The 72,089-nt window shown below is 44.8% G+C and overlaps 2 protein-coding genes across 2 annotated transcripts; one reads left to right on the top strand and one right to left on the bottom strand.

The window, feature by feature from the left end:
- Positions 1 to 34,366: 34,366 nt before the first annotated feature.
- On the bottom strand, positions 34,367 to 34,996 carry LOC147958803 (uncharacterized). Its single transcript, XM_087532315.1, has one exon. It carries the CDS (start codon positions 34,994 to 34,996, stop codon positions 34,367 to 34,369), a length of 630 nt encoding a protein of 209 aa, XP_087388441.1.
- A 4,430-nt stretch (positions 34,997 to 39,426) lies between these two features.
- On the top strand, positions 39,427 to 57,155 carry LOC147958804 (uncharacterized). Its single transcript, XM_087532316.1, has 7 exons — positions 39,427 to 39,771; positions 40,034 to 40,255; positions 41,411 to 41,517; positions 53,060 to 53,322; positions 56,467 to 56,594; positions 56,759 to 56,873; positions 56,982 to 57,155. The coding sequence occupies exons 1-7, from the start codon at positions 39,434 to 39,436 to the stop codon at positions 57,153 to 57,155; spliced, it is 1,347 nt and encodes a 448-aa protein (XP_087388442.1). The 5' UTR covers positions 39,427 to 39,433.
- The last annotated feature ends 14,934 nt before the right edge of the window (positions 57,156 to 72,089 follow it).

Consider the following 72,089-nt stretch of genomic DNA (forward strand, 5'->3'; position numbering starts at 1 on the left):
TAGAAACAATCCCTTATTGCTTTCGGATCTGAGACAGGAGGTATACCCAACTGTTTTGGGTGTCCTATGAAGATGCATTTATCCGCTTTGGGTTCGAGCTTATCAGCCTGAAACTTTTTCACATAAGCGTCGCAGCCCCAAACTTTTAAGTAATGACAGCTTAGGTTTCCTTAAACCATAGTTCATACGGTGTCATCTCATCAGAATTACGTGGTGCCCTATTTAAAGTGAATGTGGTTGTCTCTAATGCCTAACCCATAAACTATTGTGGTAATTTGATAAGAGACATCATGGTATGCATCATATCCAATAGGGTGCAGTTATGATGTTCGGACACACCATCACACTATGGTGTTCCAGGCTGTATCAGTTGTGAAACAATTTCCACAATGTCTCAATTTTGTGCCAAACTCGTAATTCAGATATTCATCTCTATGATCATATCATAGATATTTTATCCTCTTGTCACGACGATCTTTCGACTTCACCCTGAAATTACTTGAACCTTTCAATAATTCAGACTCGTGATTCATCAAGTAAATATACTCAACATCTACTCTAATCATCTGTGAAGTAAGAACATAACGATATCCACTACACGCCTCAGCACTCATTGGACTGCACACATCAAAATGTATTACTTCCAACAATTTGCTTTCTAGTTCCATTTTACTGAAACCGAGGCTTTCAGTCATCTTGCCCATGTGGTATGATTTGCATGTCTCAAGTGATTCAAAATCAAGTGAGTCCAAACGGTCCATTTGCATGGAGTTTCATGCCTACACACCAATAGACATGGTTCGCATGTCTCAAACTTTTCAAAAACGAGTGAGTCCAAAGATTCATCTACATGGAGCTTCTTCATGCGTTTTATACCGATATGACTTACGTGGCTGTGCCACAAGTAGGTGGTACTATCATTACTATCTTTTGGCACGAACATGTGTATCACTACGATCGAGATTCAATAAACCATTCATTTTAGGTGTAAGACCATTGAAGGTATTATTCAAATAAACAGAGTAACCATTATTCTCCTTAAATGAATAACCGTATTGCGATAGACATAATCCAATCATGTCTATGCTCAACGCAAACACCAATCTCGATGGTAGAGGGAGCGTACGATATTTGATCATATCAATATTGGAAACACTTCCAACACATATCATCAGCTCACCTTTAGCTAGTCTCCGTTTATTCCGTAGCTTTTATTTCGAGTTACTAACACTTAGCAACCGAACCGGTATCTAATACCTTGGTGCTACTAGGAGTACTAGTAAAGTACACATCAACACAATGTATATCCAATATACTTCTATCGACCTTGCCAGCCTTCTAATCTACCAAGTATCTAGGGTAATTCTGCTCCAGTGGTTGTTCCCCTTATTACAGAAGCACTTAGTCTCGGGTTTGGGTTCAACCTTGGGTTTCTTCACTAGAGCAGCAGCTGAATTGCCGTGTCATGAAGTATCCCTTCTTGCCCTTGCCCTTCTTGAAACTAGTGGTTTCACTAACCATCAACAATTGATGCTCCTTCTTGATTTCTACTTTCGCGGTGTCAAACATCGCGAATATCTCAAGGATCATCATATATGTCCCTGATATATTATAGTTCATCACGAAGCTCTAGCAGCTTGGTGGTAATGACTTCGGAGAACCATCACTATCTCATCTGGAAGATTAACTCCCACTTGATTCAAGTGATTGTTGTACTCAGACAATCTGAGCACAAGCTCAACAATTGAGCTTTTCTCCTTAGTTTGCAGGTTAAGAAAATCGTCGGAGGTCTTATACCTCTTGACGTGGGCACGAGCCTGAAATTCCAATTTCAGCCCTCAAAACATCTCATATGTTTCGTGACGTTTCAAAACGTCTTTGGTGCCTCAACTCTAAACCGTTTAACTGAACTATCATGTAGTTATCAAAATGTGTATGTCAGATGTTCGCAACATCCACAGACAACGTTCGAGGTTCAGCACACTGAGCGGTGCATTAAGGACATAAGCCTTCTATGAAGCAATGAGGACAATCCTCAGTTTACGGACCTAGTCCGCATAATTGCTACTATCAACTTTCAACTAAATTTTCTCTAGGAACATATCTAAACAGTAGAACTAAAGCGCGAGCTACGACATAATTTGCAAAATCCTTTTTGACTATGTTCAGGATAATTAAGTTCATCTTATGAACTCCCACTCAGATAGACATCCCTCTAGTCATCTAAGTGATTACATGATCCGAGTCAACTAGGCCGTGTCCGATCATCACATGAGACGGACTAGTCAACATCGGTGAACATCTTCATGTTGATCGTATCTTCTATACGACTCATGCTCGACCTTTCGGTCTACTGTGTTCCGAGGCCATGTCTGTACATGCTAGGCTCGTCAAGTTAACCCTAAGTGTTTTGCATGTGTTCCGAGGCCATGTCTGTACATGCTAGGCTCGTCAACACCCGTTGTATTTGAACGTTAGAATCTAACACCCGATCATCACGTGGTGCTTCGAAACACGAACTGTCGCAACGGTGCACAGTTAGGGGAGAACACTTCTTGAAATTGTTGTAAGGGATCATCTTATTTACTACCGTCGTTCTAAGCAAATAAGATGTATAAACATGATAAACATCACATGCAATCAAATAATAGTGACATGATATGGCCAATATCATATAGCTCCTTTGATCTCCATCTTGGGGCTCCATGATCATCATCGTCACCGGCATGACACCATGATCTCCATCATCATGATCTCCATCATCGTGTCTCCATGAAGTTGTCACGTCATCTATTACTTCTACTACTACAGCTAACGGTTAGCAATAAAGTAAAGTAATTACATGACGTTTATGTTGACACGCAGGTCATAAATAAATTAAGACAACTCCTATGGCTCCTGCCGGTTGTCATACTCATCGACATGCAAGTCGTAATTCCTATTACAAGAACATGATCAATCTCATACATCACATATATCATTCATCACATCCTTTGGCCATATCACATCACATAGCATACCCAGCAAAAACAAGTTAGACGTCCTCTAATTGTTGTTTGCATGTTTTACGTGGCTGCTATGGGTTTCTAGCAAGAACGTTTCTTACCTACGCAAAGACCACAACGTGATATGCCAATTGCTATTTACCCTTCATAAGGACCCTTTTCATCGAATCCGATCCGACTAAAGTGGGAGAGACAGACACCCGCCAGGCACCTTATGCAACTAGTGCATGTTAGTCGGTGGAACCTGTCTCACGTAAGAATACGTGTAAGGTCGGTCCGGGCCGCTTCATCCCACGATGCCGCCGAATCAAGATAAGACTAGTAACGGCAAGCATATTGAACAAAATCAACGCCCACAACTACTTTGTGTTCTACTCGTGCATAGAAACTACGCATAGACCTAGCTCATGATGCCACTGTTGGGGAACGTAGCAGAAATTCAAAATTTTCCTACGTGTCACCAAGATCTATCTATGGAGAGACTAGCAACGAGGGGAAGGAGAGTGCATCTACATACCCTTGTAGATCGCTAAGCGGAAGCGTTCAAGTGAACGGGGTTGATGGAGTCGTACTCGTCGTGATTCAAATCACCGATGACCAAGTGCCGAACGCACGGCACCTCCGCGTTCAACACAACTACAGCCCGGTGACGTCTCCCACGCCTTGATCCAGCAAGGAGAGAGGGAGAGGTTGAGGAAGACTCCATCCAGCAGCAGCACAACGGCATGGTGGTGGTGGAGGAGCGTGGCAATCCTGCAGGGCTTCGCCAAGCACCACAGAAGAGGAGGGAGAGAGAGATGCAGGGCTGCACCAACGAGAGATCGAATCACGTGTGTTTTGGGGCAGCCCTAGGCCTCTATTTATATGGGGAAGGGGAGGGGCTGCGCCCCCTCTAGGGTTCCCACCCCTAGGGGGGGGCGGCAGCGCTAGATGGCCAAGGGGGTGGCGGCCAAGAGGGGAGAGGGGAGGGAGGCGCCACTAGATGGGCTCTAAGGTCCATCCCCTTTAGGGTTTGCCCCCTTCCCACCTCTTAGGCGCCATGGGCCCTTGTGGGAGGCACACCAGCCCACTAAGGGGCTGGTTCCTCACCACTCTCAGCCCATGCAAGCCTCCAGGGTTGGTGGCCCCACTTGGTGGACCCCCGGGACCCTCCCGGTGGTCCCGGTACATTACCGATAAACCCCGAAACTCTTCCGGTGACCAAAACAGGACTTCCCATATATAAATCTTTACCTCCGGACCATTCCGGAACTCCTCGTGACGTCCGGGATCTCATCTGGGACTCCGAACAACATTCGGTAACCACATACTAACTTCCTTTATAACCCTAGCGTCATCGAACCTTAAGTGTGTAGACCCTACGGGTTCGGGAGACATGCAGACATGACCAAGACGTTCTCCGGTCAATAACCAACAGCGGGATCTGGATACCCATGTTGGCTCCCACATGTTCCACGATGATCTCATCAGATGAACCACGATGTCAAGGACTTAATCAATCCCGTATACAATTCCCTTTGTCTATCGGTACGATACTTGCCCGAGATTCGATCGTCGGTATCCCGATACCTTGTTCAATCTCGTTACCGGCAAGTCTCTTTACTCGTTCCGTAACACATCATCCCGTGATCAACTCCTTGATCACATTGTGCACATTATGATGATGTCCTACCGAGTGGGCCCAGAGATACCTCTCCGTTTACACGGAGTGACAAATCCCAGTCTCAATTCGTGCCAACCCAACAGACACTTTCGGAGATACCCGTAGTGTACCTTTATAGTCACCCAGTTACGTTGTGACGTTTGGCACACCCAAAGCACTCCTACGGTATCCGGGAGTTGCACAATCTCATGGTCTAAGGAAATGATACTTGACATTGGAAAAGCTTTAGCATACGAACTACATGATCTTGTGCTATGCTTAGGATTGGGTCTTGTCCATCACATCATTCTCCTAATGATGTGATCCCGTTATCAATGACATCCAATGTCCATGGTCAGGAAACCGTAACCATCTATTGATCAACGAGCTAGTCAACTAGAGGCTTACTAGGGACATGGTGTTGTCTATGTATCAACACATGTATCTGAGTTTCCTATCAATACAATTATAGCATGGATAATAAACGATTATCATGAACAAGGAAATATAATAATAATCAATTTATTATTGCCTCTAGGGCATATTTCCAACAACACTCTCCCCTCTCGTTGCTATGCATCACCATGATCTTGCGTGTGCGTAGGAATTTTTTTTGAAATTACTACGTTCCCCAACAGTGGCATCCGAGCCTAGGTTTTATGTGTTGATGTTATATGCACGAGTAGAACACAAGTGAGTTGTGGGCGATATAAGTCATACTGCTTACCAGCATGTCATACTTTGGTTCAGCGGTATTGTTGGACGAAGCGGCCCGGACCGACATTACGCGTACGCTTACGCGAGACCGGTTCTCCCGACGTGCTTTGCACAAAGGTGGCTAGCGGGTGACATTTTCTCCAACTTTAGTTGAACCGAGTGTGGCTACGCCCGGTCCTTGCGAAGGTTAAAACAACACCAACTTGACAAACTATCATTGTGGTTTTGATGCGTAGGTAAGATTGGTTCTTGCTTAAGCCCATAGCAGCCACATAAAACTTGCAATAACAAAGTAGAGGACGTCTAACTTGTTTTTGCAGGGCATGTTGTGATGTGATATGGTTAAGACATGATGCTAAATTTTATTGTATGAGATGATCATGTTTTGTAACCGAGTTATCGGCAACTGGCAGGAGCCATATGGTTGTCGCTTTATTGTATGCAATGCAATCACGCTGTAATGATTTACTTTATCACTAAGCGGTAGCGATAGTCGTGGAAGCATAGGATTGGCGAGAAGACAACGATGCTACGATGGAGATCAAGGTGTCGCGCCGGTGACGAAGGTGATCACGACGGTGCTTCGAAGATGGAGATCACAAGCACAAGATGATGATGGCCATATCATATCACTTATATTGATTGCATGTGATGTTTATCTTTTATGCATCTTATATTGCTTTGATTGACGGTAGCATTATAAGATGATCTCTCACTAATTATCAAGAAGTGTTCTCCCTGAGTATGCACCATTGCAAAAGTTCTTCGTGCTGAGACACCACGTGATGATCGGGTGTGATAGGCTCTACGTTCAAATACAACGGGTGCAAAACAGTTGCACACGCAGAATACTCAGGTTATACTTGACGAGCCAAGCATATGCAGATATGGCCTCGGAACATGGAGACCGAAAGGTCGAGCGTGAATCATATAGTAGATATGATGAACATAATGATGTTCACCAATGAAACTACTCCATCTCACGTGATGATCGGACATGGTTTAGTTGATTTGGATCACGTAATCACTTAGAGGATTAGAGGGATGTCTATCTAAGTGAGAGTTCTTTAAGTAATATGATTAAATGAACCTAAATTTATCATGAACTTAGTACCTGATACTACCTTGCTTATTTATGTTTGATTGTAGATAGATGGCCCGTGCTGTTGTTCCGTTGAATTTTAATGCATTCCTTGAGAAAGCAAAGTTGAAATATGATGGTAGCAATTACACGGACTGGGTCCGTAACTTGAGGATTATCCTCATTGCCGCACAGAAGAATTACGTCCTGGAAGCACCGCTGGGTGCCAGGCCTGCTGCTGGAGCAACACCAGATGTTATGAACGTCTGGCAGAGCAAAGCTGATGACTATTCGATAGTTCAGTGTGCCATGCTTTACGGCTTAGAATCGGGACTTCAACGACATTTTGAACGTCATGAAGCATATGAGATGTTCCAGGAGTTGAAGTTAATATTTCAAGCAAATGCCCGGATTGAGAGATATGAAGTCTCCAATAAGTTCTATAGCTGCAAGATGGAGGAGAACAGTTCTGTCAGTGAGCATATACTCAAAATGTCTGGGTATAATAATCACTTGATTCAATTGGGAGTTAATCTTCCAGATGATTGCGTCATTGACAGAATTCTCCAATCACTGCCACCAAGCTACAAGAGTTTCATGATGAACTATAATATGCAAGGGATGAATAAGACTATTCCCGAGCTCTTCGCAATGCTGGAAGCTGCGGAGGTAGAAATCAAGAAGGAGCATCAAGTGTTGATGGTCAACAAGACCACTAGTTTCAAGAAAAAGGGCAAAGGGAAGAAGGGGAACTTCAAAAGGAACAGCAAGGAAGTTGCTACTCAAGAGAAGAAACCCAAACCTGGACCTAAGCCTGAAACTGAGTGCTTCTACTGCAAGCAGACTGGTCACTGGAAGCGGAACTGCCCCAAGTATTTGGCAGATAAGAAGGATGGCAAGGTGAACAAAGGTATATGTGATATACATGTTATTGATGTGTACTTTACTAATGCTCGCAGTAGCACCTGGGTATTTGATACTGATTCTGTTGCTAATATTTGCAACTCGAAACAGGGACTACGGATTAAGCGAAGATTGGCTAAGGACGAGGTGACGATGCGCGTGGGAAATGGTTCCAAAGTCGATGTGATCGCAGTCGGCACGCTACCTCTACATCTACCTTAGGGATTAGTATTAGACCTAAATAATTGTTATTTGGTGCCAGCGTTAAGCATGAACATTATATCTGGATCTTGTTTGATGCGAGACAGTTATTCATTTAAATCAGAGAATAATGGTTGTTCTATTTACATGAGTAATATCTTTTATGGTCATGCACCCTTAAGGAGTGGTCTATTCTTATTAAATCTCGATAGTAGTGACACACATATTCATAGTGTTGAAACCAAAAGATGCAGAGTTGATAATGATAGTGCAACTTATTTGTGGCACTACCATTTGAGTCATATCGGTATAAAGCGCATGAAGAAACTCCATACTGATGGGCTTTTGGAACCACTTGATTATGAATCACTTGGTACTTGCGAACCGTGCCTTATGGGTAAGATGACAAAAACACCATTCTCCGGTTCTATGGAGAGAGCAACAGATTTGTTGGAAATCATACATACAGATGTATGTTGTCCGATGAATGTTGAGGCTCGTGGCGGATATCGTTATTTTCTCACCTTCACAGATGACTTAAGCAGATATGGGTATATCTACTTAATGAAACACAAGTCTGAAACGTTTGAAAAGTTCAAAGAATTTCAGAGTGAAGTTGAAAATCATCGTAACAAGAAAATAAAATTCCTACGATCTGATCGTGGAGGAGAATATTTGAGTTACGAGTTTGGTGTACATTTGAAACAATGTGGAATAGTTTCGCAACTCACGCCACCCGGAACACCACAGCGTAATGGTGTGTCCGAACATCGTAATCGTACTTTACTAGATATGGTGCGATCTATGATGTCTCTTACTGATTTACCGCTATCATTTTGGGGATACGCTCTAGAGACGGCCGCATTCACGTTAAATAGGGCACCATCAAAATCCGTTGAGACGACGCCTTATGAACTGTGGTTTGGCAAGAAACCAAAGTTGTTGTTTCTGAAAGTTTGGGGCTGCGATGCTTATGTGAAAAAGCTTCAACCTGATAAGCTCGAACCCAAATCGGAGAAATGTGTCTTCATAGGATATCCAAAGGAAACTATTGGATACACCTTCTATCACAGATCCGAAGGCAAGACTTTTGTTGCTAAATTCAGAAACTTTCTGGAGAAGGAGTTTCTCTCGATAGAAGTGAGTGGGAGGAAAGTAGAACTTGACGAGGTAACTATACCTACTCCCTTATTGGAAAGTAGTACATCACAGAAACCTGTTTCTGTGACACCTACACCAATTAGTGAGGAAGCTAATGATAATGATCATGAAACTTTAGAACAAGATACTACTGAACCTCGTAGATCAACCAGAGTGAGATCCGTGCCAGAGTGGTAAGGTAATCCTGTTCTGGAAGTCATGCTACTAGATCATGATGAACCTACGAACTATGAAGAAGCGATGGTGAGCCCAGATTCCGCAAAATGGCTTGAAGCCATGAAATCTGAGATGGGATCCATGTATGAGAATAGAGTATGGACTTTGGTTGACTTGCCCAATGATCGGCAAGCAATTGAGAATAAATGGATCTTCAAGAAGAAGACTGATGCTGACGGTAATATTACTGTCTACAAAGCTCGACTTGTTGCGAAAGGTTTTCGGCAAGTTCAAGGGATTGACTACGATGAGACCTTCTCACCCGTAGCGATGCTTAAGTCTGTCCGAATCATGTTAGCAATTGCCGCATTTTATGATTATGAAATTTGGCAGATGGATGTCAAAACTACATTCCTGAATGGATTTCTGGAAGAAGAGTTGTATATGATGCAACCAGAAGGTTTTGTCGATCAAAGGGAGCTAACAAAGTGTGCAAGCTCCAGCGATCCATTTATGGACTGGTGCAAGCCTCTCGGAGTTGGAATAAACGCTTTGATAGTGTGATCAAAGCATTTGGTTTTATATAGACTTTTGGAGAAGCTTGTATTTACAAGAAAGTGAGTGGGAGCTCTGTAGCATTTCTGATATTATATGTGGATGACATATTACTAATTGGAAATGATATAGAATTTCTGGATAGCATAAAGGGATACTTGAATAAGAGTTTTTCAATGAAAGACCTCGGTGAAGCTGCTTACATATTAGGAATTAAGATCTATAGAGATAGATCAAGACGCTTAATTGGACTTTCACAAAGCACATACCTTGACAAAGTTTTGAAGAAGTTCAAAATGGATCAAGCAAAGAAAGGGTTCTTGCCTGTGTTACAAGGTGTGAAGTTGAGTAAGACTCAATGCCCGACCACTGCAGAAGATAGAGAGAAAATGAAAGATGTTCCCTATGCTTCAGCCATAGGCTCTATCATGTATGCAATGCTTTGTACCAGACCTGATGTGTGCCTTGCTATAAGTCTAGCAGGGAGGTACCAAAGTAATCCAGGAGTGGATCACTGGACAGCGGTCAAGAACATCCTGAAATACCTGAAAAGGACTAAGGATATGTTTCTCGTTTATGGAGGTGAAAAAGAGCTCATCGTAAATGGTTACGTTGATGCGAGCTTTGACACTGATCCGGACGATTCTAAATCGCAAACCGGATACGTGTTTACATTAAACGGTGGAGCTGTCAGTTGGTGCAGTTCTAAACAAAGCGTCGTGGCGGGATCTACGTGTGAATCGGAATACATAGCTGCTTTGGAAGCAGCAAATGAAGGAGTCTGGATGAAGGAGTTCATATCCGATCTAGGTGTCATACCTAGTGCATCGGGTCCAATGAAAATCTTTTGTGACAATACTGGTGCAATTGCCTTGGCAAAGGAATCCAGATTTCACAAGAGAACCAAGCACATCAAGAGACGATTCAATTCCATCCGGGATCTAGTCCAGGTGGGAGACATAGAGATTTGCAAGATACATACGGATCTGAATGTAGCAGACCTGTTGACTAAGCCTCTTCCACGAGCAAAACATGATCAGCACCAAGGCTCCATGGGTGTTAGAATCATTACTGTGTAATCTAGATTATTGACTCTAGTGCAAGTGGGAGACTGAAGGAAATATGCCCTAGAGGCAATAATAAAGTTATTATTTATTTCCTTATATCATGATAAATGTTTATTATTCATGCTAGAATTGTATTAACCGGAAACATAATACATGTATGATTACATAGACAAACAGAGTGTCACTAGTATGCCTCTACTTGACTAGCTCGTAATCAAAGATGGTTATGTTTCCTAACCATGGACAAAGAGTTGTTATTTGATTAACGGGATCACATCATTAGGTGAATGATCTGATTGACATGACCCATTCCATTAGCTTAGCACCCGATCGTTTAGTACGTTGCTATTGCTTTCTTCATGACTTATACATGTTCCTATGACTATGAGATTATGCAACTCCCGTTTGCCGGAGGAACACTTTGTGTGCTACCAAACGTCACAACGTAACTAGGTGATTATAAAGGTGCTCTACAGGTGTCTCCAAAGGTACATGTTGGGTTGGCGTATTTCGAGATTAGGATTTGTCACTCCGATTGTCGGAGAGGTATCTCTGGGCCCTCTCGGTAATGCACATCACATAAGCCTTGCAAGCATTGCAACTAATGAGTTAGTTGTGAGATGATGTATTACGGAACGAGTAAAGAGACTTGCCGGTAACGAGATTGAACTAGGTATTGAGATACCGACGATCGAATCTCGAGCAAGTAACATACCGATGACAAAGGGAACAACGTATGTTGTTATGCGGTTTAACCGATAAAAGATCTTCGTAGAATATGTAGGAGCCAATATGAGCATCCAGGTTCCGCTATTGGTTATTGACCGGAGACGTGTCTCGGTCATGTCTACATTGTTCTCGAACCCGTAGGGTCTGCACGCTTAAGGTTTTGATGACAGTTATATTATGAGTTTATGCATTTTGATGTACCGAAGTTTGTTCGGAGTCCCGGATGTGATCACGGACATGACGAGGAGTCTCGAAATGGTCGAGACATAAAGATTGATATATTGGAAGCCTATATTTGGATATCGGAAGTGTTCCGGGTGAAATCGGGATTTTACCGGAGTACCGGGAGGTTACCGGAACCCCCCGGGAAGTATATGGGCCTTAGTGGGCTTTAGTGGAAGAGAGGAGAGGTGGCCAGGGCTGGGCCGCACGCCCCTCCCCCCCTAGTCCGAATAGGACAAGGAGAGGGGGGCGGCGCCCCCCTTCCTCCTCTCTCTCCACTTTCCCCCTCCCGAATCCTATTCCAACTAGGAAAGGGGGTAATCCTACTCCCGGTGGGAGTAGGACTCCTCCTGGCGCGCCCTCCTCCTGGCCGGCCGCACCCCCCCTTGATCCTTTATATACGGGGGCAGAGGGCACCCCTAGACACAAGTTGATCCACGTGATCATATTCTTAGCCGTGTGCGGTGCCCCCTTCCACCATAGTCCTTGATAATATTGTAGCGGTGCTTAGGCGAAGCCCTGCGACGGTAGTACATCAAGATAGTCACCACGCCGTCGTGCTGAAGGAACTCTTCCCCGACACTTTGCTGGATCGGAGTCCGGGGATCGTCAACGAGCTAAACGTGTGCTAGAACTCGGAGGTGTCGTAGTTTCGGTGCTTGATCGGTCGGGCCGTGAAGACGTACGACTACATCAACCGCGTTGTTCTAACGCTTCCGCTGTCGGTCTACAAGGGTACGTAGATCACACTCTCCCCTCTCGTTGCTATGCATCACCATGATCTTGCGTGTGCGTAGGAATTTTTTTTGAAATTACTACGTTCCCCAACATTGGGCACTCCCCAGGTAAGTGCTAGGAAGAAGATCACAACATAAGATTCTCACGAGGAGACCGATCGATGCTCAAACATGAATAAGCAGCCAAGTGTTTGATTAGCGGTATGGGAAATGCACATGGCTAATGGGCATGAGTTTTGGCTGAGGATGATCAGTTACTAAGAAGATCGTCTTCACAAATTTTCAGCTCAAAAGGAGGAGCCTAGGTGGTACTTGCTTTGCAAAGTACCACACTGGACATAAATACAAATGTTGAAGCTGGGCTCAAAATAATGAATGGATTGAGCTGGCATTTGGTGGAGGATGGCTATTTGGGCATAGAAAAGCACTGTAGAAAATGAATATCATTTGGACATGCCAAAGTGGTACTTCCTTCACAAAGTGTTTTTCTGAACAAAATAGGAAAATGAATATTTTTGAATTATTTTTGAACTAGGCAAGGAAGGTTTTTTTACATATTTGACAAAGATATGACCCAAAGAATTTATGAGATTTTTTTGGGAATTTTGGGAATGACAGAAATATAGGTTGCTTCACAACCTAGGGCAAAAACTGCCACATGGACATGACACATAGGAAAAACTAATGAGGTGGCGCCGAGTCATAGCAACCCACCACAATTTACAGGGTTATGACCATCTATATTGGTCATGATCAACTAGAAATAAGGCAGCGGACCTGTGCTATCTGCTTTATGACCATTTCATGTAAGGAAATTACGACCTTTCTGACCAAAATGGTCGTTATAGTTTAGGGTTTGGAGCCCCCCGAACAGCTTTTGACCAATTGGTCTGAAATGGTCATAGATCTATGACTAATTCTTTTAGGATCACTGACAGAAGGTCACTAGTTGACATATTTCTTGTAGTGTTAGTCGTGAGGCCAACGCATCTATGTGGTAGCTTGAGAGGGGTTGATCGGAATCGAGAGACGCAACACAAGATAAGGATTTAGACAGCTTCAGGCCACCATACGGTAATAGCCCTATAGGTTGTTTATGGCTAGGTCTCATTATGATCATGAGGGAGTCGCCGCATAAGCTAGCTCCCCATTAGTTATGTCTAGCCTTAGGGGTTATTTCCTCTCTCCTCGTCCTGGGGTGCCCTGCCCCTACTTATATAAGTTGAAGGGGCGGGTAAAATGTAGAATCCAATTCGGATTAAGACTTAAACTATTTTGATTTATCTTCATGGGCTTCTTAACATCTTGGGCCTCTTAACGTCTCGGGCTTGTTAACCCCAGGCGACTCTGTCTGCTGTGTTATGACCGCTACCGGGTTATGACTGTCTGCCGGGTTATAACTGTCTACCGGTTTACCATCTGTCTTAATTGTCTGCCTTAACCATTTGTCTTAACTCTCTGTCGGTTTACCAAGTCCCAGCCGGGTTATAATTCTGGCCGGGTTATACCGCGGGGTATATCCCCGACACTACGGGTTCGAGGACTATGTAGACATGACCGAGACACATCTCCGGTCAATAAGCAATAGCGGAACCTGGATGCTCATATTGGCTCCTACATATTCTATGAAGATCTTTATCGGTCAAAGCGCATAACAACATACGTTGTTCCCTTTGTCATCGGTATGTTACTTGCCCGAGATTCGATCATCGGTATCATCATACCTAGTTCAATCTCATTACCAGCAAGTCTCTTTACTCATTCCGTAATGCATCATCCCGTGAGTAACTCATTAGTCACACTGCTTTCAAGGCTTATAGTGATGTGCATTACTGAGAGGGCCCAGAGATACCTCTCTGACAATCAGAGTGACAAATCCTAATCTCAATCTATGCAAACTCAACAAACACCATCGGAGACACCTGTAGAGCAACTTTATAATCACCCAGTTACGTTGTGACGTTTGATAGCACACATGTCTGGTATTCGGGAGTTCCATAATCTCATAGTCATAGGAACATGTATAAGTCATGAAGAAAGCAATAGCAATAAACTAAACGGTCATAGTTCTAAGCTAATGGATGGGTCTTGTCCATCACATCATTCTCTAATGATGTGATCCCGTTCATCAAATGACAACACATGTCTATGGCTAAGAAACTTAATCATCTTTGATTAACAAGCTAGTCTAGTAGAGGCATAGTAGGGACACTCTGTTTGTCTATGTATTCACACATCTACTAAGTTTCCGGTTAATACAATTCTAGCATGAATAATAAACATTTATCATGATATAAGAAAATATAAATAACAACTTTATTATTGCCTCTAGGGCATATTTCCTTCAGTCTCCCACTTGCACTAGATTCAATAATCTAGTTCACATCATCATGTGATTTCACACCAATAGTTCACATCTTTATGTGATTATTTCACATCTCCATGTGACTAATACCCAAAGGGTTTACTAGAGTCAATAATCTAGTTCACATCGCTATGTGATTAACACCCAAATAGTGATCATGTTTTGCTTGTGAGAGAAGTTTAGTCAACGGGTGTTGGGGATATAACTACCAGGTATGACTCGCCCAGGAGGGGCCGGGTCAATCTTAATGGCGGGTGTTGGGGATCGCAGCAGAAATTTAAAATTTTCTACGCATCACCAAGATCAATCTATGGAGTAATCTAGCAATGAGGGGAAGGAGAGTGCATCTACATACCCTTGTAGATCGCTAAGCGGAAGCATTGCAAGAACGCGGATGAAGGAGTCGTACTCGTAGCGATCAGATTGCGGTTGATTCCGATCTAAGCGCCAAACAACGGCGCCTCCGCGTTCAACACACGTGCAGCCCGGTGATGTCTCCTACGCCTTGATCCAGCAAGGGGAGAAGGAGAGGTTGGGGAAGAATCTGTCCAGCAGCAGCACGACGGCGTGGTGGTGGAGGAGGAGCGCGGAACTCCAGCAGGGCTTCGCCAAGCACTACGAGAGACGAGGAGGGAGAGAGGTAGGGCTGCGCCAACAGGAGAAGAACTTCCTGTGTTGGGCTGCCCCTTTGCCTCCACTATATATAGGGGGGAGGGAGGGATGCGCCCCCACCTAAGGTTCCCACCCCAAGGGGTGCGGCAGCCCTAGATCCCATCTAGGGTGGCGTCCACAAGGGGGAGAGGGGGAGGCGCACCTGGGGTGGGCCTTAGGGCCCATCTGCCCTAGGGTTTGCCCCCTCCCCTCTAGGAGGCGCCTTGGGCCTTGGTGGGAGGCTCCCCAGCCCACCTAGGGGCTGGTCCCTTCCCACTATTGGCCCATGTAGGCCTCTGGGGCTGGTGGCCCCACCTGGTGGACCCCCGGACCCCTCCGGTGGTCCCGGTACACTACCAGTGATGTCCGGAACACTTCCGGTGGCCAAAACCATACTTCCTATATATCAATCTTTACCTCCGGACCATTCCAGAACTCCTCGTGACGTCCGGGATCTCATCCGTGACTCCGAACAACATTCAGTAACCGCGTACATACTTTCCCTATAACCCTAGCATCATCGAACCTTAAGTGTGTAGACCCAACGGGTTCGGGAGTCATGCAGACATGGCTGAGACAACTCTCTGGTCAATAACCAACAGCGGGATCTGGATACCCATATTGGCTCCCACATGCTCCATGATGATCTCATTGGATGAACCACGATGTCAAGGATTCAATCAGTCCCGTATACAATTCCCTTTGTCTAGCGGTACGATACTTGCCCGAGATTCAATCGTTGATATCCCGATACCTTGTTCAATCTCGTTACCGACAAGTCTCTTAACTCGTTCCGTAACACATCATCCCGTGATCAACTCCTTGGTCACATTGTGCACATTATGATGATGTCCTACCGAGTGGGCCCAGAGATACCTCTTTGTTACACGGAGTGAAAAATCCCAGTCTTGATTCGTGCCAACCCAATAGACACTTTCGGAGATACCCGTAGTGTACCTTTATAGCCACCCAGTTACGTTGTGATGTTTGGCACACCCAAAGCACTCCTACGGTATCCGGGAGTTGCACAATCTCATGGTCTAAGGAAATGATACTTGACATTAGAAAAGCTTTAGCATACGAACTACACGATCTTTGTGCTAGGCTTAGGATTGGGTCTTGTCCATCACATCATTCTCCTAATGATGTGATCCTGTTATCAACGACATCCAATGTCCATGGTCAGGAAACCGTAACCATCTATTGATCAACGAGCTAGTCAACTAGAGGCTTACTAGGGACATGGTGTTGTCTATGTATCCACACATGTATCTGAGTTTCCTATCAATACAATTCTAGCATGGATAATAAACGATTATCATGAACAAGGAAATATAATAATAACCAATTTATTATTGCCTCTAGGGCATATTTCCAACAGTCTCCCACTGGCACTAGAGTCTATAATCTAGTTCACATCGCCATGTGATTAACACTCACAGGTCACATCGCCATGTGACCAACATCCAGGAGTCTACTAGACTCAATGATCTAGTTCACATCACTATGTGATAAACACTCAAAGAGTTCTGGGTTTGATGATGTTATGCTTGTGAGAGAGGTTGTAGTCAACGGGTCTTGCCATATTCAGATCCCTATGTATTTCGCAAAACTTTATGTCATATCGTAGATGCTGCTACCACGTTCCACTTTGACTATTCCAAATTGTTGCTCCATTATACGTATCCGGTATCTCTACTCAGAGCTATCCGGATAGGTGTTAAGCTTGCATCAACGTAACTCTTTACGTCGAACTCTTTATCACCTCCATAGCCGAGAAACATTTCCTTATTCCTTTAAGGATAATTTTGACTGCTATCTGGTGATCCACTCATAGATCACCTTTGTACCCTCTTGCCATACATGTGGCAAGGCACACATCAGGTGCGGTACTTCAGCATGGCATACCGTATAGAGCCTATGACAAAAGCATAGGGGATGACCTTCGTCCTTCCTCTTTCTTCTGCCATGGTCAATCTTCGAGTCTTACTCAACTCACACCTTATAACTCAGGTAAGAACCCCTTCTTCGACTAATCTATTTTGAACTCCTTCAAAAACATGTCAAGGTGTGCGTTCTTTGAAAGTATCATCAGGCGTCTTGATCTATCTCTATAGATCTTGATGCCCAATTTGTAAGCAGCTTTATCCAGGTCTTCCTTTGAAAATCACTCTTCAAACAACCGTTTATGCTTTCCAGAAATTCTACATTATTTCAGATCAACAATATGCCATCCACATATACTTATCAGAAATGTTGTAGTGCTCCCACTCACTTTCTTGTAAATACAAGTTTCTAGCAAACATTGTATAAACCTAAAAGCTTTGATCACTCCATCAAAGCATATATTCCGACTCCGAGATGCTTGCTCTAGTCCATAGAAGGATTGCTGGAGCCAACATACCTTTTAGCATCCTTAGGATCGACAAAACCTTTTATTGTATCACATACAACCTTTTCTTATGAAAACTAGTAAGAGAACTCGTTTTGACATCCATCTGTCAGATTTCATAATCGAAAAATACAGCTAATGCTAACATGATTCCGACGGACTTAAGCATCACTATGGGTGAGAAATTATCATCGTAGTCAACTCCTTGAACTTGTGAAAAGACTCTTTCCCGCAAGTCGAGCTTCATAGACGGTAACATTACCGCCCACGTCCGTCTTCTTCTTAAAGATCCATTTATCTCAATGGCTTGCCGATCATCGGGCAAGTCCACCAAAGTCCATACTTTGTTCTGATACATGGATCCTATCTCGGATTTCATGGATTCTAACCATTTGTCGGAATACGGGCCCACCATCGCTTCTCCATAGTTCATAGGTTCATTGTTGTCTAACAACATGATATCTAAGACAGGATTACCATACCACTCAGGAGTAGTACATATCCTTGTCGACCTACGAGGTTCGATAGCAACTTGATCCGAAGCTTCATGATCACTATCATTAACTTCCTATTCAACAGATGTAGGCGCCACAGAAAACATCTTTCTGTGTTGCATCATTTTCTGGTTGAAATAAAGGTTCGACAACCTCATCAAGTTCTATCTTCCTCCCACTCAATTCTTTCGAGAGAAACTCCTTCTCGAGAAAGGACCCATTCTTAGCGACAAACAATTTACCCGCGGATCTAAGATAGAAGGTATACCCAACTGTCACCTTTGGGTATTCTATGAAGATGTGTTTGTCCGCTTTTGGGTTCGAGCTTCTTCGGCTGAAGCCTTAAGCATCGCAGCCCCAAGCATTAAGAAACGACAACTTTGGTTTCTTTCCAAACCAATGTTCATATGACATCATCTCAATGGACTTAGATGGTGTCCTATCTAAAGTGAATGCAGCTGTCTCTAACGCATAACCTCAAAATGAAAACGGTAGATCGGTAAGAGACATCATAGATCGCACCATATCTCATAAGGTTTGATTATGACGTCCGGACACACCATTACCCTGTGGTGTTCCAGGTGGCTTCAACTGTGAAACAATTCCACAATGTCTTAAGTGATTGCCAAACTCATAACTCAGAAATTCTCATCGATCAGATCGTAGGAATTTGATCTTCTTGTTATGATGGTTCTTAACTTCACTCTGAAACCGCTTGAACTTTTCAAATGTTTCAGACTTGTGCTTCATTAAGTAAATATACCTATCTACTCAAATCATTGGTGAAGATGAGAAAATAGCGATATCCACTGCACGCTTCAGTTCTCATTGGATCACATGCATCAGCATGTATGATTTCCAACAAGTCACTTGCCCGTTTCATTGTACCTGAAAACGGGGTCTTAGTCATCCTGCCCATGAGGCATGGCTCGCATGTGTCAAGTGATTCAAAATCAAGTGACTCCAAACATCCATCGACATGGAGTTTCTTCATGCATCTTACGCCAATATGACCTGAGCGGCAGTGCCACAAGAAAGTGGTACTATCATTATTAACTCTACACTTTTGGCGTGAACATGTGTATTACCACGACCGAGATTCAATGAACCATTCACATAGGGTGCATGACCATGAAAGGTATTATTCATGTAAACAGAATAACCATTATTCTCTAACTTAAATGAATAGCCGTATTGCAATGAACATGATCTAATCATATTTATGCTCAACGTAGACACCTGATGACATTTATCTAGGTTCAATACTAATCCCGAAGGCAGATGGAGTGTGCGATGGTGATCTCATCAACTTTGGAAACACTTCCAACACACATCGTCACCTCGCCCTTAGCCAGTCTCCGTTTAGTCCGTAGCTTTTTCTTCAAGTCACCAATAATAGCAACTGAACCGGTATCCAATACCCAGGTGCTATCAGGAGTACTAGTGAGGTACACATTAATAACACGTATATACTTTGTTCAAGTTGCCAGCCTTCTTATCTACCATGCATTTGGGGTAGTTCCGCTACCAGTGACCGTTCCCCTTACAATAGAAGCACTTAGTCTCGGGTTTGGGTTCAACCTTGGGTTCCTTCACTGGAGCGGCAACTGGTTTGCCATCCATGAAGTTTCCCTTCTAGCCCTTGCCCTTCTTGAAACCAGTGGTCTTGTTAAACCATCAACACTTGATGCTCCTTCTTGATTTCTACCTTTTGCGGTCTTAAGCACCGCGAACAGCTCCGGGATCAACTCCATCCCTTGCATGTCATAGTTCATCACGAATATCTAGTAGCTTAGTGATAGTGGCTAGAGAACTCTATCAATCACTATCTTATCTGGAAGTTTAACTCCCACTTGATTTAAGTGATTGTAGCACCCAGACATTCTGGGCACATGCCCACTAGCTGAGCTATTCTCCTCCATCTTGTTGGAAAAAGAACTTGTCAGAGGTCTCATACCTCTCAACACGGGCATGAGCCTGAAATCCCAATTTCAGCTCTTGTAACATCTCATATGTCTTATGGTGTTCAAAAACATCATTGGAATCCCGATTCTAAGCCGTGAAGTATGGTGCACTAAACTATCAAGTAGTCATCAGGATGTGTCTGTCAGGTGTTCACAACATCCACAGACGACGTTGTAGGGGTTTGCACATCGAGCGGTGCATCAAAGACGTAAGCCTTCTGTGTAGCAGTGAGGACACTCCTCGGACTACGGACCCAGTCCGCATCATTGCTTACAATATCTTTCAACTTGGTCTTTCTCTAGGAACGTATTGAAATAGGGAGCTACAACGTGAGCTATTTATCTACAACATATTTGCGAAGACAATTTAGACTATGTTCATGATAATTAAGTTCATCTAATCAAATTATTTAATGAACTCCCACTCAGATAGACATCCCTCTAGTCATCTAAGTGAAACATGATCCGAATCGACTAGGCCGTGTCCGATCATCACGTGAGACGGACTAGTCATCAACGGTGAACATCTCATGTTGATCGTATCTTCTATATGACTCATGTTTGACCTTTCGGTCTTCCGTGTTCCGAGGCCATGTCTGTACATGCTAGGCTCATCAAGTCAACCTAAGTGTTTTGCATGTGTTCCGAGGCCATGTCTGTACATGCTAGGCTCGTCAACACCTGTTGTATTCGAACGTTAGAATCTATCACACCCGATCATCACGTGGTGCTTCGAAACAACGAACCTTCGCAACGGTGCACAGTTAGGGGGAACACAATTCTTGAAATTATTGCGAGGGATCATCTTATTTAAGCTACCGTCGTTCTAAGCAAATAAGATGTAAAACATGATAAACATCACATGCAATCAAATAGTGACATGATATGGCCAATATCATTTTGCTCCTTTTGATCTCCATCTTCGGGGCTCCATGATCATCGTTGTCACTGGCACGACACCATGATATCCATCATCATGATCTCCATCATCGTGTCTTCTTGAAGTTGTCTCGTCATCTATTACTTCTACTACTATGGCTAACGCTTTAGCAATAAAGTATTACATGACGTTTATGTTGACACGCAGGTCATAAATAAATTAAGACAACTCCTATGGCTCCTGCCGGTTGTCATACTCATCGACATGCAAGTCGTGATTCCTATTACCAGAACATGATCAATCTCATACATCACATATATCATTCATCACATCCTTTTGGCCATATCACATCACAAGGCATATGCTGCAAAAACAAGTTAGACGTCCTCTAATTGTTGTTGCAAGTTTTTACGTGGCTGCTATAGGTTTCTAGCAAGAACGTTTCTTTCCTACGCCAAAACCACAACGTGATATGCCAATTTCTATTTACCCTTCATAAGGACCCTTTTCATCGAATCCGATCCGACTAAAGAGGGAGAGACAGACACCCGCTAGCCACCTTATGCAACTAGTGCATGTCAGTCGGTGGAACCTGTCTCACGTAAGAGTACGTGTAAGGTCGGTCCGGGCCGCTTCATCCCACGATGCCGCCGAATCAAGATAAGACTAGTAACGGCAAGTAAATTGACAAAATTGACGCCCACAACAACTTGTGTTCTACTCGTGCAAAGAAACTACACATAGACCTAGCTCATGATGCCACTGTTGGGGATCGTAGCAGAAATTTAAAATTTTCTACGCATCACCAAGATCAATCTATGGAGTAATCTAGCAACGAGGGGAAGGAGAGTGCATCTACATACCCTTGTAGATCGCTAAGCAGAAGCGTTGCAAGAACGCGGATGAAGGAGTCGTACTCGTAGCGATTCAGATCGCGGTTGATTCCAATCTAAGCGCCGAACAACGGCGCCTCCGCGTTCAACACACGTGCAGCCCGGTGACGCCTCCTACGCCTTGATCCAGCAAGGGGAGAAGGAGAGGTTGGGGAAGACTCCGTCCAGCAGCAGCACGACGGCGTGGTGGTGGTGGAGGAGCGCAGAACTCCAGCAGGGCTTCGCCAAGCACTATGAGAGACGAGGAGGGAGAGAGGTAGGGTTGCGTCAACAGGAGAAGAACTTCGTGTGTTGGGCTGCCCCTTTGCCTCCACTATATATAGGGGGGGAGGGAGGGCTGCGCCCCCACCTAGGGTTCCCACCCCAAGGGGTGCGGCAGCCCTAGATCCCATCTAGGGTGGCGGCCACAAGGGGGAGAGGGGGAGGCGCACCTGGGGTGGGCCTTAGGGCCCATCTGCCCTAGGGTTTGCCCCCTTCCCTCTAGGAGGCGCCTTGGGCCTTGGTGGGAGGCTCCCCAGCCCACCTAGGGGCTGGTCCCTTCCCACTATTGGCCCGTGTAGGCCTCCGGGGTTGGTGGCCCCACCTGGTGGATCCCCGGACCCCTCTGGTGGTCCCGGTACACTACCGGTGATGTCCGGAACACTTCCGGTGGCCAAAACCATACTTCCTATATATCAATCTTTACCTCCGAACCATTCGAGAACTCCTCGTGATGTCCGGGATCTCATCCGGGACTCCGAACAACATTCGGTAACCGCGTACATACTTTCCCTATAACCGTAGTGTCATCGAACCTTAAGTGTGTAGACCCTACGGGTTCGGGAGTCATGCAGACATGGCCGAGACAACTCTCTGGTCAATAACCAACAGCGGGATCTGGATACCCATATTGGCTCCCACATGCTCCACGATGATCTCATCGGATGAACCACGATGTCAAGGATTCAATCAATCCCGTATACAATTCCCTTTGTCTAGCGGTACGATACTTGCCCGAGATTCGATCGTCGATATCCTGATACCTTGTTCAATCTCGTTACCAGCAAGTCTCTTTACTCATTCCGTAACACATCATCCCGTGATCAACTCCTTGGTCACATTGTGCACATTATGATGATGTCCTACCGAGTGGGCCCAGAGATACCTCTCCGTTACACGGAGTGAAAAATCCCAGTCTCGATTCGTGCCAACCCAACAGACATTTTCAGAGATACCCGTAGTGTACCTTTATAGCCACCTAGTTACGTTGTGACGTTTGGCACACCCAAAGCACTCCTACGGTATCCGGGAGTTGCATAATCTCATGGTCTAAGGAAATGATACTTGACATTAGAAAAGCTTTAGCATACGAACTACACGATCTTTGTGCTAGGCTTAGGATTGGGTCTTGTCCATCACATCATTCTCCTAATGATGTGATCCCGTTATGAACGACATCCAATGTCCATGGTCAGGAAACCGTAACCATCTATTGATCAACGAGCTAGTCAACTAGAGGCTTACTAGGGACATGGTGTTGTCTATGTATCCACACATGTATCTGAGTTTCCTATCAATACAATTCTAGCATGGATAATAAACGATTATCATGAACAAGGAAATATAATAATAACCAATTTATTATTGCCTCTAGGGCATATTTCCAATAGTGGGTTACTAAAAGAAGCCCGACGAGTATACAAGGCGATGGTTCATTATAAGACTTGTAGCAGGCCCAAGCCCAGAGGCGGCTTAAGGCCCATAATTGTAAACCGCAATGTATGAGTAAGACTTGTAAGGTAAGGCATGTAAAAGTAGTCACCGAGCCAAACACGTTGTACGAGCCGGCCGGGACTTTGTAGGCCGCCAGGCGTCAACCTGTGTATATAAGGGGACGGCCCGGTGGCGGCTTAGGGAAAGAAACAACAAATCGAGAGCCAAGCTAGCGTATTTCACTCCTTGGTCATCGAAACCTAGCAATACCACAACAACTGGACTAGGCTTTACCTTCAGCACAAGGGGCCGAACCAGTACAAACCTTCTCATGTCCTTTGTCCCGATTAACCCCTTTAAGCTTCCTAGTTGCGATGGCTCCACGACTAAGTCCTTTCACTAGAACATCTACCGTGGCAATTCCACGACAACGGTTCTGCCACATTCAGAGTCGTATGTACTTTGCAAATTTTCTATGTCTACTATGCTCTGCACGGAGCTACCCTAGCTAATCGCTCCCACTTTCAGTATGTATCTAGATCGAGACTTAGAGCCATCCAAATCGGTGTCAAAGTTTGCATCGACATAACTTTTTATGATGAACTCTTTATCACCTCCATAACCGATAAACATTTCCTTATTCCACTAATTATAATTTTGAACGCTGTTTAGTGATCCACTCCTGGATCACTATTGTACCCTCTTGCCAAACTCATGGTGAGGTACACAATAGGTCTGTTACACAACCTATTATACTTTATAGAACCTATGACTGAGGCATAGGGAATGACTTTTCATTATCTTTCTATTTTCTGCTGTGGTCGGGTTTTGAGTCTTTACTCAACTTCACACCTGGCAACACAGGAAAGAACTCCTTCTTTGACTGTTCCATTTTGAACTACTTCAAAAACTTGTCAAGGTATGTACTCATTGAAAAAATTTATCAAGCGTCTTGATCTATCTCTATTGATCTTGATGCTCAATATGTAAGCAGCTTCACTGAGGTCTTTCTTTAAAAAACTCCTTTCAAACACTCCTTTATGCTTTCCAGAAAATTCTACATTATTTCTGATCAACAATATGTCATTCACATATACTTATCAGAAATTTTGTAGTGCTCCCACTCACTTTCTTGTAAATACAGGCTTCTCCAAAAGTCTGTATAAAACCATATGCTTTGATCACACTATCAAAGCGTATATTCCAACTTCAAGAGGCTTGCACCAGTCCATAAATGGATCGTTGGAGCTTGCACATTTTGTTAGCACATTCTGGATTGACAAAACCTTCTGGTTGCATCATATACAACTCTTCTTTAAGATATCCATTAAGGAATGCAGTTTTGACATCCATTGGCCAAATTTCATAATCATAAAATGTGGCAATTGCTAACATGATTCGGACAGACTTAAGCATCGCTACGGGTGAGAAGGTCTCATCGTAGTCAACTCCTTGAACTTGTCGAAAACCTTTCGCAACAAGTCGAGCTTTGTAGACAGTAACATTATCGTCAGCTTCAGTCTTCTTCTTCAAGATCCATTTATTCTCTATGGCTAGCCGATCATCGGGCAAGTCCACCAAAGTCCACACTTTGTTCTCATACATGGATCTCATCTCAGATTTCAAGGCCTCAAGCCATTTCACGGAATCTGGGCTCATCATCGCTTCCTCATAGTTCGTAGGTTAATCATGGTCAAGTAACATGTCTTCCAGAACAGGATTACTGTACCACTCTGGTGCGGATCTTACTCTGCTTGACCTACGAGGTTCGGTAGTAACTTGATCAGAAGTTTCCATGATCATCATCATTAGCTTCCTCACTAATTGGTGTAGGAATCACTGGAACTGATTTCTATGATGAGCTACTTTCCAATAAGGGAGCAGGTACAATTACCTCATCAAGTTCTACTTTCCTCCCACTCACTTCTTTCAAGAGAAATTCCTTCTCTAGAAAGGATCCACTCTTAGCAACAAAGATTTTTCCTTCGGATCTATGATAGATGGTGTACCCAACAGTTTCTTTTGGGTATCCTATGAAGACGCACTTCTCCGATTTGGGTTTGACCTTACCAGGTTGAAACTTTTCACATAAGCATTGCAACCCCAAACTTTAAGAAACGACAACTTGGGTTTCTTTCTAAACCACAGTTCATATGGTGTCGTCTCAATGGATTTATGGTGCCCTATTTAACGTGAATGCAGCTGTCTCTAATGCATAATCCCAGAACGATAGTGATAAATCGGTAAGAGACATCATAGATCGCACCATATCTAATAATGTACGATTATGACGTTCGGACACACCATTACGTTGTGATGTTCCAGGTGGTGTGGGTTGCAAAACTATTCCACATTGTTTCAAATGAAGACCAAACTCGTAACTCAAATATTCGTCTCCGCGATCAGATCGTAGAAACTTTATTTTCTTGTTACGATGATTTTCCACTTCACTCTGAAATTCTTTGAACTTTTCAAATGTTTCAGACTTATGTTTCATCAAGTAGATGTACCCATATACGCTTAAATCATCTGTGAAGGTCAGAAAATAATGATACCCGTCATGAGCCTCAACACTCATTGGATCGCATACATCAGTATGTATTATTTCCAATAAGTCAGTAGCTCGCCCCATTGTTTTGGAGAACGGAGTCTTAGTCATCTTTCCCATGAGGCATGGTTCGCAAGCATGAAGTGATTCATAATCAAGTGATTCCAAAAGCCCATCAGCATGGAGTTTCTTCATGCGCTTTACACCAATATGACTTAAATGGCAGTGCCACAAATAAGTTGCACTGTCATTATTAACTTTGCATCTTTTGGCATCAATATTATGAATATGTGTATCATTACGATCGAGATTCAATAAACCATTAAGTGTATGACCATAGAAGTTTTTATTCATGTAAATAGAACAACAATTATTCTTTAAATTAAATGAATAACCGTATTGCAATAAACATGATCCAATCATATTCATGCTCAACGCAAACACCAAATAACATTTATTTTGGTCCAACACTAACCTCGAAGGTAGAGGGAGTGTGCGATGGTGATCTTATCAACCTTGGAATCATTTCCAACACACATCGTCACTTTGCCCATAACTATTCTCTGTTCATTTGGTAACTCCTGTTTCAAGTTACTAATCATAGCAACTGAACCAGTATCAAATACCCAGGGGCTATTATGAACACTATTAAAGTACACATTAATAACATGTATATCAAATATACCTTTCACTTCACCATCCTTCTTATCCGCCAAATACTTGGGGTAGTTCCGCTTCCAGTGACCAGTCCCTTTGCAGTAGAAGCACTCAATCTCAGGCTTAGGTCCAGACTTGGGCTTCTTCACTTGAGCAGCAACTTGCTTGCCGTTTTTATTGAAGTTCCCTTTCTTCCCTTTGCCCTTTTTCTTGAAACTAGTGGTCTTGTAAACCATCAACACTTGATGCTCCTTTTTTGATTTCTACCTCCACAGCCTTTAGCATCACGAAGAGCTCGGGAATTGTCTTATCTATCCCTTGCATATTATAGTTGACCACAAAGTTCTAGTAACTTGGTGATAGTGACTAGAGAACTCTATCAATCACTATCTTATCTGGAAGATTAACTCCCACTTGATTCAAGTGATTGTAGTAATTAGACATTCTGAGCACATGCTCACTAGCTGAGCTATTCTCCTCCATCTTGTAGGCAAAGTACTTTGTCAGAGGTCTCATACCTCTTAACACGGCATGAGTCTGAAATACCAATTTCAGCTCTCGGAACATCTCATATGCTCTGTGGCGTTTCAAAACATTTTTGAAGTCCCGGTTCTAAGCCGTAAAGCATGGTGCACTAAACTATCAAGTAGTAATCATACCGAGCTTGTCAAACGTTCATAACGTTTGTATCTGCTCCTGCAATAGTTCTGTCACCTAGCGGTGCATCAAGGACATAATTCTTCTGTGCAGCAATGAGGATAATCCTCAGATCACGGACATAGTGCGCATCATTGCTACTATCATCTTTCAACATAGTTTTTCTCTAGGAATATACCAGAAATAAACGGGGAGCTACATCGCGAGCTATTGATCTACAACATAGTTATGCAAATACTATAAGGACTAAGTTCATGATAAATTAAAGTTTAATTAATCATAATACTTAAGAACTCCCACTTAGATAGACATCCCTCTAATCATCTAAGTGATCACGTGATCCATATCAACTAAACCATGTCCGATCATCACGTGAGATGGAGTAGTTTTCAATGGTGAACATCACTATGTTGATCATATCTACTATATGATTCACGCTCGACCTTTCGGTCTCAGTGTTCCGAGGCCATATCTGCATATGCTAGGCTCGTCAAGTTTAACCCGAGTATTCTGCATGTGCAAAACTGGCTTGCACCCGTTGTATGTGAACGTAGAGCTTATCACACCCGATCATCACGTGGTGTCTCCGCATGACGAACTGTAGCAACGGTGCATACTCAGGGAGAACATTTGTACCTTGAAATTTAGTGAGAGATCATCTTATAATGCTACCATCGTACTAAGCAAAATAAGATGCATAAGAAGATAAACATCACATGCAATCAAATAAGTGATATGATATGGACATCATCATCTTGTGCCTTTGATCTCCATCTCCAAAGCACCGTCATGATCACCATCGTCACCGGCTTTACACCTTGATGGACAGGACGAGGGCCGACGGAGGCGGATACCAAAACCATCGCACTATATAATAACAAACAATAATAAAAGTAAGAAAATTACACAACTATCTATCTAAATCATAAATGAAGAACTTTTTTCTTTTAGAAAGACGATAAGATCAAGAGGCTCACCACGGTGGTGCCGGCAACGAGACCGACGTGGGCGACCGATGGCGGTGAGGACGGAGACGGACATCACGGACCGCTAAACCTAGACAAATCTTGAGGGAAATGGAGCTTGGACAAGGAGCTTCGAGAGGAGAAAGCTTAAGTGTGGCTTAGGCATTTCATCGAACACCTCATGTGCATAGGAGGTGAGCTAGAGCACCACAAAGCTCTCCCATGGCCGGCCAGAAAAACAGAGCACTCCACTGCTCTGCTCGCGGGCGAGCTAGGGGGTATATATATAGGCATCTCATTGGTCTCGGTTCGTGGCTGGAACCGGGACTAAAGGGTCCTTTAGTCCCGGTTCCAGCCACGAACCGGGACCAATGGTTGTGGGCCAGGAGCGAGGCCCATTGGTCCCGGATCGTGTCTGGAACCGGGACCAAAGGGGCCAGACGAACCGGGACCAATGCCCCATGAGGCCCGGCCATCCCCCTGGCCTCATGAACGGGGTTGTTGCCCCCATGGGTCCCGGTTCGTGAGTGAACCGGGATTAATGGGCTGGCCCTGCCTGCACCGAAGCCCTGTTTTCTACTAGTGTTCCCAAAAACTAATACAACTTATATTTGTTGGGGAACGTAGTATTTCAAAAATGTCCTACGATCACGCAAGATCTATCTAGGAGAAGCATATCAACGAGGGGGGGAGTGTGTCTACGTACCCTTGTAGACCGAAAGTGGAAGCGTTTAAGTAACGCGGTTGATGTAGTCGAACGTCTTCGCGATCCAACCGATCAAGTACCGAACGCACGGCACCTCCGCGATCTGCACACATTCAGTTCGGTGACGTCCCTCGAACTCTAGATCCAGCTGAGGCCGAGGGAGAGTTTCATCAGCATGACGGCATGTTGACGGTGATGATGAAGTTACCGACGCAGGGCTTCGCCTAAGCACTACGACAATATGAATGAGGTGGAAATCTGTGGAGGGGGGCACCGCACACGGCTAAGAAATTAACTTGTGTGTATATAGGGTGCCCCCTTCCTCGTATATAAAGGAGGGGAGGAGGAGGAGGGCCGACCACAAGGGGCACACCCAAGGGGGGATTCCTACTCCTAGTAGGAGTAGGTTTCCCCCTTTCCTAGCCCAAGTAGGAGAAGAAGGAAGGAGAAGGAGAGGGAGAAGGAAAGAGGGGGGCGCTGCCCCCTCCCTAGTCCAATTCGGACCAGCCCATGGGGGGGCGCGCGGCCTCCCCTTGTGGTCCTTCTCTCCTTTTCACTAAGGCCCATGAAGGCCCAATACTTCCCCCGACGAATTCCCGTAACTCTCCGGTACTCCGAAAAATACCTGAACCACTCAGAACCTTTCTGATGTTCGAATATAGCCTTCCAATATATCGATCTTTACATCTTGACCATTTTGAGACTCCTCGTCATGTCAGTGATCTCATCAGGGAGTCTGAACAAACTTCGGTCATCAAATCACATAAACTCATAATACAAATCGTCATCGAACGTTAAGCGTGTGGACCCTACGGGTTCGAGAACTATGTAGACATGACCGAGACATATCTCCGGTAAATAACCAATAGCGGAACCTGGATGCTCATATTGGCTCCTTCATATTCTACGAAGATCTTTATCGGTCAAACCGCATAACAACATACGTTGTTCCCTTTGTCATCGGTATGTTATTTTCCCGAGATTCGATCGTCGGTATCATCATACCTAGTTCAATCTCATTATCGGCAAGTCTCTTTACTCATTCCGTAATGCATCATCCGTGACTAACTCATTAGTCACATTGCTTGCAAGGCTATTAGTGATGTGCATTACCGAGAGGGCCCAGAGATACCTCTCCGACAATCGGAATGACAAATCCTAATCTCGATCTATGCTAACTCAACAAACACCATCGAAGACACCTGTAGAGCATCTTTATAATCACCCAGTTACTTGTGACGTTTGATAGCACACAAAGTGTTCCTCCGGTATTCAGGAGTTGCATAATCTCATTGTCATAGGAACATGTATAAGTCATGAAGAAAGCAATAACAATAAACTAAACGATCATAGTGCTAAGCTAACGGGTGGGTCTTGTCCATCACATCATTCTCTAATGATGTGATCCCATTCATCAAATGAAAACACATGTCTATGATTAGGAAACTTGACCATTTTTTATTAACGAGCTAGTCTAGTAGAGGCATACTAGGGACACTCTATTTGTCTATCTATTCACACATGTACTAAGTTTTCGGTTAATACAATTCTAGCATGAATAATAAATATTTATCATGATATAAGGAAATATAAATAACAACTTTATTATTGCCTCTAGGGCACACTAGTAGAAAAAGGGCCTTCAGTCCCGGTTCATAAGGGCCTTTAGTCCCGGTTCTGGAACCGGGACTAAAGGGTCGGTACTAATGCCTCTCCCTTTAGTCCCGGTTCAATCTAGAACCGAGACTAAAGGGCGCGGCCACGTGGAGCTCCACCTTCAGTCCCGGTTGGTAACACCAACCGGGACTAAAGGAAATTTTATGATTTTTTTTGAAAAAAAAATTTGAATTTTTTTTTTGAATTTTTTTTGATTTTCAAATTTCTGAATTATTTTAACCTCTAGTCTGTAATCACCACCCCTCATCACTTCTCAATTTATCCTCTAATCACCCCTCATCATTCCAAATCATCTAACTTCCCGAACGGTCACTCATCCTCCCACTCCCCCAGCCTGAGCACGCTTAACTTCCGGGTTCTATTCTCCCTCGCTCCAAGTCTGCACTTGTTGTTTTCCTGACAATACTAAGATGTCAATCCTATTAACCTTCAGGAATTTTGCTTGAGCATGAAGTGACACATTTTATAGTTTTATTTTGAAACTATTGTTTTAAAAAACAATAATTATTTAGTAACACTAATATTTCTTGAATAATTAGTTTGACCATTGTTTGACCACAGTTTGACCACAGTTTGACCAGATTTGACCAAAATTGAAATAACTGAAATAATTATTTAGTAACACTAATATTCTAGAATAATTAGTTTGACCATTGTTTGACCACAGTTTGCCCACTGTTTGAATTTTTTTTGATTTTTTTCACTCTAGATCTTAAAAGCCCCATAACTTTTTTCTATTAGGTTTTTGAGGATTTTGAAAATGTTTAACGGGGTAATTCGGATGTAACTTTTCGAGTAGATGATTTTTCATATAAAAAACTTTTTCATCCGAGTTAGTATGCAAAAGTTATGCCCATTTTTACAAATTTCAGAGAGATTCTGCAAATAAAGTCAAAATTCACATTTGCAAATTTCCCAACAACTAGACCACATATCACATGGGAAACTTGTTTTCTTTTATTTTTTTGACATTTCCATCATTTTCTTTTATTTTTTTAAAAACTGAAAAGGCGATCCACGGGGGGGCGGGGGGGTAGAGTTTGAAAATGGGACCTTTAGTACCGGTTCGTGGCACGAACCGGGACTAAAGGTCTCAACCCCATTAGTCCCGGTTCGTGCCTCAAACCGGGACTAAAGGTCTAATCTTTAGTCCCAGTTTGAGGCACGAACTGGGACCAATGGTTGTGGGCCAGGAGCGAGGCCCATTGGTCCCGGTTCATCCCACCAACCGGGACCAAAACGTCCAGATGAACCGGGACCAATGGCCCACGTGGCCCGGCCGGCCCCCTGGGCTCACGAACCGGGACCAATGCCCCCATTGGTCCCTGTTCTGGACTGAACCGGGACTAATGGGCTGACCCGGCCTGGACCAAAGCCCTGTTTTCTACTAGTGGCATATTTCCTTCAATATTTTGGAATCGAGGGAATATTTGGTTTGGTGACTTGGGAGATGATGAAGCGTGTTTTCGTTTATGTATATTCAGTGTTTGATGGACTTTTCACGGTGTGACTCTGTGTTGCTAATCAACTCATATTTATGTGGGACATTTTCTGGTGGCTGCATGTACTATATTTGATGCTATAGTATCACATGTTGGCGCTTCTTTTTTCTATGCGATGAGAGGGTGCCCGAGATTGCTATGTGCTTTATAGGCCGGTTGCTATTGACCGATTTGAAAAGTTGTTGACCCAGTCAAAATGTGAACTAAATCCAAAATTCAGCAATTGAATGGAATGGGAGAGCCCCCAAATTAGGAAGCACAATGAATCAAAACAATTGAATAAGTGAGCTCATTGACAAATTGTTTTACCTGGTCAAAATCGGGTGACCCGGTTCCAAACGAGACCTCAGTTGAGTGTGAGGCCTTCAAAATTAGGGATCATAGTGTAATTAATAAATTTATCATAGCAATAGAATGGTAGTTGTTCGTATTGGGCATCAAAAGTGCATTTCTGACATGTGATACCGACATGCAATATCAGGCTTTCTGTTACTCACAGTTCATGGAAGCCTCTAGTTTTTTATTGGGTCAAGGCGCCAAGCTTAATGTTTATTGATCCATCTTGGATGGTGTTGGAGGGATAGGTATGATCTTAAGGGATGCTTTTGGGGCATAATTTTGTTCGTGTAGGAACCTCTTCTCATGCAATGATGTGACCGAGTCTGAAATTCCGGGAATCAGAGAGGGTCCTTTGTTGGCTTTGCAATGGAGTGACCTCCCTACTGATGTGGAGTATGGCTGCTTGGAGGCGCTTAATATGGTGAAGTGCTGAGATCTCAACAGACCGCGGTACACTTTCCTTATTAGGGAGATCAAGGAGAGCATGTCCGAACATAGTTCTTGTATTACTCATATTCGTTGTTCTTAGAATTCCTCTAGTCATCCATTGGCACATTTGGGTAGGTCTCAAGTCCGAACTATTGTATGGCTTGGGTCGGGTCCCGTGGTCGTTTTGAACATGGTCAAACGTGATTGTAGCCCTTGATTGAGTAATACAAGAATTATTTCACAAATAAGGAAATTTCTACAAATTGGAAAATAATATTTTCCTAACTCAAAATGAAATTAACAAATTTACTAGGTGGACAAGTTGCATGAAGTTTTTATGTAGGCAAAATCTCTCGTGTGTGTGTGCGCGCGCGCGCGCGTGCGTATTGCTAATTTGCAAGCTAAAACAACTTGCAAAACGATCTTATATTATAAGACGGAGGGAGTAGTAAATAGTTAATGTGAAATATATTTTGCAAATTTTATGGAAGCTAAAAATTATAATTACTAAGAACATTTATTATAATCATATGAAAATGTAAACTATTTTCGCTAAATTAGGTGCTAAACATATTGTTTGACCTAATATGCATGGTAATCAAATAACTAATGTCAAATCACTATTTGAACATCAACTTTAACACACCGGGGCATTTCAGACTTTCATCGCCAGCAATCTATAGGCTCACCAACTTTTTTTTTTTGCGAATATAGGCTCACCAACCTTGCCAAACGGAATATTCGATCTTCTCAGTTTCTACCAGCTCCAGCTGCTTCTTTGCTTCCACAAGCTTTGAGATGAATAAAGATGGATATGCCACCTGATTGTATTCTGCAGATTGTTGCAGACGAAATTCCGGGTGTTGTTTAATTCCTGCAGCTAGTGCAGATGAGACTTGAGTTTTTTGTGGACTTTGTTTGATTTAGCTGAATATAAATGCTTTACCCCTAAAAAAATCTATTTTTCATTCAGCCGCAACCCAACCAAACATGGCCTAAAGTGTACATATATGTATAATTTGTCTACTAAAATTAATAGAAGTATTTGGTGATCGTGGTTTGGACAAGGCTCGGCACCAAAAACAAACTGTTACTATTCTGAGCATCATATTTGCACCCTGATTTTTTGAATATCAAATCTTGCGTTCGCAAGTACAAGTTGCTGATAAAATACAACTATTGCCAATATGGAGCTCAACTTGTTCCGGTGTCTTATAAGCATGATTACTGATACACTAGCAGATGAGAAGTACTGTCCACTCTTTTAATTTTTCTCTTCGTATATAACAAGCTAAAACCCAAAGATTGCGCAAGAATAACCCTCTCTTCCGCGAAAAAAACTGCAGCTAGCTCAAACCCAAAGATTGCACAAGAACACCTTACAGCAACGTATCATCATATGTATGATTTCGCCTCTCAAGGGGCACGACTACGAAGCTTGTCCTCCTGTCATTGGCCGAGTTAGCAAGCCATCTTCCAATATTGCAGTTTATGTGATCGCGCATCTTCCCGTTACCACCGTCAATTTGCATTTCTTCAAGAAGCATGGCATTTTGGGCAAAGAATTTGATCAACTTTACTCCAAAGTTATTATGGGTCTTCTCCAGCCTGAATTGCAAGCCTACGCGTCTTAAGCTCCTCTGCAAGCAGGGGAAAACACGCCCGCTTAACGCAGGGAGGTGGGATAAATGATCGTATGTATCACCATCATCATCATCTTGTTCCACTGGCTCTGATCCGCGGTTCTCGAAAGCATGGATCGACTTGTCGAGATCTTGCTGATATTTCCTCTCCATGGGGCACGTCCCGGGGTGACAATGTGCGTCGTAATTGCTCCACACCGTGGAGAGGTTGATCCGGAGGTGACGGAGCACGGGACAAGACAGGAGCAGGTTGGCGATCGCCACGGCTGCTGTCTTTCCCTTGCGACCGTGCATTCCTTCTATCTCGAGGCACTCGAGGTTACCAAAGGAGCGGAGGAGCTTGGTCCGGCTTGCCGCGGTGACCATGGACGCGGATTTTTCACGCATATGCTTCGGAGCCCTACTATCTTGGCCATCCGTCATTGTTGTGTATCACGAGATGCGAGGAGAACATGTGGGCGCTTAAACTCTCGATTAGCAGGAGTAGTTCTGTAGGTCTGCTTCGTAGGTCCTCCCTCAGGAATAGTGGCCAACAGTAGACCTGTAGAATTTTGTTGTTTTCCACACAGTGCCAGCATCTCTCAGCACAAAAGGCATTATTGTATGAGGTCCATGCATGTCTCTCCTTCAAAGCTCTGTCACATGCATGTTCAATTTCTCTCACACAAGCTATCTCTTTTCTCACCCTCTCATATGCTGCACAAGCTCTCTTTTACCTACGAAAATAAAAGACTTTCTCTCATACTCTCACGCTCAAGTTAAAAAATAGCAAGTTCAGAATGACACTGTTTCTCTCTCTCACTCCTCTCACAGGTTCTCTCCCTTCAGTTTCTCAAAGCGAGTTGTTCTCTCAGCCCCAAGTTCTCTCTCATTCAAAGCCCACACTTTTTTCTCAACGAAGGAGTAGCCAGCCCTCTAATGGCAGTCCAATCTGCGGCGTCCCTCTTTCTCTGCAACACAACCCAAATGCTAGCAAGAACATGAGCGATAAAGAGAGAGAATTCTTTCGCGCATGCGCACAATGACTTTCTGTGAGTTTTCTTGTCCTTGTCCGCTTCCTGGTGTCTTTTGTCTAGGTAGCATGTAGCAGGGTCAGGGAAACAGTGGCCTCCCACTTCATAGGTTGATCACAGTGGACAACCTATATACACCAGCGTGGTTATGAACTGCAAAACCTAAAGATGAGCTTTGACCGTGCCATGACCTCGTCTATCCCAAAAAATACATGCGGCCAAGATAGAGGCGCTCCGAAGCATATGCCTTGTTAAATATTATCCCGGTGACCACGGCGATGTGGTCAAGCAAGCTCACCCTCAGCTTCAGCTCCTTGGCATTGCTGAAGTTCCGAGCGAATCGCCAGAAGGCCACGAGGTCGCGGCGTTCATCCTCCTCGCTCCTACTGAGACGTTCACGGATGACGTCTAGGTCTGCCCATGCCAAATCCGTCGAATTCAGACAGACCTGCCGGAGAACTCCCTTGTACGTGAAGCGCCGCAGCCTCGGCGCATCGATCTCTACAGCGGCGGTGCCGGACCGGAATGTTGACCCGGTCGTCAAGCGGCATCTGTCCAGCACGAGCGCGGTGGCGGCGGGGCAGTGGATGCGGATGATCAGGGCTTCATCAAGCGAAGCAGTTTTCCCCAGGACAACGACAGACTGCAGGTGTAGCGTCGCGAGCGCCGGCGCCCCGTCGACGACGGCCTGGAGGTGCTCGATCCGGACGTTGCAGAGGCTCAGCCGCAGCGACTCCAGCCGCGGGAACGCGACGCCGGCCGACGGCTCGAGGCCGCCGCAGCTGGTGAGGTCCAGCACGCGCAGCGTCTCCGACGGCAGAGAGAGGAAGCTGAGCGCCTGAAAGTCCGTGCTCAGGGGCGACGACTCGAGGTGGACCGAAGGCATGAGGTGGCCGGAGTCCCTTCTGGCGATCCGCAGCTGCTCGACGTGGCGCGCCGACGGGAGGGAGAGTAGGTCGGCGAGCACGTCGATGCGGCCGTGGTTCTTGTCCTGGTACAGAAACCTCCAGTCGTGGCTGGCCTCGACGCAGAAGGTCAGCCTTGTGACGGGGCTGCCGGCGGCGGCTGCGGCTTCGAGGGCCGACCTGGCTCCGGAGACGAAGGCATCGCGCCGGGAGAAAAAGCTGATGTCGTCGTCGACACCGAATTTGCAGGTGCGCTCGGGGACGCGGGCCACGAGGTTCACGGCGCCCGCGGAGCACCAGAGCCCGCGCCACCGCTTCGAGAGCGCGCTCGTGGACGCGGCCTCATTGACGGGGGCGAAGTGGAGGATGCGAAGGAGGAGGTCATCAGGGAGGACGGATAGGCGATCGCCGCCCCACATCGTCGACGCCGGGGCGAGCTGCGAGCCTGAGATCCGAAACGAACTCTCGATGCGATGGGAAACTGAAACTTTTAACCTGCGGCAGATCATGTGGAAGCGTTATATCAACTTTTTTTTCAGGTGATGCGTTATCTCAAAATCATGGAATCCCGGAGTCGGTGAACTGAATTGGATTGGCCTGGGCTGTGGCTTAATTGGGCTTGAATTCCTGACAAAAAGTGTATAAAAATGTTCCAATATGTATTTAAAATTCTTTTTTTAAGAAAATTTTCGATCTATTCATCTTTAAATATGACAGTACAATGAATATCAGAAATAATAGAAATTACAACCAGATTCGTAGACCACCTAGCGACTACAAGCACTGAAGCGAGCTGAAGGCGTGCCGCCGACATTGCCCCTCCATTGGAGTCAGGCACAACTTGTTGTAGTAGACAGTTAGGAAGTCATCGTGCTAAAGCCCCGTAGGACCAGCGCACCAGAACAGTAACCGCCGCAGATGAAGAATACCGTAGATCGGAAGGACCCAATCCGAAGACACACGAAAGTAGATGAACAACGACGAGATCCGAGCAAATCCACCAAAGATAGATCCGTCGGAGACCCACCTCCACACGCCCACCAACGGTGCTAGACACACCGCCGGAACGGGGGCTAGACAGGGAGACCTTTATTCCATGTTCAGGGAGTCGCCGTCGTCTCGTCTTTCTGAATAGGACACAAACCCTAGCAAAACTGAACGAAACGATTAAAAACGAAGCCCTCTCGCCGGCCCTTGCCGAGATCCACCGCGCCCCCATGGTCCTAGGTCTAACGGAGAGGAGGTGGACCTACGGCGGTGCCGACGATAGACAGAAACTCTAGCTTTTTGTGGAGGAGGAGGTGGCGACGGCTAGGTCCGCAGTTGTGTTATGATGTTATTTGCCGACCCCCGTTTGTACGTGCTTGCATGCGTGCGCTGCTGCGCTCTGTATTTAAATTTTTTTAACAGCAGAAAAATGTTCAAAACATGTTTCTGTAAAAATGTTAAATATGTATTTTCACGACGCAAGATGAGTTTCTAGCCACTCTGTGTTTCACGCCGCAACTTCTCCTGTACAGTTCCTTTTCGCCTGCAGTCAACTGAAGCAATTCTGCTTCCTTCCATATGAAAATACAGATAAATCACGGCGGCGTGATATACTTTATTCAGAACCATTTAAAGAGTTGAACAGCCAGAATTTGTCGCAGCGGAATCGGTTCCTTCCAACGTTTGTTAAGACAACTAATTCGTGAAGCTAGCTGGCCTTCTGTAGCAAGAAGGCAAGTCCTAGAACGAGCAGCATTGCCATTCACTATCCGCAAATGCCAAAAAATGTGCCTTTTGCAGTCGGATCCCACTGACGATTCAGGCTAAAACCGCCATGGCGCCATGTAAGCACCTTGCATCTCAACGCGTAGTATCATCTCTCGCATCGCAAACACTAACCTTCGACTTTGGAGGCTGTAGCACAATGAACTTGTAGCTAATAATGCTCAAAGTCCATTTGGGAATTTTCTTTGCATAATTTCTTTGTAATAATAATGACTAGATTCTACTTTTACACTAGTATTTGCCTAGAAAATGGCTTAGCAATAATTATTATGTTATCACCTTCCAAACCAATGGAGAGAATATTTTGCCCGATTATAATTATTGTGCGATCACTTTCCTAACCAAGCTCCTCAAATCACTAATCCCGTGCGGCAACCGTAATCCCTTTCCTAACAACCAGGCACACGCACACTTCCCATATACAGAGCGACACCAAGGAGGCTGCCATGGCGCTCAAGATGAACAGCACGCGCAGGCAGCTACGGCGGCCACAATTTGAGTAGCCCATCGACGTATCGAATTGGTTTCGTGTAAGTCTGATGATTTGTTCATGTTTATCCATCTAAGTGGCCTCCGTCAGTGCATTATCAACGTCGATTAGTATTTCCAAAACGCATCTCCGTCAGCGAACCTATCCGCGTGATTTGTTCATGTTTATCCATCTAAGTGGCCTCCGTCTCCTGGCGGGCGCGCCGGCGACCATGCCCACCACGCCGGCATGGAAATCGTCGGTGCTGCCACCGTGGTCTCCTTCGGTTTCCGAGAAAACCGGGATGGAAGTGAGGAAATGAGGGTTAGGGTGTCGGTTTAGTTAGAGTACAAGGTGGATTTAATTTCTTCTGTAGTCAAAAAATACTTTCTTCGATGGCACATATATAATTTCTTACGCAACTGCATGCAAAAACGTCTTGCATTTAGGAAAAGAGAATGGGTACTTCTTTGAGAACTGTTTCAGAGTAATATAGGATTGGAACTGTTTCAGTGTTACTTTTTTATTTCAGCGTGCCAAGTTCACGTTAGTGTTGCTGACGTTTGGTTATTCCAATGATTCACTTCTCTCCATGCCGCAGGTACCAACAGCTGCAGTCCATCTGCGTTGCATTGCAAATTCAATGGCAGATCGCAGGCTGGGGCTGCCTAACCTAGCCCTGCAGCTGGTGGGGATCTTACCGGAGGTCCAGAGGCCAAGCAGCACGGTCCCTCACCGGCAGAAGGTGGCTTACACGGCCGCTTCCCTCCTCATCTACCTTGTCGGCAGCCAACTGCCTGTGTATGGGTATGGAGTCCGCTCTCCATCGGCTGTTGATTCTCAATACTGGGTTCACATGTCCGACTGCAACTCCGTCATGTCCGCCGGGATCATGCCCCTCGTTCTGTCCGAGATGTTGCTTCATTTGCTGCTGCGGTATAAGGTTCTTAGGGTGAACAATCATGGGGACCGGATGCTCCTGTGAGTACTACTGATATAAGCCTTGCTCCATTCAGTTCAGTCACAAATTCAAAAGCTGACAATTTGTGTAAGGATAATACAGACATACAGTAGACTTTAGTCTTCAGAGTTCTATTTTGGGGGCCCTGTTGATGCTTTTCTGACCAGATGGAGTATTCAGTTATATCTTTCTCGCATGCGGATTGATGTTCTGTTCACAATTTTTTCTTCTTCTTTTCTCCATATATAAGTCTAATGATTATATCAATTATATATGTCTCAGGAATCGGGTGCAAAAGTTGCTTGCGGTAGTTTGTGCCGCTTATTTCTCAATCTGCATGGTGCTAATGTCAACTATCTTGGGCAAACTGACCTTAGGGCAGTCAATTCTGATCGTGCTTCAGCATTTCTTTGGAAGTGTCATAGTCATTTATATTGATGATCTCCTTAAAAAGGGATATGGGTTTCTTTCGAGTATCCCCTTGTTCAGTGCCACCGACATTTGGTAAGACCGAAATCCTAAAACTACGCTCCATTCCTTTTCTGTAGGGCATTATGAAGTAAGAAGCCGAAGTTTGATTGGCACTTTGTAAAATTTTATGCATGTTGAATGGACAAAAAGTTTAATCAATAAATGCATTTTACACGGTGCTTTTAATGGTTTACTGATTTCGTGACAGTAAAAAATATAGTGCAGTAGAAATTAACGTTAAATGTATAAAAACTCCTGCAAATTAAACTTAGTGCTAAACAATGAGCAGATGCAGTTCTTAAGAAGGAAGAAAGAAGCTTCATTATTCTATTTCGCTTTCTGTATCAAGCCCATCAACATAAATGCATTCTTTGGCAGTCCTTTGAAATACTAAAATTTTAGAAATCTCAACCTTTGAATATGCAGTTGTTGTAGTGACTCAAAACCTTTAATGTGAAAACCCATGTTTCCAACTGATACAGCTATAACACTTCGTATTAGTAATGGAAATTTACTAAGGTTATTAAAAATTGTATGAATTGTTTGTCAGGTTATTAACAATTCTATGGACTATTTGTCTTGTTAATTCTTCTAAAGAATATTCGGTGTGCTAGATGCACATAAAACTGCAGACTTGCACTACTTCCTCATCATCATTCCTTGTTTGGATTAGCAATTTACATTAACACAAAGTCAAATCCATATCACAATTTATTGATTAGAATGGCATAATGATCTAATAATATACGGGGCATGATAAACAAAGTTCACTTGTTGATCACCCAAGTCAAGATTAGTTGAACATCTGACTGTTTTGATTGAAGGAAAAAGAATTAAGGGTGTTTAAATGAAAGTTTGACTGATTGCCTCTAGCACAATAACAGCTAGTCAGCTATGTTTAATTTTCCTTTTTGAAGGGTCTACAAATATTAGCACTGAATGCACCGGCGGACTATATGCTTTTTCTGTAAAATTGATTCAACTGGAAAAAATGCTTCATGGTAGTGGTTTAAACCTTAGGCATTGCGATTTAAACCTTGACGAGTGGAGTCATACTGTCGCAACTCCATCGCTCCAGCGAGATCTGGTCTTGGTACGCAATTAAGTCAATCAGCCTAAGCAATAATACATACATGTGCTGTAGTTATATTAGCACAAGTTAATTTGCCATATGCTTCATTTGTACAGTGCAAGTATTTTCTGGAAAGGTTTTAGCCCCTGTATCATAATGCTATACGGTGGACAGCATGGTGATCAACATGGGGAAGCTCTGACTTCCTCCCTTATTCATCCCTTTGTTGGAAGGGATAATTATCCTTTTGCCCTCAGTGGTGTCCATGTGCTCAGTTTTGCCCTCAGATGCGAATTGTTCTCAGTTTTGCCCCTAGTCCGAGCACAACAACTATGACGAGGCCAAACGGCCATATTTGAGTCCATTCCGTCCGCCGGCGTTAGTGGTTGTGGGTCCGGAGCTTACACATGGGACCGCGTGGGCGTGGGTCCGGAGCTGACATGTAGGCCCGTGCAACTAAATCCCCAAATCATTCTAGCTCACACCCATCCGCCCGGTCGGCTGTCCTGCGCCGCCGCCGCCACCTGCGCCGCGGCCAGCACCTGCCCCGCCACCAGCTGCACGGCCTGCTCCGCCTCTACCTCCCCGCGCCTATGCTCCACGGCTACCTGTGACGCCCACCACCTTCCCGCGACACCACGGGTGGGGCGCCCGCCACTTGCTCGATCCGCGGCGCGGCCTCCTTCCGTGCGCCCGGCCGGAGCGCTCAAAGGTGGGGGGCTGCTGGAGCTATTTAAACTAGGAGGAAGAACCCTAGGGTGAAATGGTGAGCAGCGGCGACCCCGGAGTATTTGGCGAGGCAGGCATCGGGCTGGAGATCTGCCGCGTCCACGACTGGGTTCCCGAGGGGTAAGTCTCGCCTCTTGTTTAGATTGAGCTTAGTTGTGCATTTGAACACTCGATTCGAGTAGGTTTGCCCAATTAGTGTGCTGATTGCGTCTCTGTTTTTCGCCGGTTAGGATGGAGTTGCGGTTTTCTTTCATGGTGCACATTAGAAGGGACCAGTACATGTTCGATGCAAAGGATAAGAAGAAATACCAAGGAGGTTTTGATTATCGGTTGCCAATGGCTAGTAATTGGAGTTTCAGACAATTTGGGGAGGTAATTTGTAGCCAATATCCTTGGGGTTTGCTTGATGAAGTGGTATACAAATACTATGATGGGGAAAAGAATTGGGTGACAGTTAGTAATGATGAAGAGCTAGCTACCATGTTTGTTAGGCATAAACAGAAAGATAATTTTCATGTGAGGCTGCAAGTTGATGTGCTTGAGCAGGCATTTGGACCTAGGATGGCGGGTGCAACATCTCGGGGAGAACCAAGTCGTCGTAATGGCATCTCTAGCCAGAACAGTTCAGTTGGTGCACAGCGACGTGGTGGCTCGACAAGTGTGGGCAACAGTAGTAGGGCCCCCCTTGAAGTGGAGCCTGATGGCTACAATTCTGGGGTTGATGAAGAGAAGATATATTCTGATGTTATTCGGAATTTACGACGGGCACCTCAGACTGAAAATCAAGATGAGGCTCACAGTGCAGTTCGTGTGGATGATGACGCTATGGGTGAGGATGAAGACCTTGCAGCTATTGAATGGGACCCTTTGAACCCTCATATGGAAGAAGGTACAGTTTTTGCATCCATGAATGAGTGTAGAAATGCACTTGTGACATACTGCATCAAGGTAGAACGTACTTTCAAAGTTGACAAGAGTGATCAAGTACGTTACAGAGTGCACTGTCCGATTGAAGGTTGTCCATGGAGGCTGCTTGCATCTAAAATGCGGAATAGCACTAATGTTCAGGTTAAAGTGAATCCTTTTAAGCACACATGCCAGGAATCAACCCTTAGGAAGGATACAATCAGTAGAGCCAAGTCAAGATGGGTGGCAGAAGAAGTAAAGAAGTGGGTGAAAGAAAACCAGCAAGTGGGTCCAGAGGAATTGCAGAAGAACATCAAAGATAAGTTCAAGATAGATTTACCATACATGAGGTTGTTCAATGGTAAACAACATGCTATGGATTCTATTTATGGTAACTGGCAGGAAAGTTTTCAATTGTTGTATTCATTCAAAGGTGAAGTGGAGAGGACAAGCCTAGGTAGTATTGTAGATATTGATCACCACACCGTGGAGTACACATTCAGGGGAGTGATAAAGACCAAGGAATGCTTTAGGAGGGTTTTTGTCTGCTTTGAGGCTTGTCGCCGGGGTTTTTTGGTAGGCTGCAGGCCTTATTTGACTATTGATGCCACTTTTCTCACATGGAGGTTTAAATGACAGTTAGTAGCAGCTTGTGCAGTTGATGCACATAGTTTTGTATTTCCAGTTGCCTATGGTGTGCTGGAGACAGAGTCTGAGGAGAGCTGGACTTGGTTTTTGCATAATCTCTGCCGGGCTATTGCACATCCCAATGGGTTGGTCATTCATACAGATGCCTGCAAAGGTTTAGAAGTGGCCGTGGACAATGTGTTCCCTGGAGTAGAGCATAGGGAATGCATGCGTCACCTTGCTGCAAATTTCATGAAGAAATTCAAAGGAAAGGTGTATACCGATAATTTATGGCCAGCATCTTTGACATGCAGTGTGAAGAAGCACAACTACCACTTGAGGCAGTTATACATGAATCCCAAAGTGAAAGAATACTTGGAAACACACCACTCCAAGTTATGGGCCAGAAGACAATTCAGTGAAGTGAGCAAAGTTGACTATGTGCACAATAATCTAGCAGAGTCTTTCAACTCAACGATCCGGAAACTAAAGGGTCATTATGTGGTGGATTTGCTTGACAGGATAAGGATAGAATACACGCAGAAATTTCATTAGCGTGCAGGAATAGCCGAGGCAAAATTCATGGGCCACATTATCATCCCTGCCGTGATGAATGAACTGAAGCAGAAGACAACAGGCTTGGAAATGAACATGACTCTTTGCTCGGGTACCACAACAGAGATATCATATTTGGATAAAGAGAAGAGGGAATGGAGATATCCAGTGGATTTAGAAGCTAGAACTTGTAGTTGTAGGCAATGGCAGATAACTGGGTTGCCATGCATTCATGCCTTGTTTTTCATCACTTCTCTTCCAGGTCCAGCAGGGAACATACAGCAGTATGTGCATGATTACTACTCTGTTGCAAGGTTCAAAGCCACATATGCTTATGCCTTGCCTGTTATGGAGGGAAAACAACAATGGGACATGGTGGACCCTGGATTCAAGCTTTGCGCTCCAATTCTGAAGAGAGCAGCAGGTAGACCAAGGAAGACGAATCAGACCTCGCAGCGAAGGAGCTGGACTTGGAGCGAGGAAGCGTAAGTGCACAAGGTGTGGTGGGTCTGGTCATTTTGGTAAGTATTGTGATAACACAGTAGATCCAGCGTTCGGAGAGAATTTCGATGAAGGCTTCGATGAAAATGTTGGTCAGCAGCTGGTTGCCTCAACAAATGATGAAAATGATGGTCAATAGCCGGTTGCATCAGATGAGGATTTTGACGAGGTTCCAAATGATGATGGTCAACAGCCGCATGATTTTGACGATGATCCAAAATATCCTCCAAATAATGATTCAAGTGAGGCTCCAAATGGTGATCCAAGTGAGGCTCTAAATGGTGATCATGGTGATCCAAGTGAGCCTCCAAATGATGATCCAAGTGAGGCTCCAAATGGTGACCAACCTTCTGTTGTGAGTTCTGCTAGGTATGTAAATCTTGCAAGGGTCAAATACTACTGTACATCTATCACTTGACATGATCTCATTACCGTTTATGTTTTGCACAGCTCTATGGTAGGTTTGAAGAAGACGCGCAAGGTACCGACAACCAAGGGAAGAAGAGAAGAAACAATGAGCACAAGGTGCACGAGGAGCAAAGTGATGGCAAGAAGCTTAAGGAACAGACAGAAGCCCCAACGCTATCTATGAATAATTATGAAACATTATGAATAAGGGATGATGTTGTATTATGAAACATTTATCACCTGACATGTTGTATTTCTGTTGGATGATGTTGGACCTATGTTAGAAGTATGTTTGACATGATGTTTAAATATCTGTTGGATGATGTTTGAATGAGCACATGGTTTTTCCTTTTTTGATTTTTTTGAATTTTGTTTTGCTCATTTAAATTCTGGTCAAACCTAACTTTGACCAAGATTTAAACAAGTCTAAAACATCAAAATGAAAAAATAAGCCTAGATACTTCTTAGTCAATCCAAAATGAAGTTGTGGTGAGCTTTTTGAATTTTTCATGAAAAATGTGCTAAAAAGAGGGGTCCAAAGGTAGGATAAACGACCTCATTTCTAAGCAAAAAAAATTCGACCTTGTCTAAATCAGCCAAATAACTTTCCTACACATATATTCTATATGTACAGACTATGTGCGCTGGTTTTTCCATTTTTTGATTTTTTTTTAAATTTTTTTTGCTCATTTCAATTCTGGTCAAACTTAACTTTGACCAAGATTTAAACAAGTGTAAAACATCAAAATGAAAAACTAAGCCTGGATCCTTCTTAGTCACTCCAAAATGAAGCTGTGGTTAGTTTTTTGAAATTTTCATGTTCATTTTCCCAAAACACTTCTCTTCACTTCATACAAGAGAGTTTGAGATACTCGAGATATCATACAATACACATGAACTTATCATTTAAATGTATGTAAAGCTTGTTTATCAACTTAAATCGTTAGTATATGACATAAGAAGACTATGTGCGCAGGTTTTTTATTTTTTTGATTTTTATTTAATTTATTATGCTCATTTGAAATCTGGTCAAACATAGCTTTGACTGCTCCAAACCCCTCCCAAACCCTGCTAACCCTAGCGCTGAACAAGGACCGTTCATCTAACCCTAGTGGCGATCAAGGGCCGTCGATCTAACCCTTCTAGAAGGAATCTGCGGGGAGGAGGGGGGCGATCCGCGAGATGCAATCTGATTGGCTGGGAGATTGTTTTTTTTAACAAATACCGGGCGCGCTGGATGGACCGTTGGGCCGTCTCGTGCTCTAGGCCTGAGACTGCAGTAAATAGCCCGTCTCAGCCTTTTCAGGCCTTGCATGCATGGAGGCGGCGACGTGGGTTTGCATGCGCGGGAGGCGGCGACGTGCATGCATGCGAGCGAGGCACTCTAGGTGAGCTAGCCTAGCGAGGCGAGCTAGGTGGTTCAGTATAGTGGTTTAGGGCAGCGATTCACATGCACCGCCTGGTCAAAGAGCTATGCAGTGATTCAGATGCATGCACGCGCCCCATGCATCGTTTTCGTGCAAAAATTTAAGTGTGCAAAACGTAACGGATACACACACACGTCCGAATTCACACACGCACCGTTCTCATCCTTTCTCTCTTCCTCTCCCACGCACAGGCCTATAAATGGGGTGCCTCTCTTCCTCTCCCACCCACAAGCCAGATCCGATCCTCTCCAACTTCAAACACCCAAGCGAGACCAAGTGAAGATGCAGTTCAATGGGCCGACCTTCAACTGTCCGCTTGTCGTGCCGGAGCTGCGCTACCCACCGGGCGTGCTCGTGGAGAGGGAGCTCCGTGTGTGGGCTATTTCAAGGTGGAGGGGTTCCGTCGAACTCACCCGCGCCTTCCTCAGAGCCGGCTATGCCCACCTCCCACGGGGCTCGCCGAGGATGTTCACCCTCAACGAGGTTCGTGACCGCGGCGGCATCCTCCTACTGCTCACGGTCACCTTCACCAACCCGTTTGACGCACGCGAGCTCCTCGGCTAAGTCTTTTGGTGCGGCTGCGAGGCCATCTTCTTCACCGTCTACAACATCTACACCAACTACGAGCGCATCTTCCCCGCTCCAGGCCAGATGCTGTAACACCCCGGATATGATTTACCTTATATGTAATCCAACTCTTGACGTTTCCGGCGTTAAGTTATTTTATTTTCTCGGGTTCGGGTTTTTGTCTCCGTGTGTTGTTGTCGTTGTCATGCATCTCATATCATGTCATCATGTGCATTGCATTTGCATACGTGTTCGTCTCATGCATCCAAGCATTTTCCTCGTTGTCCGTTTTGCATTCCGGCGTTCCGTTCTCCTCCGGTGGTCATTTCTACCTTCCTTTCGTGTGTGGGGATTAAACATTTCCGGATTGGACCGAGACTTGCCAAGCGGCCTTGGTTTACTACCGGTAGACCGCCTGTCAAGTTTCGTACCATTTGGACATCGTTTGATGCTCCAACGCTTAACCGAGGGACCGAAAAGGCCCCGTGTGTGTTGCAGCCCAAAACCCTTCCAATTTGGCCCAAAACCCACCAAAACCCTCTCCATCATCTCCCAGAATCCTAATTATTTTGCCATGTTCATCGTGCCGTAACTTTGCATCCGTACATCCGTTTTGGGCATATAGCATATCAAAATGTTTGTCTCAGAGAGCACATCATTTCATATCATTGCATCATTTTCATTTGAGTTCATATTGATGCCCAAAATGCTGTTGGAAGAGTGCTATTTGAGATAATTGTCAGATCTACTGCTCCAATTAGCTATTTGTCATTTTTGCCATGATTATTGTGTGCATGATATGCCCCTGAGCTCTACATATGTTTTGTTATATGCTTTGTCATCTTTCCAGAGGTGCCATCCATGTATTTTTGTGATGTGTGTGGTGACTAGCACAAGCTTGCAAAGTGGTGCATTCGTTAATGCTGATTTCAGGGAATTAGCAATTCCACTAAGTCCTTGATCTGTTTATATGAATATGCCATATGTTCATGTTGTTTCCTAGTGATCCGTGCCTCTTTTGAGGATGACCGATAAGGATGATTTGTTAATCTTGTAGTGCTCTATCCATCCATGTCTTTGTTTGCAATTATGGAGCACCCTAGCTTGAGTCAATCGAGCTCTACTTTTGCTATTTCGTGAATCTGGGCAGATTGTCTACTTGTTAGCGATTTTGCCGAGGATGTTGTAGTTGATCCGTGCATGCTATGTTATTGTTCTTGCCATGTCTAGCTTGTATAATGTCTATTCTTGATGGGCGTATGCTTAGATTGTCATGACATGCTCTGTAGTGAGTGCATCGAGCTCGTAAACATGCCTACTTGATATCTGATTTGCATGCTCCAGTTTTTCATGAAGTCTGTGATCTGTTTATGTTTTTGCCATGTTCACATGCTTGCAATTGTTTTATCTGATCCCTTTTGGCTCAAGGTCACTAAGGGACTTTTGTTAAGCTCTTTGAGTAGCTCCATGCCATGCCTTTCTTTGCCATGTTAAGCTCCTGTAGCATATAGTTTTCATGCTCCAAAGTGTGCTACCTGATCTGAAATTCCAGACAAGTGTTAATTTCACTAAGTTTGAAACCTGTTTACCAATTGCACTTTTGTCATGCTTGTTTGAATCTGTTAATGGATGAATTGGCCATAGCTCAGTGTTCATCTTTTATTAAGCATCATGAATGGATCCCTTCCATGTATTTTATTGCCAGGTTTGGGTGTTGTAGCATGTTTAACTTGTTGCATTTAGATGGCTACTTGTTGTATATCGCAGACGGGTGCCATATTTGAATTGCTTGCCATTTCCAAACCGTGCCTCCGATTCCGGTGTTCTTTATATCGATTTCAATCGAAATCACCTCATCTTTCCATTGGCACTGTTGGATTTCCAAGTTGAGGCCAGGTTCATTCATCCCTTGTCAAATCTTGCATATGCATCACATATCGCATCCCGCATAGCATACCATGTTTGCATCATGTTGTTTGAGCTTTGCACGTGGTTGATTGTGTCCCTTTTGCTTGCTTGTCTTGTTTGGGTAGAGCCGGGAGACGAGTTCGCTAACGAGGAGCCCGTTGAGTTTGCTTTCGAGGATCCAGTCAACTCTGACAACTTTGCAGGCAAGATGATCATACTCTCGAAATCACTTCTATCTTTGCTTTGCTAGATGCTCGCTCTTTTGCTATGCCTATGCTACGATGCCTACCACTTGCTTATCATGCCTCCTAAATTGCCATGTCAAACCTCTAACCCACCATGTCCTAGCAAACCGTTGATTGGCTATGTTACCGCTTTGCTCAGCCCCTCTTATAGCGTTGCTAGTTGCAGGTGAAGATTGGAGGCCGTTCCTTGTTAGAACATTATTTTCTTGTTGGGATATCATTATATTATCTTGTTATCTTAATGCATCTATACACTTGGTAAAGGGTGGAAGGCTCGGCCTCTCGCCTAGTGTTTTGTTCCACTCTTGCCGCCCTAGTTTCCGTCATATCGGTGTTATGTTACTGGATTTTGCGTTCCTTACGCGGTTGGGTGATAATGGGAACCCCTTGATAGTTCGCCTTGAATAAAACTCTTCCAGCAATGCCCAACCTTGGTTTTACCATTTGCCACCTAGCCTCTTTTTCCCTTGGGTTTCCGGAGCCCGAGGGTCATCTTATTTAAACCCCCCGGGCCAGTGCTCCTTTGAGTGTTGGTCCGAACCGGGCAGCCTGCGGGGCCACCTCGGGGAAACTTCAGGTTTGGTTTTACTCGTAGCTTGACCTATCTGAGTGTGCCCTGAGAACGAGATATGTGCAGCTCGTATCGGGATTTGTCGGCACATTCGGGCGGTGTTGCTGGATTTGTTTTAACTTGACGAAGTGTCTTGTATAACCGGGATACCGAGTCTGATCTGAATGTCTCGGGAGAAGTTATATCCTTCGTTGACCGTGAGAGCTTGTCAGGGGCTAAGTTGGGACTCCCCTACAGGGATTTGAATTTTTGAAAGCCGTGCCCACGATTATGGGCAGATGGGAATTTGTTAATGTCCGGTTATAGATAACTTGAACCTTAACTTGATTAAAATGAATCAACTGTGTGAGTAACCGTGATGGTCTCTTCTCGGTGGAGTCCGGGAAGTGAACACGTGTTGGAGTAATGCTTGCCACAGGTTGTTCTCTAGTTATGTGTTCGCGCTTTGCCTTCTCTTCTCGCTCTCTTTTGCGAACAGGTTAGCCACCATATATGCTAGTCGCTTGCTGCAGCTCCACATATTTACCTTACCTTACCTATAAGCTTAAATAGTCTTGATCGCGAGGGTGCAAGATTGCTGAGTCCCTGTGGCTCAGAGATTACTTCCAAACCAGATGCAGGGCCTGATGACTCCGTTCCAGATGATGCGCTTGAGCTCAAGTGGGAGTTCGACGAGGACTCACGCCGTTACTATGTGTCTTTCCCTGATGATCAGTAGTGGTACCCAGTTGGGGCGATCGGGACCGTATTGCATGTTGGGTTGGTCTTTTATTTTGGCACCGTAGTCGGGCCATGAGTGATTGGATGATGTAATGCTATTTATGTACTTTGTTTGAGGTGGCGAGTGTAAGCCAACTATGTACCTTCCCCTTTTATTATCTATATTACATGGGATGTTGTGAAGATTGCCTTACTTGCGACATTGCTTTCAATGCGGTTATGCCTCTAAGTCATGCTTCGACACGTAGGAGATATAGCCGCATCGAGGGCGTTATAGATGCACTCCCTTCCCTACGACGAGAAGGAGGAGGTGTGAAGATGAAGACGGTGTTGAAGGGGCACGCGCGGCCAAGGTGGAAGAAGAAGGTCAAGATGAAGATGTTCAAGCCCAGAGTCAAGCTCGTCATGTTTCATTTTTTATTTTGTTGCTTTTCTATGTCATGTCGTGTCATGTTTCGTCATGTGTCTGTGAACTGTCCGTGAACTAAGTTATTGCAATGGTACGGTGTGTTCCATCTTATCTAAGTTATTAGGGTTTATTATGTGTGTTAAAAAATGTCCGTGCCCAAACATATCATTTCTTCCCTAAACAAGTCATGAAGTTCGAGAACTTGTGGTTTTCATTAATGAAAATCGGAGGGGGTGAGAAGCCCTCTGTTTCATTCAAACAAAAAGTCATGAACTAACATGCAAATTTATTCCCTTTAAATCCTAAACCAAGTGCCACTCTAACCCTAAACCAAGTGCCACTCTGACCAAAATCATGTGGTAGTGCAACATACATTTTAACCTTCCAACCCTCCAAAATTTAAGTGCAAACCAAAGGAAAACCACTCTCACGCGTGTGCAAACTTTCACGGTCTCACTATTTTTTTAAAAAAATTTCACAATCTCACTATGTATACCTTCCTTCCCTATCCATGTCAAAGTCTTGCCATCTGTCCTAGCGGTTACCAGCGCAGCCCTAAACACCACAAACCCACGCGGTCCTGGGTTCGAGTCCCTAGCTGCACCAATTTTTTGTGTATTTTCCACCCTTCATTTTTTAGACAAATTATGTTTTTCTCAATGTAATGCCCTTAAAAATTGTTCATTTATTTTGTCACCTGCCGTAAACCTCTACCAGAGTTGAGGCACATTTTCCATGACATTTTGGTCTTTGATTTAAATCACAGTGTATTTGAATTGGATTAATTAACAGCTCCAAAAAATTTCTAACCTTAATTGTTTGGCTCCGGAATAATTCAATTAGCTTCCACAAAAAGTTCCAGCATTATGATTTACTGCCTAAATTAAATCAGAATAGAAAACAGAAAAATACGCAAGAGAACCCCGAATGGGCCTAATTGGATGCAGTTGGCCCATTAGTCTAGCCTGCACTTGGCTCTACGCTCTGAATTTGGCCCAAGAGCAACCTTTTTTTTGGACAGAAAGGCAGAGCAGAGAGCTGCATTTCATTGATCAAAAGTTTCTGAATTCCTAATTTCTTCTCTTTTTTCCAACATATTTAAATGTTGATCACTTCTTCTCTTTTTGTTTCAACATTTAAACAACTTTAACCAACATTTAAACTAGGTGGATTTCTCAAACAATTTCAAGATTACAAATTCCTCCATAATTCATGCCTTTTCATACATTTTCAATATTACAACCAGTCCGATTACCATACCTACAAATGCCCAAAAGTATTTGCAAATGGGTATTGGTAGTGCTTGATATTCAAGCTTCCTAACCTTCTTCTTCAACATCCTAAGCTCAACAGCTAGCTCTCTATCAGTGCGTGCTTCGCCCTCCATCCCTTCTTCCGGAGCTCGTGGTGCGGCCACTGTCGTTCGTGGCAGCATGCGCAACCATTCTTCATGCTCTTCTTGCAGTTCATTCATCGGAGTCTTGGCCAGAGCATCGACCCAAAGAAAGAAGCATGTCACCTGCATGAACACCAAATAGATCAACCCATTGCTCAAAGATCCCGACCACGAAAATGGTGCAATTGCCCCGATTCTTACCCCATTCTCGCTGCACACGTAGAACGGACGATTCTGGTTCCTCGGTGTCTGAGAAACCCTCCGATCAACGCCCGCCCGACACCGCGGATAGACGAAGACAAGCATGTCCACACGCGCCCGGCTCTGCATCCGCGAGGTGGCGCGGGAGCTTGAGAAAGACATGGAGCTCGGAGCCGAAGGGATCTCAACGCCGCCGCGCCCTCCACTGCTAGCTTCCCACCGCCGCGCCCTCCACAGCTAGCTTCCCGCCGCCGTGCTCTCTCTCTCTCTCTCGCCGTGGTCACTGCCATGCTCTCTGTCGCCGTGGTCACCACCGCTGTCGCCCGCTTATATAGCACACCCGCCAACGGCTCTCTACTCAACGGCTCTCTGCTGGGTCCCACAAGCCACGCGTGCAACGGTCTGAATAAAATTGGCCGTTTCTATCGCCTGGTCCCACCTGTAAGGGCCGAGTCAAAAGGTTGACCTGACGGAGAAGGCAGAGTTCACGGAACGAGTCGGTGCGCATGGACTAGGGGCAAAACTGAGCACAATTCGCATCTGAGGGCAAAACTGAGTACATGGACACCACTGAGGGCAAAAGGATAATTATCCCTTGTTGGAAATGGAAACTACAAATTGTCTTTGATGCATAAAGTGTATGGATGTCGAGACCTTCCGGAGATGGCTAGTGTGCTCACCACGTGCGCCTTCTTTCTACTCGTCCTCAGCCTGCAAGGCTTCCATGTCATGTTGCCCGTCAGATCCAGTGAGGAGTCTAGGGTGCAAATGAACTATGCCATCAAGCTTTCCCACCTCTCCTTTGCACCCCTACTCTACCATGATGCATTGGCCATATTCCTATACTTCATCACAGAGGTACCAGCCACATCACTGTAGAATACTCTCAGTTGTCAAAACTATTAATACTCCCTCTGTTCACTTTTATAAGTCCTTGAAGACATTTGAGACAACATGTAAAACAGCCTATTTTCAGTTGTCTGAAATGACTTATAAAAGTGAACGGAGGGAGTACGTGAATTTTGCATTTGTTTCCAAAAAATATTTTTAATGAAGTGATTTATTACTAAAGCTTTTGGTGCCAATATATTATTCTTACTCAGATTTTTAATTGATGAAAATAGGAATTTGATTTCATTTTTGTCTAAAAATGTATCCTGATGCCATTACTTAAAAATCAGAGGGAGCATTGAATTTGAGAAATTCTAAATAGGAAAGTATATATACTATTATTATATATACTATTATTATATATATATATCACATTATGCTATTGTTTCATACCAAGTAGTTAAAAGGGATAGAGGGATTTGGTGGAATAGTTGTTGTATTGTTTGAGCCCCATGGGCATATATATAGGAGTACAAGACAAGGCAGGACAAATCCTAGTCTATCTTATGTTTCCTAATGAATCAATATACTCAACATCCCCCCGCAGTCACAACGGTGGCAACACAGACGGTGAGACTGGAGAAGAATCCGAAGGCAAGCCGACGGACACCCCCCACAGTCGCAACGTCGATGCATCGCGAAGTCGTGGCTGGAGTGAAAACTGACGAGGTTGCTCAAGCAGGCGGTAGCCCTTTGTGACGTTTGTCGATGTAGCCGAGAGCGTGGGTGGTGGAGCCGTGGTCGAGTAGCCGTGCGAAGAATGCTGTGGTCGATGTCGAGTCGGGGTGGCCGGTGTCGAGGAAGTCGCCGTGGAGCCGCAGGCGCAAGGAGGCGCCAAGTCAGCATGAGCCCAGCGGTGTCGAAGTAGGGGTGCGCCGGGGAGAAGACGGTGCTGACGAGCCGTCGTGCCGGGGTTGCCAAACCAGGGGACACGTCATAGACGAAGGCACGCGTCGGTGTTGCCAGCACCGGGCATGCGTAGATGGTCGAAGACGAAGTTGACGAAGCGCCACACCAGGCTTGCCAGGCTCGGGAACACATCGTGGACAAAGGCACGCATCGGTGTTGGCAGCACCGAGCATGCATAGATGAGGGACCTGCACAAGCTGTACGCCATGTCGAAGAAGTTGGAGGGGCCAGGAGAGAAGAACTCGACGACAATTGCGGCGTCCATCGGCGCGGGGCCGATGTCACCAACGGTGGTCGATGTAGATGACGGCGACGCTGGCGACGGGCTGGTGCTGGACGAAGACGAACGGAGTGGACGGGCAGGGACGGCAGCTACGGAGGTAGCGGCGGTGGCCTGACGGCGGCGACAACTAGGTTAGGAGGGCGGCGGCGATGCTCGAAGTAGGCGAAGAACCCTGGCAGCATGACGAAGACCGGCGCGGACGGTGGCGTTCCCACACCAAGGAAGACAGCGCGGCGCATACCACGGGAGGTCGACGCGCGATGATGACGGAGTGGACCGCGGGCCGCGGCGCTACGGCCTGAAGGGAGCGACAGCGGTGGCGGGCAGGTCAGGGGAACAACGGGAAGACCTCTGGACAGTGGCGGGGACCGCGGGCCGTGACGCTGTGGCCCGAAGGGGCGACACAACAGCGGTTTGCGAGTCGGTGCAGCCGTAGGGACGGCCTTAGGACGGCGGCGTGGACCGCATGCCACGCTCGCTACGGCCCGACGGGGCAACGCAGCGGCGGCGCGAGGGTCGGTGCAACCATGGGACGGCATGGAGTGGACGGCCTCGGTGCGGGAGTGGACCGCGGGCCGCGACACTATGGCCCGAAGGGGCGACGCAGCGGTAACATGGGTCGGTGCAGCCGGGAAAAGCACCACGGGGCGGCGGCGCTACGGCTCGACGGGGCGACGCAGCGGCAGCTCGTTGCTCGATCGGTAGAGGGGCGCGCTAAACTCGGGACGGTCTTCATGGGGCCTGCGGAGGCGCGCGCAACCGACGTGCCAGGTCGGTCGCCCGGCATAGATGAGGTAGATCGCGACGGTGGATGGGTGATCAATCCGATCGCGCGCGAGGTCGGGGACGCTGTGCGGTGGAGGCGGGGTGGCGGCGGAGTCCGAGATAAGGCCGGCGACGACGGTCGGCGTGGGACGTCTTGCGCATGAGCGTGTCAGCACCGGCACCCCGGGCTGCCAAAGCAGCGCCGACGCCCGGGCAGCGAGGCCCGAGCGACCAACGGAGCAGCGGCGCCCGAGTTGTGGCACCCGACGAGCTTGGCGCAGCCGTCTCGACGCGGCCGAGGACGAGGCCGGTGAGGTAGACCGCCGGGTCACCGTGCAGACGCGACGGAGGCAGGTGACGTGGGTCGATGGGTGGGCCAGCACGCGAACGGCGGCTATGATTGGTCGTCGCATGGCGCGAGGCCGCCTGGTCGGATCAAGGCGGTGATGGCCAGCGTAGATTGACGGGCAGAGCCGGTGCGTGGACGATGGCCGTGATGGCCCGCCGCATCGCGCGAGGCCGCCCGGTCGGGGCGACTGGCGGGCAGACGCGCGGACGACGGACATGAGGGTCCGCCCGTCGCGCGAGGCCGCCGGGTCTGTGAAGAGGCCGGCCAGTCGCGCCGGTGTCGGAGTAGAGGCGCATGGGGGTCGACGACGGCGGTGGGCGACGCAAACAGATCAAGTGGATCGGAAAACCAAAAAGTAGACGCCGATCAAAGCGACCGACGAGAGAGAAAATCCGGATCAAAGGATCAGGAAAAAGATTCTCTAGGGCAGCCGGTCGACACGACCGGCGGACGAACCCTGGGTACGGGCGGTGCGGCCCCCGGCGGCGGTTATGGAGGCCGACCGCCCCGGAGGCGGCGCGCGGGTGCGGAAGCGGTGGCTGCTAGGGTTTAGAACCCGGGAACTGATACCAAGTTAAAAGAGATAGAGGGATTTAATGGAATAGTTGTTGTATTGCTTGAGTCTCATGGGCATATATATAGGAGTACCAATGACCAATTTAAAGTATAAGACAAGACAGGACAAATCCTAATCTATCTTATGTTTTCTAATAAATCAATATACTCAACACAAGTAAATTCAGATAAAATGCCAAAGAGAAGTATATAATATTACTTTATGTCCTTTTGGAACACTAATGTGCAGTTGCTACGCGTGAAATTTGGTGAAAACAACAAGGTGGTCATTTTGCTGGGCAAGTGGAAGAAATCACAATATTTTGGGCAAGCAGTTCGAGTCATTGGCTTAGCCTACGACATGACCACACCACCAACGTTAGTATGCACCCATATTCACCTTTTACTAAAAGAAAACATTGTGGGCGATGAGCTCGTAAAATAGTCGGAATCAGTAGACTATCTATCCCTTGACACTTTTGAATTGAAAGTTTTGCTGACATGTAAAATAAAATTAATGTTTCCTCCTGGAATTGAAGCAGCTTGGCTGACTTTGGAAGACACCCATTCCACACACTGGTTTGTGCGCTTTGGCAGCTTCTGGGGTGTGGCCTTGTGTCATTTGTCCTTTTTCAGTGTTTGTTCACGTTCGGAGTTGTACGTTGCCAGGTTGCTTGGGGTAAGTGAATCTTAATTTATCAGGAGAACGCAGAGCATGCTTGCATCTCTTAGCAGTAGTAACCTTACTCTCTTGTCTTCCTACAGGAGCGACGAAATGCAACAGCCGCTCAGCCGGACTCTGTTCCTCTGGAACTATGGAGGTGCTATGTCGGCAAGGCGGCGTTTCTTGTGGGACTCTGCATTGGTGCACTTAGGCTTCTGGCTGGCCTTGCCGGTGTGGTCGGCTCCGGCACCGGGATCATGCTGTTGGAATATTAGGCAAGTTCATTATTAATTCCAGTAAATAAATCATGACTAGAAGAGATACTAGCATGCAAAAATCTAGCAAACTAGAAGAACAGCAAGACATGCATAACGGCAGCAAACACGTAACAGTAGCTGTAGAAACAGACATGAACAGAGGATGTTGGACGTACTGATCGTTAGCTATTATGGGTACGACAGTGTTGATGACGATGTTGGCGACGATCTGCTGCTGACGGCGATGAATACGACGATGAGTAGCACCGCCCGACTTGGACGGAAGATGACCCGTGATGACGAATTTGAGCAGTCGCGCACAGCGCTTCCCAAAAACCTAATTCGTCCTCTCCCGGTGCAGGATCGCAAAGACGAACAGTTCCGGAGACCTGCTCTCCCACGCGCCGATGCACGCCGGCATTTGGGATGGAGTAGACTACGATGGCGGCGCAAGTTGTGAGATGAGGCAAAACCCTACGTGTTTTTCGGTATATCTCTGGCCGCAGCCGGTAGCTGTATATATATTAGGACCAGAGGCGGTATTGTGTCGCGACCACAATCCCAAACCGACTTGGTTTCTAATTCGTATACTTACCGGACAAGAAATCAAAAGAAAACTTGTCTGCCAAGACATAAAAAAATAAAACGGCAAAAGGAAGCTGCGCTCCTGCAAGGAGACGGACCGGATTTCGGCGGACCATTCACGCGCATGTCGCATGTACGCGCCGCCTCGCCTCGCCTCGCCTCGCCTCGCCACGGCCCGGCCCGACCAGGCCAGGCGAGGCGAGGCGAGCGAGCGCGCGCATGTGGTTTTCCCTTTCTCTTCTCACACACCACTTAGAGTGGTAGAGAGAACCCACTATATAAAGAGGTCCAACTCTTCTTCAACTTCCAAGGTGGGACTAAACTTAGCACCACCACTTGCCATTTTACACATGGGCTTTGAGATTTCAGAAATTGCTATGGGCCTAGCCCATTAATTCTAACAATCCCCCACCAGATCTCAAATACCCATTTAGAGATTTGCCTTCTCTCACCACTTGTTTAATATACCAGTGTTTCAGCAGAGACTGTTAAGTTGAACTTCTGCCTAGAACTTTAAGCTACATCCATTCACAACTTGACAATGGACTATGCCTTGAATTGCTAGTTTTGTGTGAACAGGTTTCACTCAAAGTCTTAACCAGTACCTGACCGCCAGTAGGCTACCCCGCGGTTTGGAGCTTATACGTCATACTCCCTGGTCTCTTCGTGAGTTTACTAGATATCACCAAATCTCATAGACTGCGACGTTTACAGTCAGAACAACTCATATAGGTGTGTTCTTTCAAGACTGCTCTGTAGGACAGCATCTTTGCTAATTATAGCCAATAGAACCACATTAAGGCATGTTGCCGACCTGCCTTAGCTATCTAAGCCTTACAGCTCTGAGAGTTTTGCATCATCACTTGGAGACGATCATAAGTTATTACTCTCCTCAGTTAACCAATAGCTTTTCTTCCCAGATCCTAATTCACGGGATCTCCGATCACAAAGGTTGGGTTACTACTATGGTGTAACATCTATGGGTCTCATACCCATCTCCCTCGATGCAATATCTATCACATTTCGTGATAGTCCCTTTGTAAAGGGATCTTCCAGGTTTTTGTCTGTTTGTATATACGTAACAGTTATTACTCCGGAGTTTCTCAACTTCCTGACAGACTTCAAACGTCTTTTCACGTGTCTTGATGACTTTGCATTATCTTTAGAATTGTTCACTTTAGCGATAACCGTTTGGTTATCACAATTTATAAGAATAGCCGGTACAGGTTTTTCAACAACCGGCAAGTCCATCAAGAGCTCACGCAGCCATTCTGCCTCAACAGTAGTTGTGTCCAAAGCAGTTAATTCTGCTTCCATAGTTGACCTCGTCAATATGGTTTGCTTGCAAGACCTCCATGACACTGCGCCACCACCATGAGTAAATACATACCCACTTGTTGCGTAAAGTACATCAGCATCGGAGATCCAATTTGAATCACTATATCCTTCTAGCACAGCAGGATGCCCTGAATAAGTAATTCCGTAACTCATAGTACCTCTCAGATAGCGCAAGACCCTTTCTAGTACATGCCAATGATCATCACCCGGGTTGGACACGAACCTACTCAGTTTGCTCACAGCAAAAGAGATATCTGGTCTTGTAGCGCTAGCTAAGTACATGAGTGAATCGACAATTTGAGAGTATCTTAATTGATCTCTCGTTTCTTTCTTGTTCTTTCTGAGTGTCACACTGGGATCATAAGGTGTTGGAGAAGGCTTGCTATCCATAAAACCGAATCGGTTCAAGACCTTCTCAACATAGTGAGATTGCGTTAATGTAATCCCACTCTCATCCTTAATAAGTTTGATGTTTAGAATTACATCGGCTTCTCCCAGATCTTTCATGTCAAAACTTTTTGATAGAAAAGACTTGACCTCATTAATTGCATTAATGTTTGTACCAAAGATCAGTATGTCGTCCACATACAAACATAATATGACACTATTGCCCCCACCATGGCGATAGTAAACACACCTATCAGCCTCGTTAATGACAAATCCTGCAGAAGTCAAAGTTCTTTCAAACTTCTCATGCCATTGCTTAGGTGCCTGTTTCAGACCATACAAAGATTTTAACAACTTGCACACCTTTCTCTCTTCACCCTTTACCACAAACCCTTCAGGCTGATCCATATAGATCTCCTCTTCCAACTCTCCATTGAGAAAAGCTGTCTTTACATCCATTTGATGAATGATAAGACCATAAGAGGCAGCCAAGGAAAGCAACACTCGAATGGTGGTCATTCTAGCAACGGGTGAATAGGTGTCAAAGTAATCTTCGCCTTCTTTCTGAGTGTAGCCCTTGGCCACTAGCCGCGCCTTGTATTTATCAATAGTACCATCAGGCTTTAGCTTCTTTTTGAACACCCACTTACAGCCCACAGGTTTACAACCATATGGTCTATCAGTTAGTTCCCAAGTTCCATTAGAAAGAATTGAGTCCATCTCATTATGAACAGCTTCTTTCCAATCATCTACATCCGGAGATGCATATGCTTCTGCAATCGTCTTGGGTGTGTCGTCCACAAGGTATACAATGAAATCATCACCAAAGGATTTTGCAATCCTTTGTCTCTTGTTCCTTCTAGGAACTTCATTGTTATACTTCTCAAGGACTTCCTCATGTGATTGTTCGAAATATTCATCAGTTGTACTAGATTCAGGAATTATCTCAGAAGAAAATCTAGCAATGCTATGCATATCTTTCATAGGAAATATGTTCTCAAAAAATGTTGCATCACGAGATTCCATTATAGTATCAACATGCGTATCAGGTACTTCAGATTTTACCACTAAAAACCTATAAGCAATGCTCCGTTGAGCATACCCTAGAAAGACACAATCCACTGTCTTTGGTCCAAGTTTGCGTTTCTTAGGAATAGGAATATTGACCTTTGCCAAACATCCCCAAGTGCGCAAATAAGAAAGTGATGGTTTTCTCCCAACCCACTCCTCATAAGGGGTTTTCTCTTTATTATTGTTGGGAACTCTATTCAGGACATGACATGAAGTCAATAGAGCCTCCCCCCACCATGCCTTAGATAAACCAGCAGTGTCTAACATGGCATTCACCAAGTCAGTCAATGTGCGGTTTTTCCTCTCGGCCACTCCATTTGATTGAGGTGAATAGGGAGGCGTCCTCTCATGAATAATACCATGTTCCTCACAAAATTCATCAAAAACTTTTGGAAAATACTCTCCACCACGATCGGACCTAAGACGCTTGATCTTTCTCTCTAGTTGATTTTCAACTTCAGCTTTATAGATTTTAAAGTAGTCTAATGCTTCATCTTTAGTTTGCAACAAATAAACATAGCAAAATCTAGTCGCATCATCAATCAAAGTCATGAAATATCTCTTTCCACCTTTTGTCAACACATCATTCATCTCACAAAGATCAGAATGTATGAGTTCTAGAGGTGCCAAGTTTCTCTCCTCGGCAGCCTTATGAGGCTTTCGAGGATGCTTAGAACCCGGGAACTGATACAAAGTTAAAAGAGATAGAGGGATTTAATGGAATAGTTGTTGTATTGCTTGAGTCTCATGGGCATATATATAGGAGTACCAATGACCAATTTAAAGTATAAGACAAGACAGGACAAATCCTAATCTATCTTATGTTTTCTAATAAATCAATATACTCAACACAAGTAAATTCAGATAAAATGCCAAAGAGAAGTATATAATATTACTTTATGTCCTTTTGGAACACTAATGTGCAGTTGCTACGCGTGAAATTTGGTGAAAACAACAAGGTGGTCATTTTGCTGGGCAAGTGGAAGAAATCACAATATTTTGGGCAAGCAGTTCGAGTCATTGGCTTAGCCTACGACATGACCACACCACCAACGTTAGTATGCACCCATATTCACCTTTTACTAAAAGAAAACATTGTGGGCGATGAGCTCGTAAAATAGTCGGAATCAGTAGACTATCTATCCCTTGACACTTTTGAATTGAAAGTTTTGCTGACATGTAAAATAAAATTAATGTTTCCTCCTGGAATTGAAGCAGCTTGGCTGACTTTGGAAGACACCCATTCCACTCACTGGTTTGTGCGCTTTGGCAGCTTCTGGGGTGTGGCCTTGTGTCATTTGTCCTTTTTCAGTGTTTGTTCACGTTCGGAGTTGTACGTTGCCAGGTTGCTTGGGGTAAGTGAATCTTAATTTATCAGGAGAATGGAGAGCATGATTGCATCTCTTAGCAGTAGTAACCTTACTCTCTTGTCTTCCTACAGGAGCGACGAAATGCAACAGCCGCTCAGCCGGACTCTGTTCCTCTGGAACTATGGAGGTGCTATGTCGGCAAGGCAGCGTTTCTTGTGGGACTCTGCATTGGTGCACTTAGGCTTCTGGCTGGCCTTGCCGGTGTGGTCGGCTCCGGCACCGGGATCATGCTGTTGGAATATTAGGCAAGTTCATGATTAATTCCAGTAAATAAATCATGACTAGAAGAGATACTAGCATGCAAAAATCTAGCAAAATAGAAGAACAGCAAGACATGCATAACGGCAGCAAACACGTAACAGTAGCTGTAGAAACAGACATGAACAGGGGATGTTGGACGTACTGATCGTTAGCTATTATGGGTACGACAGTGTTGATGACGATGTTGGCGACGATCTGCTGCTGACGGCGATGAATACGACGATGAGTAGCACCGCCCGACTTGGACGGAAGACGACCCGTGATGACGAATTTGAGCAGTCGCGCACAGCGCTTCCAAAAAACCTAATTCGTCCTCTCCCGGTGCAGGATCGCAAAGACGAACGGTTCCGGAGACCTGCTTTCCCACGCGCCGATGCACGCCGGTGTTTGGGATGGAGTAGACTACGATGGCGGCGCAAGTTGTGAGATGAGGCAAAACCCTAGGTGTTTTTCGGTATATCTCTGGCCGCAGCCGGTAGCTGTATATATATTAGGACCAGAGGCGGTATTGTGTCGCGACCACAATCCCAAACCGACTCGGTTTCTAATTCGTATACTTACCGGACAAGAAATCAAAAGAAAACTTGTCTGCCAAGACATAAAAAAATAAAACGGCAAAAGGAAGCTGCGCTCCTGCAAGGAGACGGACCGGATTTCGGCGGACCATTCACGCGCATGTCGCATGTACGCGCCGCCTCGCCTCGCCTCGCCTAGCCACGGCCCGGCCCGGCCAGGCCAGGCGAGGCGAGGCGAGCGAGCGCGCGCGTGTGGTTTTCCCTTTCTCTTCTCACACACCACTTAGAGTGGTAGAGAGAATCCACTATATAAAGAGGTCCAACTCTTCTTCAACTTCCAAGGTGGGACTAAACTTAGCACCACCACTTGCCATTTTACACATGGGCTTTGAGATTTCAGAAATTGCTATGGGCCTAGCCCATTAATTCTAACAATCCCCCACTAGATCTCAAATACCCATTTAGAGATTTGCCTTCTCTCACACTTGTTTAATATACCAGTGTTTCAGCAGAGACTGTTAAGTTGAACTTCTGCCTAGAACTTTAAGCTACATCCATTCACAACTTGACAATGGACTATGCCTTGAATTGCTAGTTTTGTGTGAACAGGTTTCACTCAAAGTCTTAACCAGTACCTGACCGCCAGTAGGCTACCCCGCGGTTTGGAGCTTATACGTCATACTCCCTGGTCTCTTCGTGAGTTTACTAGATATCACCAAATCTCATAGACTGCGACGTTTACAGTCAGAACAACTCATATAGGTGTGTTCTTTCAAGACTGCTCTGTAGGACAGCATCTTTGCTAATTATAGCCAATAGAACCACATTAAGGCATGTTGCCGACCTGCCTTAGCTATCTAAGCCTTACAGCTCTGAGAGTTTTGCATCATCACTTGGAGACGATCATAAGTTATTACTCTCCTCAGTTAACCAATAGCTTTTCTTCCCAGATCCTAATTCACGGGATCTCCGATCACAAAGGTTGGGTTACTACTATGGTGTAACATCTATGGGTCTCATACCCATCTCCCTCGATGCAATATCTATCACATTTCGTGATAGTCCCTTTGTAAAGGGATCTTCCAGGTTTTTGTCTGTTTGTATATACGTAACAGTTATTACTCCGGAGTTTCTCAACTTCCTGACAGACTTCAAACGTCTTTTCACGTGTCTTGATGACTTTGCATTATCTTTAGAATTGTTCACTTTAGCGATAATCGTTTGGTTATCACAATTCATAAGAATAGCCGGTACAGGTTTTTCAACAACCGGCAAGTCCATCAAGAGCTCACGCAGCCATTCTGCCTCAACAGTAGCTGTGTCCAAAGCAGTTAATTCTGCTTCCATAGTTGACCTCGTCAATATGGTTTGCTTGCAAGACCTCCATGACACTGCGCCACCACCATGAGTAAATACATACCCACTTGTTGCGTAAAGTACATCAACATCGGAGATCCAATTTGAATTACTATATCCTTCTAGCACAGCAGGATGCCCTGAATAAGTAATTCTGTAACTCATAGTACCTCTCAGATAGCGCAAGACCCTTTCTAGTGCATGCCAATGATCATCACCCGGGTTGGACACGAACCTACTCAGTTTGCTCACAGCAAAAGAGATATCTGGTCTTGTAGCGCTAGCTAAGTACATGAGTGAACCGACAATTTGAGAGTATCTTAATTGATCTCTCGTTTCTTTCTTGTTCTTTCTGAGTGTCATGCTGGGATCATAAGGTGTTGGAGAAGGCTTGCTATCCATAAAACTGAATTGGTTCAAGACCTTCTCAACATAGTGAGATTGCGTTAATGTAATCCCACTCTCATCCTTAATAAGTTTGATGTTTAGAATTACATCGGCTTCTCCCAGATCTTTCATGTCAAAACTTTTTGATAGAAAAGACTTGACCTCATTAATTGCATTAATGTTTGTACCAAAGATCAGTATGTCGTCCACATACAAACATAATATGACACTATTGCCCCCACCATGGCGATAGTAAACACACCTATCAGCCTCGTTAATGACAAATCCTGCAGAAGTCAAAGTTCTTTCAAACTTCTCATGCCATTGCTTAGGTGCCTGTTTCAGACCATACAAAGATTTTAACAACTTGCACACCTTTCTCTCTTCACCCTTTACCACAAACCCGTCAGGCTGATCCATATAGATCTCCTCTTCCAACTCTCCATTGAGAAAAGCTGTCTTTACATCCATTTGATGAATGATAAGACCATAAGAGGCAGCCAAGGAAAGCAACACTCGAATGGTGGTCATTCTAGCAACGGGTGAATAGGTGTCAAAGTAATCTTCGCCTTCTTTCTGAGTGTAGCCCTTGGCCACTAGCCGCGCCTTGTATTTATCAATAGTACCATCAGGCTTTAGCTTCTTTTTGAACACCCACTTACAGCCCACAGGTTTACAACCATATGGTCTATCAGTTAGTTCCCAAGTTCCATTAGAAAGAATTGAGTCCATCTCATTATGAACAGCTTCTTTCCAATCATCTACATCCGGAGATGCATATGCTTCTGCAATCGTCTTGGGTGTGTCGTCCACAAGGTATACAATGAAATCATCACCAAAGGATTTTGCAATCCTTTGTCTCTTGTTCCTTCTAGGAACTTCATTGTTATCCTTCTCAAGGACTTCCTCATGTGATTGTTCGAAATATTCATCAGTTGTACTAGATTCAGGAATTATCTCAGAAGAAAATCTAGCAATGCTATGCATATCTTTCATAGGAAATATGTTCTCAAAAAATGTTGCATCACGAGATTCCATTATAGTATCAACATGCATATCAGGTACTTCAGATTTTACCACTAAAAACCTATAAGCAATGCTCCGTTGAGCATACCCTAGAAAGACACAATCCACTGTCTTTGGTCCAAGTTTGCGTTTCTTAGGAATAGGAATATTGACCTTTGCCAAACATCCCCAAGTGCGCAAATAAGAAAGTGATGGTTTTCTCCCAACCCACTCCTCATAAGGGGTTTTCTCTTTATTATTGTTGGGAACTCTATTCAGGACATGACATGAAGTCAATAGAGCCTCCCCCCACCATGCCTTAGATAAACCAGCAGTGTCTAACATGGCATTCACCAAGTCAGTCAATGTGCGGTTTTTCCTCTCGGCCACTCCATTTGATTGAGGTGAATAGGGAGGCGTCCTCTCATGAATAATACCATGTTCCTCACAAATTCATCAAAAACTTTTGGAAAATACTCTCCACCACGATCGGACCTAAGACGCTTGATCTTTCTCTCTAGTTGATTTTCAACTTCAGCTTTATAGATTTTAAAGTAGTCTAATGCTTCATCTTTAGTTTGCAACAAATAAACATAGCAAAATCTAGTCGCATCATCAATCAAAGTCATGAAATATCTCTTTCCACCTTTTGTCAACACACCATTCATCTCACAAAGATCAGAATGTATGAGTTCTAGAGGTGCCAAGTTTCTCTCCTCGGCAGCCTTATGAGGCTTTCGAGGTTGCTTAGAACCCGGGAACTGATACCAAGTTAAAAGAGATAGAGGGATTTAATGGAATAGTTGTTGTATTGCTTGAGTCTCATGGGCATATATATAGGAGTACCAATTACCAATTTAAAGTATAAGACAAGACAGGACAAATCCTAATCTATCTTATGTTTTCTAATAAATCAATATACTCAACACAAGTAAATTCAGATAAAATGCCAAAGAGAAGTATATAATATTACTTTATGTCCTTTTGGAACACTAATGTGCAGTTGCTACGCGTGAAATTTGGTGAAAACAACAAGGTGGTCATTTTGCTGGGCAAGTGGAAGAAATCACAATATTTTGGGCAAGCAGTTCGAGTCATTGGCTTAGCCTACGACATGACCACACCACCAACGTTAGTATGCACCCATATTCACCTTTTACTAAAATAAAACATTGTGGGCGATGAGCTCGTAAAATAGTCGGAATCAGTAGACTATCTATCCCTTGACACTTTTGAATTGAAAGTTTTGCTGACATGTAAAATAAAATTAATGTTTCCTCCTGGAATTGAAGCAGCTTGGCTGACTTTGGAAGACACCCATTCCACACACTGGTTTGTGCGCTTTGGCAGCTTCTGGGGTGTGGCCTTGTGTCATTTGTCCTTTTTCAGTGTTTGTTCACGTTCGGAGTTGTACGTTGCCAGGTTGCTTGGGGTAAGTGAATCTTAATTTATCAGGAGAATGGAGAGCATGCTTGCATCTCTTAGCAGTAGTAACCTTACTCTCTTGTCTTCCTATAGGAGCGACGAAATGCAACAGCCGCTCAGCCGGACTCTGTTCCTCTGGAACTATGGAGGTGCTATGTCGGCAAGGCAGCGTTTCTTGTGGGACTCTGCATTGGTGCACTTAGGCTTCCTGCTGGCCTTGCCGGTGTGGTCGGCTCCGGCACCGGGATCATTCTGTTGGAATATTAGGCAAGTTCATGATTAATTCCAATAAATAAATCATGACTAGAAGAGATACTAGCATGCAAAATCTAGCAAACTAGAAGAATAGCAAGACATGCATAACGGCAGCAAACACGTAACAGTAGCTGTAGAAACAGACATGAACAGGGGATGTTGGACGTACTGATCGTTAGCTATTATGGGTACGATAGTGTTGATGACGATGTTGGCAACGATCTGCTGCTGACGGCGATGAATACGACGATGAGTAGCACCGCCCGACTTGGACGGAAGACGACCCGTGATGACGAATTTGAGCAGTCGCGCACAGCGCTTCCCAAAAACCTAATTCGTCCTCTCCCGGTGCAGGATCGCAAAGACGAACGGTTCCGGAGACCTGCTCTCCCACGCGCCGATGCACGCCGGCGTTTGGGATGGAGTAGACTACGATGGCGGCGCAAGTTGTGAGATGAGGCAAAACCCTAGGTGTTTTTCGGTATATCTCTGGCCGCAGCCGGTAGCTGTATATATATTAGGACCAGAGGCGGTATTGTGTCGCGACCACAATCCCAAACCGACTCGGTTTCTAATTCGTATACTTACCGGACAAGAAATCAAAAGAAAACTTGTCTGCCAAGACATAAAAAAATAAAACGGCAAAAGGAAGCTGCGCTCCTGCAAGGAGACGGACCGGATTTCGGCGGACCATTCACGCGCATGTCGCATGTACGCGCCGCCTCGCCTCGCCTCGCCTCGCCACGGCCCGGCCCAGCCAGGCCAGGCGGGGCGAGGCGAGCGAGCGCGCGCGTGTGGTTTTCCCTTTCTCTTCTCACACACCACTTAGAGTGGTAGAGAGAACCCACTATATAAAGAGGTCCAACTCTTCTTCAACTTCCAAGGTGGGACTAAACTTAGCACCACCACTTGCCATTTTACACATGGGCTTTGAGATTTCAGAAATTGCTATGGGCCTAGCCCATTAATTCTAACAATCCCCCACCAGATCTCAAATACCCATTTAGAGATTTGCCTTCTCTCACCACTTGTTTAATATACCAGTGTTTCAGCAGAGACTTTTAAGTTGAACTTCTGCCTAGAACTTTAAGCTACATCCATTCACAACTTGACAATGGACTATGCCTTGAATTGCTAGTTTTGTGTGAACAGGTTTCACTCAAAGTCTTAACCAGTACCTGACCGCCAGTAGGCTACCCCGCGGTTTGGAGCTTATACGTCATACTCCCTGGTCTCTTCGTGAGTTTACTAGAGATCACCCAAATCTCATAGACTGCGACGTTTACAGTCAGAACTCATATAGGTGTATTCTTTCAAGACTGCTCTGTAGGACAGCATCTTTGCTAATTATAGCCAATAGAACCACATTAAGGCATGTTGCCGACCTGCCTTACAGATCCAAGCCTTACAGCTCTGAGAGTTTTGCATCTTCACTTGGAGACGATCATAAGTTATTACTCTCCTTAGTTAACCAATAGCTTGTTCTTCCCAGATCCTAATTCACGGGATCTCCGATCACAAAGGTTGGGTTACTACTATGGTGTAACATCTATGGGTCTCATACCCATCTCCCTCGATGCAATACCTATCACATTTCGTGATAGTCCCTTTGTAAAGGGATCTGCCAGGTTTTTGTCTATTTGTATATACGTAACAGTTATTACTCTGGAGTTTCTCAACTTCCTGACAGACTTCAAACGTCTTTTCACGTGTCTTGATGACTTTGCATTATCTTTAGAATTGTTCACTTTAGCGATAACCGTTTGGTTATCACAATTCATAAGAATAGCCGGTACAGGTTTTTCAACAACCGGCAAGTCCATCAAGAGCTCACGCAGCCATTCTGCCTCAACAGTAGCTGTGTCCAAAGCAGTTAATTCTGCTTCCATAGTTGACCTCGTCAATATGGTTTGCTTGCAAGACCTCCATGACACTGCGCCACCACCATGAGTAAATACATACCCACTTGTTGCGTAAAGTACATCAACATCGGAGATCCAATTTGAATCACTATATCCTTCTAGCACAGCAGGATGCCCTGAATAAGTAATTCCGTAACTCATAGTACCTCTCAGATAGCGCAAGACCCTTTCTAGTGCATGCCAATGATCATCACCCGGGTTGGACACGAACCTACTCAGTTTGCTCACAGCAAAAGAGATATCTGGTCTTGTAGCGCTAGCTAAGTACATGAGTGAACGGACAATTTGAGAGTATCTTAATTGATCTCTCGTTTCTTTCTTGTTCTTTCTGAGTGTCACGCTGGGATCATAAGGTGTTGGAGAAGGCTTGCTATCCATAAAACCGAATCGGTTCAAGACCTTCTCAACATAGTGAGATTGCGTTAATGTAATCCCACTCTCATCCTTAATAAGTTTGATGTTTAGAATTACATCGGCTTCTCCCAGATCTTTCATGTCAAAACTTTTTGATAGAAAAGACTTGACCTCATTAATTGCATTAATGTTTGTACCAAAGATCAGTATGTCGTCCACATACAAACATAATATGACACTATTGCCCCCACCATGGCGATAGTAAACACACCTATCAGCCTCGTTAATGACAAATCCTGCAGAAGTCAAAGTTCTTTCAAACTTCTCATGCCATTGCTTAGGTGCCTGTTTCAGACCATACAAAGATTTTAACAACTTGCACACCTTTCTCTCTTCACCCTTTACCACAAACCCGTCAGGCTGATCCATATAGATCTCCTCTTCCAACTCTCCATTGAGAAAAGCTGTCTTTACATCCATTTGATGAATGATAAGACCATAAGAGGCAGCCAAGGAAAGCAACACTCGAATGGTGGTCATTCTAGCAACGGGTGAATAGGTGTCAAAGTAATCTTCGCCTTCTTTCTGGGTGTAGCCCTTGGCCACTAGCCGCGCCTTGTATTTATCAATAGTACCATCAGGCTTTAGCTTCTTTTTGAACACCCACTTACAGCCCACAGGTTTACAACAATATGGTCTATCAGTTAGTTCCCAAGTTCCATTAGAAAGAATTGAGTCCATCTCATTATGAACAACTTCTTTCCAATCATCTACATCCGGAGATGCATATGCTTCTGCAATCGTCTTGGGTGTGTCGTCCAAAAGGTATACAATGAAATCATCACCAAAGGATTTTGCAATCCTTTGTCTCTTGTTCCTTCTAGGAACTTCATTGTTATCCTTCTCAAGGACTTCCTCATGTGATTGTTCAAAATATTCATCACTTGTACTAGATTCAGGAATTATCACAGAAGAAAATCTAGCAATGCTATGCATATCTTTCATAGGAAATACATTCTCAAAAAATGTTGCATCACGAGATTCCTTTATAGTATCAACATGCATATCAGGTACTTCAGATTTTACCACTAAAAACCTATAAGCAATGCTCCGTTGAGCATACCCTAGAAAGACACAATCCACTGTCTTTGGTCCAAGTTTGTGTTTCTTAGGAATAGGAATATTGACCTTTGCCAAACATCCCCAAGTGCGCAAATAAGAAAGTGATGGTTTTCTCCCAATCCACTCCTCATAAGGGGTTTTCTCTTTATTATTGTTGGGAACTCTATTCAGGACATGACATGAAGTCAATAGAGCCTCCCCCCACCATGCCTTAGATAAACCAGCAGTGTCTAACATGGCATTCACCAAGTCAGTCAATGTGCGGTTTTTCCTCTCGGCCACTCCATTTGATTGAGGTGAATAGGGAGGCGTCCTCTCATGAATAATACCATGTTCCTCACAAAATTCATCAAAAACTTTTGGAAAATACTCTCGACCACGATCGGACCTAAGACGCTTGATCTTTCTCTCTAGTTGATTTTCAACTTCAGCTTTATAGATTTTAAAGTAGTCTAATGCTTCATCTTTAGTTTGCAACAAATAAACATAGCAAAATCTAGTCGCATCATCAATCAAAGTCATGAAATATCTCTTTCCACCTTTTGTCAACACACCATTCATCTCACAAAGATCAGAATGTATGAGTTCTAGAGGTGCCAAGTTTCTCTCCTCGGCAGCCTTATGAGGCTTTCGAGGTTGCTTAGAACGCGGGAACTGATACCAAGTTAAAAGAGATAGAGGGATTTAATGGAATAGTTGTTGTATTGCTTGAGTCTCATGGGCATATATATAGGAGTACCAATTACCAATTTAAAGTATAAGACAAGACAGGACAAATCCTAATCTATCTTATGTTTTCTAATAAATCAATATACTCAACACAAGTAAATTCAGATAAAATGCCAAAGAGAAGTATATAATATTACTTTATGTCCTTTTGGAACACTAATGTGCAGTTGCTACGCGTGAAATTTGGTGAAAACAACAAGGTGGTCATTTTGCTGGGCAAGTGGAAGAAATCACAATATTTTGGGCAAGCAGTTCGAGTCATTGGCTTAGCCTACGACATGACCACACCACCAACGTTAGTATGCACCCATATTCACCTTTTACTAAAATAAAACATTGTGGGCGATGAGCTCGTAAAATAGTCGGAATTAGTAGACTATCTATCCCTTGACACTTTTGAATTGAAAGTTTTGCTGACATGTAAAATAAAATTAATGTTTCCTCCTGGAATTGAAGCAGCTTGGCTGACTTTGGAAGACACCCATTCCACACACTGGTTTGTGCGCTTTGGCAGCTTCTGGGGTGTGGCCTTGTGTCATTTGTCCTTTTTCAGTGTTTGTTCACGTTCGGAGTTGTACGTTGCCAGGTTGCTTGGGGTAAGTGAATCTTAATTTATCAGGAGAATGGAGAGCATGCTTGCATCTCTTAGCAGTAGTAACCTTACTCTCTTGTCTTCCTACAGGAGCGATGAAATGCAACAGCCGCTCAGCCGGACTCTGTTCCTCTGGAACTATGGAGGTGCTATGTCGGCAAGGCAACGTTTCTTGTGGGACTCTGCATTGGTGCACTTAGGCTTCTGGCTGGCCTTGCCGGTGTGGTCGGCTCCGGCACCGGGATCATGCTGTTGGAATATTAGGCAAGTTCATGATT

Source organism: Triticum urartu, chromosome 7A (genome assembly GCF_056163025.1).
Source record: "Triticum urartu cultivar PI428250 chromosome 7A, HENAU_Tu73, whole genome shotgun sequence".
In the NCBI taxonomy this organism is placed as follows: Eukaryota; Viridiplantae; Streptophyta; class Magnoliopsida; order Poales; family Poaceae; genus Triticum; species Triticum urartu.

Bases quoted from the DNA above. Each gene is read 5' to 3' on its own strand.
- LOC147958803 (XM_087532315.1), bottom strand. From the start codon at position 34,996: ATGGTCACCGCGGCAAGCCGGACCAAGCTCCTCCGCTCCTTTGGTAAC.
- LOC147958804 (XM_087532316.1), top strand. From the start codon at position 39,434: ATGGCAGATCGCAGGCTGGGGCTGCCTAACCTAGCCCTGCAGCTGGTG. The intron at 39,772-40,033 runs GTGAGTACTACT...TATATGTCTCAG, and splicing joins CATGGGGACCGGATGCTCCT to GAATCGGGTGCAAAAGTTGC. The intron at 56,595-56,758 runs GTTAGTATGCAC...GAATTGAAGCAG, and splicing joins GACATGACCACACCACCAAC to CTTGGCTGACTTTGGAAGAC.